Source organism: Haliotis asinina, chromosome 14 (genome assembly GCF_037392515.1).
Source record: "Haliotis asinina isolate JCU_RB_2024 chromosome 14, JCU_Hal_asi_v2, whole genome shotgun sequence".
Classification (NCBI taxonomy): domain Eukaryota; kingdom Metazoa; phylum Mollusca; class Gastropoda; order Lepetellida; family Haliotidae; genus Haliotis; species Haliotis asinina.
The window spans coordinates 12,258,679-12,330,767 of NC_090293.1; the positions used below are offsets into that span (position 1 = coordinate 12,258,679).

Here is a 72,089-nt window from a genome sequence, read left to right on the forward strand (position 1 = left end):
TTATGTGGGCCTATAAATAAACATATCGTCTTGTTTGTCGTCTCCCTTTTATATTACTACGCACTGTCGCTCGCTGTATCGAAAAGTCATTAAAACCCACGAAAGTGCAGTCGTATTAAGATATAGACATATTATTGTAGTAATTGCAATTTCTATTTATCGAAAAGCTTCATTATCTCAGAAGAATCTTCGATATTTGGAACTATATTTTGTGGAAGGACTCAACAGTGAGCAAGCTGACTTCCGCCATATGGAAAACGATCAATAATATTTGACTGTTACATATCGAAAATCGGATGAAATGTGCAGAATATGATTCGGTGATAGTGCTATAGTGCTTGTTCCAGTTTTTGTTGATTGATATTGTGTTTACGTTACTTTTGTTTGTATAAATTTTGTACAATGGTGATTGCGGCGGATACCCCCATCCCTCCTGTTTACGATGTGGTGTTTGTAGTGGAAAAGACAGCAAATTTAGCGGCGTATCTGGAAACCTTAAAGACGTCATATATTGTGCCTACTTTAGAGTGAGTATACAGTTTACCGTTGATAGTTTTGTGTTTCTATTTAATCACTCATCATCCATGTACTTTCACAGATCAAAAATTCATGATGTGTTCGCATGTCACCTGGACAGGTGCTTGTTTTCGGTGACAGGTCATCTTACTATTTCATTAAACGTACCGGCAGTTAAATTAAAATTATCTGGCATCTCTATCTTCAATTTGTGATGTGAAAGCTGAACTATTCCGACATAAGTTTGATGACATATTCTTTAAGCTGCATTTAAGCGTTTGGGAAAAACCAACACACATGGTAAAACTTCCCGTTAAGGCGTTATTTACAATGTTTTGGTTTTTTTTCCATTTGCTGCGGGTCTTTAATCACCTGCGAAAGTGTAATGTGTTCTTGATGTCTGGACTTATGATGAAAACACAGTGAGGGGTCTGTGGTTTTTGCCATTTGCCAGTAGAGACGAGGCTTACATATAGGTTGTCTGTTATAAGATCTGCGTATTCACAGTTCCTGATTTAAAGTCGGAAAGAGTTTTGCTGGCAAAAAACTCCACCCCCTACCCCTTACCTGTTTTTGCACAGTAGAAGGGAGACCTTCTCTGTAGTAATATTCCAATTTAAAATTTTGTTTTTGTGATAGGGTAGGGAGTACAGGCAGAGCTCTTGGTCAAATGTAAAGATTATGTTTTGCATAATATTTGCAAACTGTATCATTTGTCATGTGTAAAAATAGTATTCACCCATACACTATTTTCAGATATTTCAATGGCGGGCCACCAGATCCAACAGACTATGGCAACGACGTAAGTTAAGAATCAATCTTTTGAAAGCACATGATAGCATCCATGGCATCACCACAATGATATTTGAAAATGTGAAAAGGAGACGCCAATTACTGAGTATAAGGACAGTAATAAGTGAGTGAGTTACATTTTACACCACACTCGGCAATATTTCATCTATTGGCAGCAATCTGTAAACAAATGAGTCAGGGCCAGATAATCCAGTGAGCACCAGTCTACGCAGTTGGGATGCCATGATATGTCAGCGAGCTGATCCTGTTAGTCACTTTAACTTGGTTTACACAAGTCATTGTATCCTCCGTCTTTATACCGTCTTTGTATATGTGGAATAATGCTGAGTGTGGAGTAAAACTGAATTCACTTATTCATTCACTGTATCCTGGATCCTAACAGTGCAACCCCTACATACAAAATTATCTTACCTCACACATGAATGTCGCTTTCTGATTGGCTAAGCGCTGTTCTATTATTTTCATTGTACCCCGCATACAGGTGATATATTATTTTCAGTGTACACCGCTGGGAATTCCGAACTCTTCTAGTGCTTCGTGGTAGTACTTCTTTGTCTCGAATAACATTGAAATCTGTTCACCTTGTGTCGTCTGCAAACTGGTGATTCACCTTGCATTCAACAGAAGTGCTTCAGACAGTTCAGAATTAAAATTCAGGTGTTCAGTGACCAGTGAACAACTTATATTGTTGATACAGTTGATGCTGTGTTTTTTTCTCACTATTTAGTCATGCCTTATTTCATTGCAGTTCAGTTGCACATTGTTTGACCTAGTAACCTTCCATTCCGGGGACATCTCACCAAGTCCAGCAGCATCATGCGAATACCCCACCACAAGCACACACAAGTTCCTCTCCTACCTGGATGAGACGGAGTAAGACCATGGTCTTTGTCATCCCGGTTTATTTCCAGATGCATTATGGGTTGAATGTGTTCATTTTATTTTACACTGTGAATATTTGTAATTATTGGGTAAAATAATTGTTGCAGGTTCCATTTCTGCCATTCATTTGCTTCAAAATGTTCTTTTGATATGTTAGAATGTCTGTTTTAACTGAATAGTAATTTGATCCAGACGAATATGTGTTAATATGAACAAAGCAGTTTCTGTGATTGTGAACCATAGGTCAAGTTTATGTTATCAGGGATGGCAATTTTCCGTGAATATGCAGGAATCTGCAGATTTATCTGCAAATCAATCAATCCTGGACACGGTTTCGGAGATATGGCCCTCAGACCCCCAGCTGACTTTCAGCTGAAATCACCTTCACCTGTTGCCATCCCTGTGTTATGTATAATGCTATTGTGGTGACCTCTTGAAAAACTGTAGAATGTTTGTTTCAGGTTTATTGGCGGTGAGGCTCAGTCATTCAGTCACATTGCCGAGGGCTTAAGTACAGCTTTACAAGTATTTGATGAAATCAAGGCCACCAGAAACCACAGGTAAATCTATTTCTGCCAATAATATTGAACGCAGAATTGTTCAGTAAGACTTTATCTACGCTTCTCTACCCCTGATTGATAATATAAGTATTATTCCAGTAGTATGACAGGCTTGACACATTGTAACGAGGGGAATTGAAACAGGGTCTTTGGCATGACAATCAAATACTTTAATCACTAGGCTACCACACCACATCTGCTTAATATGAGATTACTGGAATGGTATCAGTGACATGATATATGATAAGTCATGAGAGTATAGTTCAGGTCCAATGCTACTGGCATTGATGCTATGACACATTTGAGACTGGGGGTGAATGTTTTGACTTGGTGGTGTCAGTGTGGTGATATGCTATGTGTGGTTGTTGTTTCAGTATCCCGTCTGAGCGGCACTGTGTGCTGGTGTGTAACTCCCCTCCGTATCACCTGCAGAGTCAGGAGAGTCATGACTACTCCGGCTACTACAGTGAACAGCTGGCCAGCATGCTCGGCAAGGTATGCATTATCACTTATTTCCATTATCACTGACCATCGTCATCTAAATCCTCTTTTATCACATTACAGTGTTTGTTTTAACTGAATTGCAATTTGATCCGGAAGAATGTGTGTCCCACTTGTGGCTAATAAAATAATGGCATAGTTAATGGTAATGTTAGCACTACTTTTGGGTTTGGGAAAAAAAGTTTCACTATCCAGCATGTTACACCTACTTTCTGTAAGATAACTTCCCAGCACCCAGTCAACAGCATGGCCTTGCTTTGTAAAGTAGACACATTACCTTCTTCCACCATCCTCCAACACTGCAAGTCATTTTTTATGTTTTGGTTTATGGACCTTTAGGAAATGGTAGAAGAAATAGAGATCAAAGTTATTACATCCCAGTGGCATTAGATGAACTAAGGAAGAATACACCACCTTTTGTCTTTTGGCTTCAATCATTCCTCATATCTGAACATTGTACATCAACCTTGTCTGTTTTATCAATTCATAAAGCCACCGTGTATATATCGTGCCTTGTGAATATATTGTGTATCTTTTGCTAGGTAAGAGTGTTAAGAACTACAATGAAACATAGCATCCACTGCAATATAGAAGTCGTTTATCCTTAACATGAGCTCCTCTTCATTTATGTGGTTGTTTCATGCTGGAAATGACTCTGTGTCTAGTTGAATTGTTATTTATGATACTTGTGATGCATTACAACTAGTGTTTTGTTATACTTTTGACTTGAAGTATGAGCTGTAATTTCATGGACAGTCTTGGAATTCACTGACTGTTTAATTACTTAATTCTGAAATACTGTCTGCTCATAATGGGCTTGTGAATATCAAAACTTAATCTGTCCAGGCATAGAATAATAAGGGAGAGAATTTGTGTAAGGGGAGACAATTCTGTGTGATTCAGACTTGAGTCATCTGGTTGTTTTACATGATATTACTCACTCTCAGACAATATTCAGGTTCACCCCTTGTTCTTGTTTCAGAGAGGAATATATCTATCCATCATCTCACCTAGAAAAATTCCAGCATTGCAGAGACTTTATGAGGAGGTGAGTGTTGTAGTTTATGATTAAGAAGAACATTTAGTTGCTAAAAGAGTTCAAACAGGTAAATCAGGAAATGTGTTAATCTTCTTTTGTTCATTAGTTAGATCTCATTTCACTTTGAACATGCATCATTTGGCTTTATCAGAGAAGATGAAATTGTGATGCAAGCTTATATTCAGCTCTTGTCAATGCTTCACTGACTATTTTAGTCTAAAGGGTTGCACTGAAATTTCACATGGTTACACTCAGATTATATAGGGTTGCACTTACATTACACTTAAGTGTTTGACTAATGGAATACATATATCGAGTTGGAGGTGTTGGGGAGTGGGTGGATGTTGAATTTGCAAGTTAAGCAACAGGTAAATAATTGTGGAAGGTAAAGGCAGATGGTTCTGTCTGCTGTAAGCAGGCAACTCATTGACGTACTTGATTTGTGTTACCATTCTGTGGGTTGCCATAGTAACAACAATTGGTAATGTTCCAGTCTTGCACTACTGAAAGTCCTTACAACCCAGCTAAAGATTACACAGTGGATCCTCGTCACATGGTGTTGCTGCACGGTTTCCAGCTTCAGGGTAAGTGCTGTAGCCTTTGCTACTGGCATTGTTATGACCTGATGAATTTGTTGAGTGTTGTTGTCAGTGCGAGTTCTGGCATTGTTAATAACGTTAGTACCTGTGGACTGTGGTAAATTAACTATGGTTGTTGTTTTTCTTAATCATATCGAAATGATTGTGTGTTACCATGGTTACAGAGAGGTCCCACAGTCCCAGCCTTGAGGAGGAGAAACAGACCAGTGAGCTAATAAAATCATCCCTAGGTAGAGTTGTCTCCCTTCTTCTGTTTGTTTACATTGTGAAGGCATTCTCAGTGTACTGTTGAGACTGAGGAGGTAGAGATTACTAAAGATCAATAATTATTAGAGTATGTAATCTTTGGTTGAAAATCTTGGTACTGAAGGTATTGAAAGATTATTAACATCATCAGTATTGTCCCAACAGTTTTAAACTTTATATGACAGAGTGAGTTATGATGTCAGTTTGAATACTTTTTTTTGTCTGTTCAATGCAATCATTAGGATGTGCTTGTTTGATTTCAATGATGTTTCTTCTGTTACAGGTTCAACAGGGACAAGTGGTGGCAGGGTTAATTCCCCAGCACCTGCCACCACCACTGATGGCCAATTCAAGGTTCCCCAAGCAACAACAGGTGTGATATAGTTGTAAAAGATATTCCCACCTGTCATGAAATAGAAAATACTTTGCCTAGAAAGATATAGTCTACATCACTGGGGCTAAACATTGGAATAATGATGACTTGTCTCATTCCAGGCTTGCAGAATATAACTCAACAGCCTTCCCCTCAGCAGCCAGCATTGTCTCCACTGAACCCCCAAAACTTAAACCAGGCTGTCACACCTCAGGCGTCCCCACAGCAACAGCAACAACAGCAGCAACAGCAGCAACAACAACAGCAGCAGCAGCAGCAACAACAACAGCAGCAGCAGCAGCAACAACAGCAACAGCAGTCAATACAAACCCCTGGGTCGGGTGGGCTTGCTAATTCGCAGACTCCACAGACTACCCAGATGGGCATGGGACCCCCAATGGGTCAGATCCGACAGGTCAACCAGTCCAACCAGCAGCCCAAGATGTCCATGTCGTCTGCTGGTCAACAACCTCAAAACACCATGGTTACCATGGCAAACAATACTATGATCATGAACCAGCAATCCAATCAGCAGGTGCGCCCTGTGTTCCTGTCACAGCAGGGGCAGATAATCAATGTGCCCGGTACCCAGGCAATACAGGTATACACACACGAGAGCGCTTACCGACTTGAACATTGCGAAAATGAAATCCCTAATCCAAATTCTGTCTATTTATATAATATTTTGGTGACAGTTATATATCCTGATTTTCTTAACAACTGATGGTTTGTTTCACCAGGGGTCCACTTTTACAGGGCAGTCCTAGCACTGAGACTGTTGTAAGCTGTGTTTCAGTATTATAGCTACAAATGTCTTAGCACATGGATTGCTTTGTGAAATGGTGACCAAAGTCTGTGTACAGAGTTCAAGAAACATTTTCCCAAGTTTGAGATAGCCTGATCTGTTGTGTCTTCCTTTAAAGTCCTCATTTTAAACATGGTTCATAGATTTGTTCACATAGTACAAATAACTTCATGCATGGTATAAGTAATCTATATAACGTGGGAGGAAATGACCTCTATGAAGCATAGGTTTTGTTTTATGAAGTGATAGTGAGCATAGAAATAAGATAGGACATACTGTAGCTGTGTTTGGAAGTGTTGGGCAGAATAAACTGATGTAACTGTGAAGCCATCTCTACTTGAGAGATCGGCTGTTTGGCAGTAAGAAGGGGTTTCTGTATGGAGGCAGGTGTTTGTTAGTTATGTGGAGTGTTGAGAAGATTGGTGTTTGGTGGTTAAGGATGGACTTTGGTAGAAAGTTGAGAGGTGTATGGTAGTGATATAGGGTGAGTCTTGGTAGAAAGATGATATATAGTTAGGTTGTGTGTTTGGTTGTGAAGTGTAATGTTTTATAGTGAAGTGGAGTGTTTGTTAGTGTCATGGTGTGTTTGTTAGTGTCATGGTGTGTTTGGTAGTGAGATGGGTGTTTTGGTGGTGAGGTGGTGTGTTTGGTTGTGAGCTGTTGTGTTTGGTTGTGAAGTTCGGTGTGTTTGGTAGTGGGAGCTGGTGTTTGGCAGTGAGGTGGTGTATTTGGTTGTGAGGTGGCTTGTTGGGTAGTGAGGTGGTGTGTTTGGTTGTGAGATGTGTTTGGTAGTGAGGTGGTGTGTTTGGTAGTGAGGTGGTGTGTTTGGTGGTGGGGTGGCGTGTTTGGTAATGAGGTGGTGTGTTTGGTTATGAGGTTTGGTGTGTTTGGTAGTGCGATGTTGTGTTTCGGTGTGAGGTGTTTTGGGTTGTCAGGTTTTGCGTTTGGTAGTGGTGTGGGGTGTTTGATAGTGTTGTGGTGTGTTTGATTGTGGCATGGGGTGTTTGATTGTGGTGTGGGGTGTTTGATTGTTAGATGGGGTGTTGTTGTTAAAGTAGGCAGATGTATTGATATTTGAATGCAATAATCAACATGTTTAAGCTCTCTGACTTTCCCATCCATCCCATGAGAACTCTGTAGATAGACTTAAGACAACATATCAACATTATTCTCTTGTTAAGAATTTTCAGCAGTTATGATTCACCAACATTGAATACTAGAAGGTATATATCTGAAATGTCGTCACATAGTAACAGTGGATGTCCAGTATTTGCTATGCAGAGGGAGCCTAAGGCACAACAAACACAAGGCCACTTTACCAACTTCGGTTCGCTCATGCTGTGTAGAGCTGCCTGGGTATAACCCTTGTTACCATGGAAACAGACCTGTCTACCTGCCTAGTGTGTAGATAATTGTGCTGTGTGCGTGGTTGTGGTGAAGCATGTTCCATGCATTCTGTTTTTCTCAACATTTCAAGTTAATAGGTGCTGTTGATATTCAGAACACCATATCGTGATTATTCGTTGTAGGGACCAGTGAGAGGGCTTGCTTTGACCACTCCTCCTTGTGTTCTATCGTCCTTTCTGTTGTCCTGTATTTGTGTCCAGATCATTTAGTTGAAAGTCAAAATCGACTTTCAGTCAGCTCATAGAAATAGCAATACGGAACTGGTAGGTGTCATGGGTGGTGATTGATAGGCCTATCAACTTGATTACGTTTAGATGAAGTTTTAAAAGATTGCATTGGAAAGTAGCATAGCGATCGGCAAAGCAGGCATGTGGGGTACACTGAAGTTTCCAGCCTTGTCTAAATATATTGTACTGTGAAGTGTTTCAAGTCGGTTGTCATCACAAAATTTTTATATTTTTTCAAAAAAAAAAAGAACATTTAACCCTCACAATGACACAGGGGCCTGTGGTATTTTCTGATTGACTGTGAAAAAAAGAAAATCGGACAAGTGCTGCAAATGTTATCTGTTTCCCCCCACAGTGTCCCATTTTTATTCTGAAAATAAAAAAAACAATAATCCAGAAATGTGTTTCGACTTCAAAAAGTGATAGAATATGAACTGATGAAATGCACATTGATTGAGATACAAAGCGTATTGTAGACATGTTATTGGGATAATGTCATATTGAAATCACAGTTTATCCTTACACCCTTAGTAAAATATGCTATAATCATCAACCCTTCCAACAATGTGTATTGTTCATGCAAGGAAAGCCAGTATTTGGATCATGTGTATCGAGTTGAAGTGGCCTCTGGTAATATCAGCTCTTTATTGCTCACGAATGGAAGATACTAATATCTTTACTACAATATTACACTAGTGTAATACCGCTAGATGTATGATGTCATAAGGGTGCAGAGTTATGACATCACAATGCTAATGCTAATGCCATTGTCGCAAGGGTACTGACTAGAGGAAAGCTGGGAGTCCTCACACTGTAGCCACAGTTTCTATCAGTTTGTGTTGGAAGTAATAAACAGAATACTAAACTTGCTTCCGTGAAGTACCATTTTCATTAAACCCGTGAAAGATTTAGTATCAAACTCGCTTTCGTTCGTTTGATACCAGATCATTCACTCATTTAATAACAATGGTATTACATGACTGGTTGTTTTGTAACCGCTGTGTTATAAACACTTTGACATGCATTGAACTAGATGGTAGACAGGTCTGACCTTTCTGTTCTGACATTGTGACGTGTTGTGTGTTCTTAGGTTACATATTTTGCATGTAGTTGAAATATTCTTCCTGTTTGTCTCTGCCTTTCCCTCCAATGCTACAATTTGTATATTTAGAATTGCAAATTGAAAACTTGCTTACTTTTTTGCTAACGATAAGTACAAATTTCTTGCTGCTTAAAAATTTTTTTCATCTTGATTTTTATTTCTTTTCTTGTGTTATTTACATTTTCTTTTCTTATGTTTTTATGGTGTTTCCATTGTAATATAAGTTAATCTTCACAAGCACTAAGCCATGGTAGAGGACGTTTTTATCTATATTGGATTTTCTAAGGAACAAGGAGAGGATGGAGTACGCTAACGCTGAAGACCCTTTGTTATGATATATTTGAAAATAGTAGTCATGATACACTTGACTGAAATGAACAGATCCACTTAAGTGACCATGTTACTGTATCTGGACCAACAGGGTTCCTGCTTCTGTTGGACCACAGCAACCTGTCTCTGTTGCTATGTACCTGGCTTGGATGACTTTGGTTACTCCTTGCCATCTTGACCGATGTGAGGTAGCTTAGTGGTTAAAGTGTTTGCTTGCTGTGCTGATATCCAGGTTCGATTCCCCCACATGGATGCAATGTGTGAAGCCCATTTCTGGTGTCCCCAGCAGTGATGTAGCTGGAATATTGCTAAAAGAGGCGTAAAACCGTACTCAGTCACTGATTACATGGTGATGTAGGTTGAACTTTGGACTGTTTGATTCTTTGTTGTTTGATTACAAGTCAGTAACCTACATGGTTGCACTTATCTGGAGTATTGTATGGATAGCAAGTTCTTGATTAGGGAATTGCACATATTTATTGATATCTCAGATGTCAGAACCGTATGTAGGAATGAATGTACACAGCGTTTGTTTTTTATCACACCCAGCCTTTCTTCTTTTAGTTTTAGTTGTGTTGTGACTGTGATATTGTTTCTAGTTAAGTGTTTTTTCATCAGTGTCAACTGAAATGTGATTCTGGTGTGTTCAGTGTTTCAGCATTTGTGTCATTATTAATGGAATAATGTGTTAACATTTGATAGATACAGTTCATGTGTTTTCTATGCAAAATGTAATAATGACTGCGTAACCATGGTAACTTTCATCTGATGACACAAAACATAATCTGAAATATTTTTCATTAGTCTTGAAACTAAATATCTAAAGTTTCTTGTTAAATCTTCCTTTTGGATTTTTGTTAATTTCTTCTTTCATTATACTATGTGAACACTCAAAGCTGATAAATATATAGACATCTGTGTCTCTTGTCTGTCTTGACCTATATGTATCTACTGTTGTGTTTGGACCTGTTGTATCTTTTTTTCAGACTGTGAAGCAAGAGGCAAATCCAATGTTCATAAGTGAGTAATTCAAGTTATTGGGAATATGTAGAGGAAGTGGAAGGAACCCTGTGCCACAAGCTGGGGACATGAAAATCTCGTGTGCAAGCATGCAGCTACTTCGCACGCTGATCGCCAGTAATAGTCCCTCAATTAAAAAATACTCACAACTGTGAGAAATTGCAAGATGGATACTCAGAAAATGTGAAGTCGCTTGTCAAACTTGATAAAGTTTGAGTAAATTGTCTCATTGAACAGTATCTTTTATATCCTTTTTGATGAATAATTTTCTATTGGATATTTGAATATTCTGTAAGTTTGACAGTATCATTCCAAAATAAATTGATTCCAGACCGACAGAGTCAAGCTCAGCAGCAGCAGCAACAGCAACAACCACAGCAGCAACAACAACAGCAGCAGCAGCAGCAACAACAGACAGCAGACAGAATGATGTCCAATCAGAGACCTGGTGTTACCATGGTGAGTACCCAGAATCCCATGACAGGTCAAGGACTGATGGCATCACAGCCGCAGGTCATGATGACCCAGTCAGGCATGGTGACCTCACAGCCTGGCATGATCACCTCCCAGCAGAACATCATGACTTCACAACAGAACATGCCGAATCAGCAGCCTATCAAGATTCGCGTCAATCTTCCCAATCAGAATTCCATGACAACCATGTCCAACCAGCCAGTATCCATGCCAACGGATGTCTCCCAGAGCCTCGTGTCACAGCCAGCGATATCCATGCCAACACAGCAGGGGATGAGCCAGTCGTTCATGCAGGCTGGTGGGCAACAGGGTGGACAGCAGATCGTCATGCAGGGGGCGGGGTCAGCTCCAGCCATGGGGGGTCAGGTATTCCCCGGGGCTACCGATGCTGGGGTAGCTGACCCCACGAAGGCTGCAGTACAGAACAACAAAAAGATCATCTGGAAAGGTAAAGTTAATAAAAATCCTTTTATCATGCATATTTCTCCATGCATAGTACATGCTCGAAGCGCCCAAACAGTCTGATTATTATTACACCGAATAAACCAAGCTGCCTTTGAGACACTAGGAAGTTCAGTCACATGACAGTCATACCGGGTACCCATTTTTCTGCTGGATGAACAGAGGCCCGGTTGAACAAATTCAATTGCCTAAGCTGAGACCACATGTATCACATTTTTCATGTTTTAGATAGATTAGAAAGTTTGAATGCATCACCCCAAATTTCTTTTGGCAGGACTGATAGTATACATGGTGATTAATCTTGGTTGCCAAGTGAATCCAATAGCACTTCTTCTGTTACTGGTTAACTATTTTAGCAGTAAATGGTGCTGTTTATGGGTTGATGAATTCTTGGGTATTTAGTTTGCTCAGTCAAGAGGATATTAGGCTCAAAGTTGGCAGCAATAATTTTAAAATTCTCCAAATGGAAAAAAAATTGCTTGTTGGGACTGGAAAGAAGTGCCGGAATCAGGAATAGACAGGTTCCAGGTTAGACTGTGTTTTAATGATCCAAATATTGTTCTAAAATGGCAGGGCCAAAAAGTTGTGCCAGTTATGACAGTGTGTCAGATTAGACAGGAACCAGTTTGGGCATGTGAGCTCTGAAAAAGGCCGACAATCCGTTCTCCAACAAGTACTGACAAACACATGACTTCTGAGTGTCCAGGCTGTCACTGACCCACTCAATCAATCAGTCTATCAGTCAATCAGTCAGTGCAGGTTCAGAGATTTATCTCCTATTCTAAATTAAGTGTCCCAAGAATGATTTAGGACAAAGTTAGGACAATGAACTGTATATGTTTAACTGTAATGGACACTGTCTTAACCAGGTCCTTTAATCCTATTCACTCTTCTCAGCTTCTCAGCATGCCAGATAGTCATTAAGTAGGATTCCTGTGGTTATTGTTTACAAAGACTAGGAGATTGCATTAACTGTGACTTGTCAGAGAGGTAAGTAAATAGCTGCACAATTACAAAAGATCAAAGGCAATATCGAGATAAATAGACTGATTGGCCCCCTGTCTAATCTGGCTCCTTGTCTACACTGGCATTTAATTTTGGCCCCATGGGGTGTCGGTTTAGACAGACTTCACTGTATATGCATAAGCTGACTGTTGATACAAGCCACGTGTCATCTGACTTCAGTCTTGTGCTAGTTGTGATGTTGGTGCTCTGTTCTATGCAGGTTCCCTGGAGTACCAGGAGAAGCCCAAGCCCCAGGGTCCTCCCAATGCAGTGCAGCAGAAGAACACTAAGACCCTCAACTGCTGTGTCTCTATCCTCAACACAGAACCAGATCTGTACGTGCCTGATGGGATTGTAGGCTCACATGACAAGTTTCAGACAGGACAGGGTTGATGTAATAATGAACAGAGAAATACCATTCATGATGATCTGACAAAACAGATTCCATTGGGTTAAAAAGAGCAATTTAGATAATTCTCTGTTCTGAGTTTTGAACTTCGGCAATGCCAGGGTCAGATGAAAAAATTGAGGGAGTGAGTGAATGAGAGATATTTTATGCTCCTTTTATCAGTATTTTACCAATACAAGTGGAGAATCAAACTTTGGACTTTAGTGATGAGCAAACATTTTAACCGCTTGACTACCCCACATGTTAACACATACAGCCCAGGTTAACATGCTGATACACACCTCTGTGATGTTGAGTCGTACAGTTTGTGATTCACTGTTTGTTTTACCTTCTAGCAATGCAAGAAACTGGCCCGAGAAGCTGGTGATGCAGCTGCTGCCCCAACCCATGCTGCATGAGCTGCAGAGTCTGTTTCGCAACTCCAGACAAGTGTCTTTCCACTTCTCTCCAAACGACCTGGACGCCCTCCGCAACCTTTACCGCATCATGGGAACAGGATTTGTATGTATAATAGTTTTGCTTCTGCATGTATATATCTTCCTGCTAAGCAGACTGTTTGAGTTTGGTCACTGGATGGTTTAATGATATCCTGGTTTTAAACAAAATAGCCAGGGATTTACCTCGAGTTCTGTATTTGAGGGTTTTAGTTTTCAATAGTCCTGAATAACACAGTGTATTGTGTATTATCATGATGATCACATTAATTGTTACAGTAATTAAATTGCAAATGATACCATACATAACTCAACTAGTAACAAACTCAGTGGTGATTTATTGTTACTTGACTGGAAGTTTTTGCAAAAAGTATTTGGACTTTTTCTGTGTTCCTGTGGACCCGCTGTTAAATTTCGTTGCTTCCATTGTCAATATTTATGAGTAGGGCTGTATAAATTCACATTCCATAAATCCCTGATAGCAGTACCTTCCAGTTTTGCTTAGTTTGGGATCTTTGTTTGGAACCTATGAAGATCTGTGCTAAAACTGGTCATCAGCAACCCAGGCTTGTCATAACAAGCTGGATGGTCAGGCTTGCTGATTTGGTTGACACATGTCATCGTATACCATTTGATTGATGCACATGTTGCTGGTCACAGGATTGTCTGGTCAGTTATTTTCCGAATGCCATGGTACACCTGCAATATCATTGAGCCTGTAGGAAATAAAGAATTAAAAAACACACAAAACAAAAAAAAGATGGCCCTTGCTTGTGTCAGCCCAGTCCTGAACTATGGCTTGTCGTGTTGTTCCAGGCGGGCTGTGTCCACTTCTCCCAGACTGCCCAGTGTGACATCCGAGTTCTGCTCCTGCTGTACAGCAGCAAGAAGAAGGCCTTTGTCGGACTCATCCCCAACGACCAGGTCGCCTTTGTCCAGGGCATCAGGAATGTCCTCAATAAAGTCCGAAACAAGGTGTGTGATCACAGAAGTAGCGTCGGTCAATGTGTTTTTATTCTCAGCCATGTGGGGAATCTAGGATAGAATAAATTCCTTGCACCCTAATCTGGTTAGTGATTCTCGAAATGTTCATAGCCCTGTGAACTACTTAAGCCCTTTCCAAACACATTCGCTGTGATTGAAATTAAGAAGTCTTTCAGCTATGAACATTTCGAGAATAAGGGTCCTGCCCAGCTATTTTTGGAACAATCATAGCCTTATAAACTTCTTAAGCCCTTTCTTAACACATTGGCTGTGATCGAAATTAAGAAGTCTTTCAGCTTTGAACATTTCGAGAATAAGGGCCCTGCCCAGCTATTTTTGGAACAATCATAGCCTTATAAACTTCTTAAGCCCTTTCTTAACGAAGTTAAGAATTCTATGAAAGTATGAAAGTATCAAGAATAAGGGCCCTGGGTAGCTATTCTCAACATCTGTAGCGGTCTGAAATTCTTAAGCCCATTCTTAGCACATTGGCTTCCATCAAAGTTAAGAATTCTTAAGGCTATGAACGTTTAGAGACTAAGGGCCCTATCATTAGAGGTGACTGTAATAGCCCAGATGGTGGAGTGATGGTTGATTGCTTCATTGATGTTTTAACAGTAACTGGACGATATAAGCTGTAATACAGGGTGGTGTAGTGGCTTGGTGGTTAAAGTGTCTTCTCATTATGCAGAAGGTCAATGTTCAGTTCCCCACATGGCTGGCTAGTCTTAAACGTTTGTAGCCCAACAAACTTCTTGAGCCCATCCTTAACACATTGGCTATGATTAAACTGAAGAATTCTTAGGCTATGAACGTTTCAAGAATCAGTGTATAATGTGTAGAGCTGCTGTCAGATGCTCCCCAGTGCTGAAAGCATTTAGAACCAGCCTCACTCTTTTGTAGCTTGCTTCTAGTTTCTGTGAACAGTTGCTAGATAGTTACAATTAGCAGTAATCACTCTCTGACCCATCCACCTAATCACAACCGTAGCACTTTTCTTCTGTGTTATGAGGCAATGTTTGTTACTTAAGAAATACAAGAGTGTTCTGTTATTTTGCTTTTATCTTCACATACCATTTCATTACCCTTTACATTAATCAAATGAGTTTCGTCTGGTTGATAGCCAATGCATTTGATACTCAAAACTTTGACGGGTAATATATAATTTATCTTATCCTATCCAACAGTTGAAATGGATGACCTTGACAGTGTGCAACCTTTGACACCGCAATCCATTCAACTTCGAAAATTTAGCTATATTTTCATGAAATGTTCTTTTTGTAGATATGTTTTGAGAATACAATATTTTTAACTTACCTTACCATAGGTCTTATGCATATTACCTCAAGCTTCGCTAGAAGAGATCAGACAGTCGTTGATTCGCCATTCCCTAGATGGCTACCTCATGTAATCTACGAATGTAGTCACGGAAGTGACGTGATCTCCCCACTCGCGCAAGCGCGAACAATCCAAAAATCACTTTTACTTCTAGCGTTCGTCTGTTCGGACGTTTTTGGTTCGCTTAGTTTACCTACTTTGTGGTTCAATAAAGTTGTTTCCTCAGGGGTAGGTATGGTTTGTATCCCTTAGGTGTGCGTGTTAAGGTAAGTTATCTTTTAACTGCACTTACTTTGCTACCTCGTGTTATTTTTTCTCTCACTTCGGGGTGGGTTCGCCCGCGTCGTGTGTGAGTGCGGCATGGCGTCCGTGGGGGTATTATATCTTGCTGGTTTTCTCCCTCCATGTGGTTTTCCATGTCGATTAGTATTTTTGCCAGGTTTCACTGCATTTATATGTTTTTTCGTGCCACGTTGCGATGTACGCAGGCAACCGTTTTGGTTGTTTGCCCTTCGCTGTCACGAGCTTACGGGCGTGCCTACTTTATAGTGGGGGTGCGTTGGTGCTGCATTTCTGGTATAGGGGTGTTTTTTCTACCTCCTGCGTTGGTTTCAACGCATTGTTATGTTTGTTTGTTGCACTTAACTGTGTATATCTCCCCAGTTTTGCACTATCTGCTTGGGACAGGAATCGGCGAATATCCCCACCCTTGGTGCCCGGATTGTGCGTCTCTAGCCTGCTCTTTTGACGGACACTGCCAGTACTGCGAGGTGTTATTGGTGGCGGATTTCGAGAGTCGTCGTTGGGATCTCTGCCGGACGACCCTGACTTACAACCGCCTTCAACGCCTGTGCCGACGCCTGGGATGGGGCGTTCGTCTGTGACGCCTGTACGCTTGTCCCCGGAACCACCTCGCTCGGATTCCATCGTGGATCTGTTTTCATCCAGATGCCTTGTCTCATCCGGAAGTCCAGAGGTTCCTGCGCTCTCTCCTGACGCCCGGTGCTGCTGCGATGCCAGCGTCTCGACATCTCGACACCAGCGCCTATGCCAACACCAGCGCCTTTGCTTACGCCAGCGTCTATGCCAGCGCCTGTGTTTGTGTCTATACCTATGTCTACGCCAGGGCCTATGTCTACGCCAGTGCCTATGCCTACGCCAGCACCTATGTCTACGCCAGCGCCAGAGGCTGTGCTTGCGCTAGTGACTACGCCAGCGCCTGTGCTTGCGCCAGTGCCTATGCCTATGCCTACGCCAGCGTCTGTCTACGCCAGCGCCAGAGGCTGTGCTTGCGCTAGTGCCTATACCTACGCCAGCGCCTATGCCGACGCCGGACCCTATGCCAGCGCCAGCGCCTGCGCCTTACCGTATACCCAGGGTGTTGCATACGTTGTCCAGGGAAAAGGTTTTACATCGACAGTTGGATGAAGGGCGCGCTCGGCGCTTGGAGGCAGAGCGCTCTCGGCGCAGATCGCGCTCCAGGTTCCCTGGGAGTCGGTGATCCTGTACCCTCCACAGTAGTCTTTGTCGGCGCTCTCGGTCCCCGCTACGCCCTTTGAATGAGGACTCTCGCTTTACTACCAGGTGAAGACGGTGCTTGCGCTCCCAGTCCATATCACCTCGACGCTCCTCTAGAACTCGGCGTTTGCGGTCGCCGGAACCACCTTGGATCTCGTCCAAGGAATCTGCTGCTCATGCATCGACTTGGTCTCCTACGTCGCGGCGTGATTCGAATTCCGTTTCCTATGAGGACCTGGAAGAACAGGTTTTTGGCCCGGACTTCGACGAGGAGGCAGGAGGCGACGGCGATGGTGATGGCACTTAACTACCCTTATCAGTCGTCTTCGAGTGGATTGCTGACAGGTTACCGTACTGCCCTTCACCTTCAGCTAATTCCAACAACCCTGCAGCACTTCATTTATCGCCGGAGTTACTCATCCCGCCTGATCCTATGGTGGCGGACGCCGTGGCTGTATTAGATGCGGTCTTTGAAAAATTGTCATCTAATCCGAATTTCTAAGTGTGTAAATCCAAGAAGTCAGATTACAAGATACACAGCCTGGTTTTCGCGGACAGCGTGGCGGTCTTGGTTGAATCTATGTAGCGGTTATTGGGCTCCTCGCAGCTCTCTTACAGAGTGCAGGATTCTAAGCGGGTGACCATTGAGACTGAACTCAAGCGGATGCTTAAACCGTTGTCTGCTCTGGTGTCAGCTACCTCGGCGACGGCGATGGACTTGTCTGAAGACAACGCCTCGAGGATTGATCACCGTACCAGATATTCCTCTGCTGGTAGGCGTGAGACTGGGTGTCCTTTGGAGGGACTGGCTGCATCCTCGAAGATCCTTACTTTACAATTTGTCTACATATACTTCAAGCGGAGAAAGTTTTCTTTCACGTGCTTTACGCATTGTGTCACGAAGATTTTTCGAGACAACTACAAAGTGCCACGCCTAACTACACCTCTTATTATAGAGAGGGCAGCATTTATCTTCGGGGAAAATTCCAACACATGTACTTGGAAAGCAATTTGTCTACGTCCGTTTCAAGCGGCGGAAGGGTTTTCGCGCGCTTTACTCCTTTAGACACGTGCTCGCCATACAGCATGGTTACTGTTAAGCCTACAGGCTAGCAGGGTATCACCGTTTACAAGATTTCATGGTGATTAGTTACCTGCTACACCGGTGACGTCACGTCTACATTTTGATTGGTCCCCGAGAGACAACGCCCTGCAAAGGATCCCAGGACGTTACATCTACGATCTGATTGGTCATCGAGGGACAACGCCCTGCGCAGAATGTGTTGTTATTATTCTAGTGTAAGGAAGTTGTCTGCAGTGACTTAGTCATTTACGATGGAAAGATGTCGTTACACTCTAGACTAGCAGTCTACAGCGGCATTGGATTTCTCTACTCGGCATAGAGATCCTCTAACAGTAGTCTCAACGCTGCCTATCAGGAGGCGTGCAGCGATGTATGGCAGTTTCTGATCGGACAGACAGCCAGCTATAAATAGACTTCCTTGAAATGTCAACACATTCATAATGAACAGCGTGGTTATTCTGAAGTCGAAGTATGACGCATCTTTACGGCATACAAGATTATCTTGAGAGGGGTGGACTTCATTATCAGGCTATTAAGTCAGCTTGGATGACTAACTAACTCCGCGGGAGTTGATTCATCACATCGCCGTCCCAGGTTCGGGGGTCGAAGTTCAAGGCGATGTTAAAAGCAAGCTGTACTCTGTCCGTTATCACTATGTCAGTGATAATGTCTACTCGATTTGCTCACGTCACCTTAGGATATGATCAGACGTAGACGTCTACTATTACGTCTATGACAGCGTTTTCTTGATCATGATTTCAAGACAGGTTTACGACTTTGGACGTCTTGACTCCACACCAGTGGTAGACTCGCTGGTCAATGTTTGGAACTTGCATATTAGAGCCGTCATTCAACAACCATCTTTAGGTTGACACGTCTCTACCAGGATTGAGTGCCTATCTAGTCAAGGAGGTTGCAGCAGGATTCTGGGGGAGTGGAGCTCTATCTCTTCACATCACCCAGTTGAAGATAAGCGGTGATGCATGTCTATTATTGGCTGACAGCACCGAGAGACAAGCTACTGATGATCCATTCGGTCAACTCAATAGTAGCCCTCTAGGTAAACAAGGGTCAAGGAGACCACGACCTCTACTACACTTGTCGTTTCTACCCTTCGACGTGGTCGAGTCTGATCCTCCATATAAAAGCATCTCGCACACCAGGAGCCTGCATCTTCATGGCAGACGCCTTATCTCGCCCCCTATGTCTATCTCCAACAGAGAATATGTTGTGTCAAGAGACGTTTCAAATATCGGCTTCCAGAGTGGGACCAATTGTTGTACCATCCTCACAATTGGACACTGCACCTGGATCCGTCACGGTTTCATCTTTGCGCCTGGACCATCTGTGATAGTCTTGAGGGCCAAGGGGTACTCATCTCAAGTGGCGAAATTAATCACCCTGGAGCACAGGGTTTCCACTCAGTCACTTTATGGACCTGCAGGCGTGGGCGATCGACATGATCCTGCGACTGCTTTTGGTCGCACCTTGGTGGCCAGCCAGGCCATGGTTCCCCGACCTGCGTCATCTCGCCAGCGGAGAGTCGTACCAGCTCCCAGATTAGTTACGTCTGCTTCGACATCCGCACAGTCGGCAGCTGCATCCGGACCCACTGAGATTTCATCTTCACAGTTGGGTCATCTGCAGAAGGCAATAAGAGTTAAGGGCTACTCCTCGTGCGCAGCAAGCGTCCTAGCTTGTACGCATCGAATGTCCACTAGGTCCTTATATGACGACAAGTGGCGCTCATTTGAGAGTTTTTGCGCTCAAAGATCGCAAGACCCTATGACAGCTTCTCCACAGTATTTAGCGAACTTCCTCCTGTTCCTGCATAACTGCAAGCATCTTAGAGGCAGTACCTTGGGGACTTATCTGTCGGTTTTGAACTCTATTCGATTAAAGCAGATAAACAGATTTCCAAGGTACCAGATCTTATTGCGCTACTCAAGGCCTGCAAATTGGAGGACCGGAAAGTTAAGCTTCGTCCTCTAGTTTGGGACCTCAACATCGTCCTACAACATCTTAGAGGACCTCCGTATAAGCCTTTAGAGGAAGCCTCCTTCGTGTATTTGTCTCAAAAAAAAAAAAGGACGGTCTTCATTCTAGTGTTAGCGCTACTGCTGATAGAGCTAGTGGAATTCATGCCCTGGACGTCACGCAGGTTCGCTTGGATCAGTCGAGGCATGGACCAGCCCACTTGGGTCTCCTGTGAGATTTTGTGGCCAAGAATCAGCTCCCTGGACAGCCAGACAGACTGTTCTCCATTCCTCTGTCATCTGCAGTCTTGGGACAACATGACTTGGAAGAGGAGCTGCTGTGTCTCGTTAGAGCCCTCAGATGTTACATCCGGTAGTTGGCTTCTAAGAGACGTTCCCCTAAAAGACTGTTCATCCCGCTTTCGACTACCTGCAAAGGGGAGGTGAACAGGAACACAGTCGCCTGATGGCTTCGATCTACGATCCTAGCGGCTTTTGATGCCAAGCGTCTACCTCATCCAGTGGCAAACATCCCACACGAGATCAGAGCGTTGGCATCTACCATGGCCCTCCATAGAAATTGCACAGTGCCACAAACTATGGAAGGCTGCTTTTGGGAGTCGTCGTGTACTGCCTTCGCTTCCAACTACCTGAGGGACTTGGCAGTTGAGGACATGGAGGGGGAGCTGCTGTGTCTCGTTTGAGCCCTCAGATGTTACATCCGGAAGTTGGCTTCTAAGAGACGTTCCCCTAAAAGACTGTTCATCCCGCTTTCGACTATCTGCAAGGGGAGGTGAACAGGAACACAGTCGCCTGATGGCTTCGATCTACGATCCTGGCGGCTTTTGATGCCAAGCGTCTACCTCATCCGGTGGCAGACAGCCCACACGAGATTAGAGCGTTGGCATCTACCATGGCCCTCCATAGAAATTGCACAATGCCACAAACTATGGAAGGCTGCTTTTGGAAGTCGTCGTCTACTGCCTTCGCTTCCCACTACCTGAGGGACTTGGCAGTTGAGGACATGGAGGGACTACAGTCTTTCAGTCCGTTGGTGGTTGCCCAGCAACTTACCCGGACGTCCGCCCATTAGGTAATAACACTGTTACTTACCGTTGGTCTTAAGATTAACCTCACCCTCAGGGTGCGTCGGTTTTTCTTTGGAGTTCCCTTGGGTTACTCTTTGCCCTGCTTCCAGGTTTGTCCTGTGACTGTTGGCATTGGTCTCCCAGGTTCTCCTAATGCATGTGCACTGGTTGCTGAGGGATGGTCCTCCGGAGTCCACACCACCATCCATCTGTCGAAGCCATATGCATAAGACCTATGGTAAGGTAAGTTAAAAATTTATTAAAATCTAAATATTTTAGATATTTAAATACTTACCTTACCATAGGGCGGTGACTCCCTCCCAACGCTGGATGCTCCTCCCCACTCTAGACTCTTCGGACCTTCCTGTTGCCAGTAAAAGTGATTTTTGGATTGTTCGCGCTTGCGCGAGTGGGGAGATCACGTCACTTCCGTGACTACATTCGTAGATTACATGAGGTAGCCATCTAGGGAATGGCGAATCAACGACTGTCTGATCTCTTCTAGCGAAGCTTGAGGTAATATGCATAAGACCTATGGTAAGGTAAGTATTTAAATATCTAAAATATTTAGATTTTAATAAAATTTTTTATACCTGATTTGGAAACACATTGGACCTAAAGATAATCCTAAAAGTGCTATGTTTTGACATAAAATGTCCCCTAGACATTGTGTTTTAGCTTACAAGAGTTATGTCCCTTTGACTATCAATTGATACTGTTTGTCTCTGACATCAGTCATTGATTGCGTGACATACTACAGCAAAAATAGAGGAGAAATGAATGAAAAGTTTTCTGGAAAATGCACAATGAACACTGAAAATTTCCAAAAGGTATTAAAGTAGCTACGTGTCTAGTTGCCAGGTAGTGTTGGATGGTACGGCACATTTGAATTTGTATTTCTGTATTGGCCGCCGAACGTAACTAAATATACAGTTGATGGGGCCCTGCCATCCCATACTACCTTGCAAATAGCTGTATAATTAGTAATCTTGAGTACATTTTATAGAAATAGTATGCAAAATGTTCTGCACATGCAGTTGTCTTAAAATTTATATAAACAATCAGAAATGTTACCATGTGTATAATCATGCTTACCCCAAAATAACACATTCTTGTAAAATCTTTATATTGCAGGATTTCTATTTTGTAAGAATTATTACTTTGGGATTTATGACAGAAATTTATATATACTGCTGACTGCATGTCCATGTTGGTTTTAGCATATGCATGAGTGGTAGACATATCTTTGTTGACAGTCTCTCTTGTGTGGGGTATTATATCATCATTCTGTTATGGTAAATACTCTGCACCTAAATGGCACCATGGCTTTGTTTTGAGTTCCATGACACAGTAAAATGATATCCAATCAAATTTAACATTTCTTTCATGAATACAAAAGATAGCGACATATTGGTTTCATGTCTTATGAAAATACAACTTAAAATGCCTCATAGATTAAAGGCCTACTTTGCCAGTCTAACTGTTCATTTAAAAAACATTCAATATGTTGAATGCCTGCTCATGCTGAGTCACAACATAGAACAGAAATTATGAAATTTCAAATTTCATCACCTTGATTTGGAGGTGATGGCAAAGCTCATCAGCAAAGGAAATTCTCGAGATGCAAGTTTAGATGTGATAAGAATGAGTACACTTCTGAAACAAAACTTTGTACCAAATGGGTGCAGTGTGTATATGTAAATATACATATCGGAATGGAATGGATACATTGATAATGGGAAAAGGGGACAGATCCTGATTGATATACAGACATGGCGGAGGAGATCATGTGTATTCCTGCTTCCTTTGGAATCAGAATGTGTGTTTTGAAGCAAAACATTTATGTAGAGATGATGAAAATTGAGTGTAACTGCCTATTATGTATCCGAGATATTGAACAACAGAATGGAAATGTAGCACATTGAATAACTCCTTTTGAAATGTGATTCTTTTGAGATCTCCTCCTAACTGAGTCTGTTTTGATAGTGTTTGGTGCATGTTGAACGTAATCATATTATCATAGATGTTATACTGTATCTCTTTCTCTGTCTTTTTCTGTGTTTGTTTTTCTCTCTCTATGCCTTTCTCTATCTTTGTGTGTGTCTGTCTTTCTCTCTGTGCCTCTTTCTCTACCAAACTTTGTATCTGTGTGTCTGTCACTCTGCCTGTCTCTGTCCATCTCCCTGTCTCTGTCCATCTCCCTTTGTCTCCTTCCCTCTTTGCTTCTGTCTCCCTCTATCACTGTCTCTCTTTTTCTGTGTCTCTTTCTCTCTTTGCTTCTGTCACTTTCTATCACTGTCTCTTTTTCTGTGTGTCTCTTTCCCTCTTTGCTTCTGTCACCCTCTATCACTATGTCTATCTTTTTCTGTGTCTGTCTCCTTCCCTCTTTGCTTCTGTCACCCTCTATCACTATGTCTCTCTTTTTCTGTGTCTGTCTCTTTCTCTCTTTGCTTCTGTCGCCCTCTATCTCTACATGTCTTTTTCTGTGTCTGTCTCTTTCTCTCTGTCTCTTGTGTCTCTTTCTGTCTCAGCCTGTCTTTCTTTCTTTCCCTCAGTGTCTCTGTCCATCTCTCATCTCTTTCTCTTTGTCTCTCTCTTTCTCTCTCTCCGCCACTCTTTATCTCTGTCTCTCACTCTCTCTCAGTCTATAGCACTCCATTCTTTAGAGCAGTCTGGGTGTGTTAATTTGTTGACTTTGACATGTTGATTACCAGATATATACACCTCTGCAAAGTATTTTAGTTCCTCTCTCAACCATGCTATTATTTTTTTCTGCTTACTCTGTAATGTTAACATGTAATGTGTCTGTAAGCTCTACTTGAAAGGCCAGTTGAAGGAGCATGCTAACTGTGTTATAAACACTCTGATCCTTAAACCATCAGTAACTGTTGTACACTGTAAATCCTTTATCAAATGCTTTACCACTGGAATTGTCACAGTACAGTAGATGTGAAACTGAGGTCGTCATGGTCAGCCTTGTTGTTGGTGTTTGTGTTTGTAAAATGCAATCTTGAATGATTTGGATGTGATTCCCTGCATGTTCCTTCTGCTCGGTACCGATCCCCTAATATACCTGTGCATGCTTCTCTTGTCACGGTGTGTGTATTCTTTTTGTTTGGTTAAAGATTTACACACAAAAATAAAAACTGTTCCAGCAGCAGACACAGCAGGTGAATCAACCGATGACCACAAACCTACCTCTGCAGCCTCCCCCGCAGGTATGTCATTCCCCCTCCCCATGCTGATTCCCCTGAGACATTGCCATGTAGATTCCTACCACAGGTATATCACTTCCCCCTCCCATGCAGCCTCCCCAACAGCTATGTCATCTCCTTCCCCATGCAGCTTCACTTGCAGGTATGTCATCCCTTCCCCATCTAGCCTCCCGAACAGCTATGTCATCCCTTCCCCATGTAGCCTCCCCCACAGGTATGTCATCCCCTTTTCATGTAGCCTCCCCCACAGCTATGTCATCCCCTTCCCCATGTAGCCTCCCCCACAGCTATGTCATTCCCTTCCCCATGTAGCCTCCCCACAGCTATGTCATCCCCTTCCCCATGCAGCTTCACTCGCAGGTATGTCATCCCCTTCCCATGTAGCCTTCCCACAGCTATGTCATCACTTCCCCATGTAGCCTCCCCCACAGCTATGTCATTCCCTTCCCCATGTAGCCTCCCCCACAGGTATGTCATCCCCTTCCCATGTAGCTTCCCCCACAGCTATGTCATCCCCCTGCCCATGTAGCTTCCCTCACAGCTATGTCATCCCCTTCCCATGTAGCTTCCCCCACAGGTATGTCATCCCCTTCCCATGTAGCTTCCCGCACAGCTATGTCATCCCCCTTCCCATGTAGCTTCCCTCACTGCTATGTCATCCCCCTTCCCATGTAGCTTCCCCCACAGCTATGTCATCCCCTTCCCATGTAGCTTCCCCCACAACTATGTCATCCCCTTCCCATGTAGCTTCCCCCACAGCTATGTCATCCCCTTCGCCATGTAGCCTCCCCCACAGCTATGTCATCCCCTTCGCCATGTAGCCTTCCCCACAGCTATGTCATCCCCTTCCCCATATAGCCTCCTCACAGCTATGTCATCCCCTTCCCCTTGTAGCCTCCTCACAGCTATGTCATCCCCTTCCCCTTGTAGCCTCCCCATAGCTATATCATTCCCTTCCCCATATAACCTCCCCATAGCCATGTCAACCCCTTCCCCATGTAGCCTCCTCACAGCTATGTCATCCCCTTCCCCTTGTAGCCTCCTCACAGCTATGTCATCCCCTTCCCCTTGTAGCCTCCCCATAGCTATATCATCCCCTTCCCCATATAACCTCCCCATAGCCATGTCATCCCCTTCCCCATGTAGCCTCCCCACAGCTATGTCATTCCCTTCCCCATGTAGCCTCCCCACAGCTATATCATCCCTCCCCCATGTAGCCTCCCCACAGCTATGTCATTCCCTTCCCATGTAGCCTTCCTACTGCTATGTCATTCCCTTCCCTATGTAGCCTCCCCACAGTTGTCATTCCCTTCCCCATGTAGCCTCCCCATAGCTATGTCATCCCCTTCCCCATATAACCTCCCCATAGCTATGTCATCCCCTTCCCCATGAGGCTTCATCCGCAGGTATGTCATTCCCCCTCCCATGCTGCCTCCCCCATAGCTATGTCATCCCCTTCCCCATGCATATGCCCCCACAGATATGTCTTTCCCTTCCCCATGCAATTTTTCATCAAACTTTTGGTGTTATCCAACTCAGGTTTGATGTGTGAAGTGTTGTCAAACTGGTGTTGTTCAGATACAACCGGTTAATCACAGTGAACGAAATTGTCATGTGACTGCACCGATAGAGTGCTTAAATGACACAAAGGTTTGACAACATGTATTTGACGTATGAAAGCATGACAACTTTCAAAATTTCAACAACATGTCTTGTTAAACTTAAGTTTGCCATGTGAAGGTCGCTTAGAAAAGATATATTCCTTGCAGATGCAGGCGACACAAGGACTTCCGAACAACCAGCAGCAGCTGAGGATGGGGATGCAGGTAGGTTGGCATAATTCAGTATGCACTCCTTGGCAACTAGTGACCATCATTTAGTTCCAATACCTCTCTACATGCAGATCTGAAAGTGACCTCTTCCACCTGTCTCTCCATCTGTCTCGCTCCTCCACCTGTCTCTCCCCTCCATCTGTCCTTTCCCCCTCCCCCAACTAAGCCTGTGCAATATAACTGGTTTACCGGTATTTACCTTTTCAAATACGAAATCAATACATATTGCGATACACTGATCAAAGCCTTTTTTTTAAATGCATTGGAAAACTTCGTAGCACAAAGAAATCATTGGATATTTCCATTTTTCACACCAGATGTAGTTAGGTTAGGTTTGGTTTGAAGTTGTGTTCATAATTTTTGTTCAAGTGTTTCACAATGTTTTGGATCTAAATGTTTGAAATATTTACTCATTATCATGACAGGGGATCACTGATATGTCCTGGCCAGGTCAGGTTGCTGTCTGAAATGTCAGGAATGTTTTTTGAGAGTGGAGAAACTAGTTCAAACTAGTAACCACCGTGTTGATGTTAAATTGTTCTTATCAGTAATATCTTGTTTCATTTGTGCCAGATAGTGTTTATTTTGTCATGAAAAGTTTCTATTAAGATGTAATATAAGCGTAGTGATTTAATAGTGTTTTTACTTTATAAATCAAACATTTACTGAGTTACAAAGAGTTTTTTGTGTAAAATCTTCTTGCAGTATATTGCAATACATATGGCAATGTGTACTCTTGCATCGTAATATATTGCAATATGAAAATCCTCTACAGTACCTACCCCTACCATCAACCAAGGTCACCTCATGTGATACTGAACAAGCTATGACAGCTCAGTGTACTTGAGATGTCTCAATTCTTCACACCCATGTGCAATTTAGGCTTATGGAAACCATAGCAATAGAAATATTGTTTTGATGGTAGTTCTTTTTTTAATCAGATGCCATTGTACTTAAGAATCTGGTATACTGAATATCTGCATCATTGTGAGTGAGTGTGTGTTTATGATTTTACACCTCTTTTAGCAGTATCAGGAGTAGACTTTACACATTGTACCCATATGTAGAATTAAACCCAGGTCTTTGGTGTGACAAGCAAACTCATTAACCACTAGGCTACCCCACCACCCACAAAACATTTTTATAGTTAAGCCTATTATTATCATGTTTTTGAAAAATCACCATCAGCTTGTTCATCCATTTGCAGTTTCTGTAACAGATATCCAAATCAGTTGAATGTTTCTTGTTGAAACGTGTTTCACAGACCATCCTACTGGTGAAGTCATGCCTGTTGGTGACTTTTGGATATCTTTTTTTAAAAGCACATGTTTATTTAAAAAAAATAAATAATTGTTTTCATGTCGACAAAGTGGATTCAATATATACTCTAAATGGTGGTTGTACAACTCATTTGCACAGCAGGGCTAAACTTGTTCGACTTTCCCCATAGAAACTTGCTAAACACATCATTTTAGTGTTCCAAGTTTTCCTGTTGAAGATTTTTTATTTTCAAGGTGTCCTTTGGTGATTTTGGATTGGCATTTCTAATATCTTAGTCATCATATCAGATCTACGTTAGTTTGAGGAGATGTCTGCTTGTAGCACCACCAATCAAGAGCAGGCATTAGACTTGTCTTGTAATGTATCTGAAACATCGGTGCCTGGAACTCTCAGTAGCATGCTTCAGATGTATGTATGTAAAACAGCTCAGGGAATAGCACACTGTGACTTATCTCTGCTCTGTTTGCAGACTGTGGCAGGTAACATGCCGATCACATCAGCCTCCACCCAGGTGGCTCCATCGTTGCCTCTCCAACAGGATATGGTGAGTCACATCGCCTTGGTTACCACCATCAAACCTGTGGAGATCTGTTATATAGGTTGGGGATTAGGGAAAGTGCTTCTGAGTTTGTCAAAATAGCATACTATCGCTGAAAAATCAGTTACATGATAACGTGAATACATTTGTGATGGGAAATAGATAGAGGGACTGTCAGATTGTTTTAGATATTGTTTTGCAGTAAGCTTTGGTAGAGTTAACTCCATCAAAAAACCTTTTTTATATATAAAGGGACCTTTAGTGTTTGTCAGTGATTTACATGGGTCCACTTTGTTCCCATTATGAGTAAATGTGGAGGTGTCAATGTCAACGTAGTTAGTCTCCTCTATTTGGGATACTGGGTGATAAAATCATATGAGAATAATCACTTCTGTGCTTCTGTTTTGTCAATTAATGTCATTTGTGAAATCTTGGTGATTAAATTTCTTTGTGAATCTGAGGTGAAACGGTACAATGAACAGAAGAAATATCATACTCTTTTACCCAATATACAGAAATACAGAAAACATTGTTTATCGTATAAAAGCATACTACAGTTTACCTTTGAAAGTCCTAGGAAGTAAGTGAAACTTAAGTTTTTTTCCTCTGTTAATTCTGGAATGTTTGGAAATTTATGTCATGCTAACTGTGACTTTTGGAAAATTTTGGTGAATGCTGTCATATCTGTCCTTGGACTTCCGACACAACAAAGGTTCTGTTAAAACCACCAAGAGAGAAACAAAACAATGTATTTGAATATGTTGTTAAATGTTGCAGGGTTCAGTGATGTTGAATATTGCAGTTTCATATAATGTTGAATGTGGCAAGAACATACATTGAATGTTGAAGGATACTGTGATCTTGAATGTAGCAGTAAAGTTGGATGTTTATTGTTTCAGTATTGTTTGTTGAATATTGTAGGGTAATATTGAGTTGAATGTGGCAAGAAAGTATGATGTTGAATGTTGTAGTGTAATATTGAGATGAACATGGCAAGACAGTATGATCTGAAGTTATCAGGATGGCATTGAATGTTGTAGTGCAATATGGAGATGAACATGGCAAGACAGTATGATCTAAAGTTTAGCAGGATGGCATTGTTTTGAATGTTGCTGCAAATCATGATGTCAAGTAGTAAAGACAGTATGCTGAATGTTCCATGATACTGTTATGGTGAATGTTGCAGTTAACACTATTGTCGAATAGTAAAGACAGTATGCTGAATGTTCCATGATACTGTTATGGTGAATGTTGCAGTTAACACTATTGTCGAATAGTAAAGACAGTATGCTGAATGTTCCATGATACTATTATGGTGAATGTTGCAGTTAACACTATTGTCGAATAGTAAAGACAGTATGCTGAATGTTCCATGATACTATTATGGTGAATGTTGCAGTTAACACTATTGTCGAATAGTAAAGACAGTATGCTGAATGTTCCATGATACTATTATGGTGAATGTTGCAGTTAACACTATTGTCGAATAGTAAAGACAGTATGCTGAATGTTCCATGATACTATTATGGTGAATGTTGCAGTACAAATTAATATTGAATAGTGAAGACAGTAAGTTGAATGTTTCAGGTTGCTGTGGTGTTGAATGTTGCATTATAGTGAACGTTGTTGTGTCATATAAAGTTGAATGTTGCAAAAAATTGATGTTGAATGTTGCAGGGAAACAACTTCATGATGCAGCCAAACCAGGATACTGGTGCTGGCGATGCCATGATGAACAGAGCAATGCCCAACCAGATTTCAATATCAGAGGTGATGTCAGGCCAGCAGGACAGGGCCAGTCTACAGGTCAGTTTCAATTCCACAGAATATATGTAAACCTCAGATTTTGCCAAGAGAATTTAATCATTAACTGGGCATGGTATGACTGCCTGATTGAGTTTAGTTTTACATCGCTTTTAGCAATATTCCAGCAACATCATGGCGGAGACATCAGAAATGGGCTTTATGCATTGTGCCCATGTTGAGAATCGAACCTGTGTCTTTGGCATGAAAAGCCAACGCTTTAACCACTAGCCTACCCCACCGACCCTGGATTGTATGAAAAGTAATATGGTGTGGAAATGAAATAGCTTGACCTCATTTTCAGAGGGAAAAAAGAATGTTAATGCTGATTCTAATTGCAATTGAGATATATAAAATGTTCCACCTGTATGTCCCTTGTGTGCCTGTAATGTATGTAATCATCCTGCAGCGAAAGATCCAGCTGCTTCAGAGTGACCTGCAGGCAGCCAAGGAGAAGGAACTCCAGTACCAGCAGGTGGAGCAGGCTAGGAAAACCATTGTAGCCCAGCAGCAGCTCCAGCAGAGGATGGGTATGTGCCAGTCACATGTTGTCATACTGGAGGGGACATGCACTCACACTCTGTAGATAACCTATGCACTGGATATCTCTACACTGTATCACTGTCCAGGGCATCTCTACACTGTATCACTCTCCAGGGGATCTCCACACTGTATCACTCTCCAGGGCATCTCTACACTGTATCACTGTCCAGGGCATCTCTACACTGTATCACTCTCCAGGGCATCTCCACACTGTATCACTGTCCAGGGCATCTCTACACTGTATAAATCTCCAGGGCATCTCTACACTGTATCACTGTCCAGGGCATCTCTACACTGTATCACTCTCCAGGGCATCTCTACACTGTATCACTCTCCAGGGCATCTCTACACTGTATCACTGTCCAGGGCATCTCTACACTGTATCACTCTCCAGGGCATCTCTACACTGTATCACTCTCCAGGTCATCTCTACACTATATCACTGTCCAGGGCATATCTACACTGTATCACTGTCCAGGGCATATCTACACTGTATAAATCTCCATGGGCATTTCCACACTTTGTCACTCCCCAGGGCATCTCTACACTGTATCACTGTCCAGGTCATCTCTACACTGTATCATTCTCCAGGTCATCTCCACACTATATTACTTTCCAGGGCATCTCCACACTGTATCATTCTCCAGGGCATCTCCACACTGTATCATTCTCCAGGTCATCTCCACACTGCATCACTCTTGAGGGCATCTCCACACTGTATCACTTTCCAGGGCATCTCTACACTGTATCACTTTCCAGGGCATCTCCACACTGTATCATTCTCCAGGGCATCTCCACACTGTATAAATCTCCATGGGCATCTGAACACTGTATCAAATACTATCATTCTCCAGGGCATCTCTACACTGTATCACTGTCCAGGGCATCTCTACACTTTATCACTGTCCAGGGCATCTCCACACTATATCACTGTCCAGGGCATCTCCACCCTGTATCACTGTCCAGGGCATCTCTACACTGTATCATTCTCCAGATCATCTCCACACTGCATCACTCTCGAGGGCATCTCCACACTGTATCACTTTCCAGGGCATCTCTACACTGTATCACTTTCCAGAGCATCTCCACACTGTATCATTCTCCAGGGCATCTCCACACTGTATAAATCTCCATGGGCATCTGAACACTGTATCAAATACTATCATTCTCCAGGGCATCTCCACACTGTGTCATTCTCCAGGGCATCTCCACACTGTATCACTCTCCATGGGCACCTCCACACTGTATCACTGTCCAGGGCATCTCTACACTGTATCACTCTCCAGATCATCTCCACACTGCATCACTCTCGAGGACATCTCCACACTGTATCACTTTCCAGGGCATCTCTACACTGCATCACTTTCCAGGGCATCTCCACACTGTATCATTCTCCAGGGCATCTCCACACTGTATAAATCTCCATGGGCATCTGAACACTGTATCAAATACTATCATTCTCCAGGGCATCTCCACCCTGTATCACTCTCCATGGGCACCTCCACACTGTATCACTGTCCAGGGCACCTCCACACTGTATCACTCTCCAGGTCATCTCCACACTGCATCACTCTCGAGGGCATCTCCACACTGTATCACTTTCCAGGGCATCTCCACACTGTATCATTCTCCAGGTCATCTCCACACTGTATAAATCTCCATGGGCATCTGAACACTGTATCAAATACTATCATTCTCCAGGGCATCTCTACACTGTATCACTGTCCAGGGCATCTCTACACTGTATCACTGTCCAGGTCATCTCCACACTATATCACTTTCCAGGGCATCTCCACCCTGTATCATGCTCCAGGGCATCTCCACACTGTATCATGCTCCAGGGCATCTCCACACTGCATCACTCTCGAGGACATCTCCACACTGTATCACTTTCCAGGGCATCTCTACACTGTATCACTTTCCAGAGCATCTCCACACTGTATCATTCTCCAGGTCATCTCCACACTGTATAAATCTCCATGGGCATCTGAACACTGTATCAAACACTATCATTCTCCAGGGCATCTCTACACTGTATCACTGTCCAGGGCATCTCTACACTTTATCACTGTCCAGGGCATCTCCACACTATATCACTGTCCAGGGCATCTCCACCCTGTATCATGCTCCAGGGCATCTCCACACTGTATCATTCTCCAGATCATCTCCACACTGCATCACTCTCGAGGACATCTCCACACTGTATCACTTTCCAGGGCATCTCTACACTGTATCACTTTCCAGAGCATCTCCACACTGTATCATTCTCCAGGTCATCTCCACACTGCATCACTCTCGAGGACATCTCCACACTGTATCACTTTCCAGGGCATCTCTACACTGTATCACTTTCCAGAGCATCTCCACACTGTATCATTCTCCAGGTCATCTCCACACTGTGTAAATCTCCATGGGCATCTGAACACTGTATCAAATACTATCATTCTCCAGGGCATCCCCACACTGTGTCATTCTCCAGGGCACCTCCACACTGTATCACTGTCCAGGGCATCTCCACACTGTATCACTCTCCATGGGCACCTCCACACTGTATCACTGTCCAGGGCATCTCTACACTGTATCACTCTCGAGGGCATCTCCACACTGTATCACTGTCAAGGGGATCTCCACTTTATAGCAACTGTATTTGAGTCCATATATAGGGAATTCTGGGCACTACTTCCTTTATAACTTACTCTTATATAGACTTGAGACAACTGGTGTGCTAGGGTGCTACGTATATTACTATGTCATTTTACAGAAAAAATGCGAAACATTCTTCAGGTTAATGACCTTACATATAACAAATTCTGACTTTTGTGAGGTTGATTCTCAGATTTGCCCTCATAATAATCCCACTTATGGATTTAACCAGGTGGTAAATGTTGACTTGTAGTCCTCCCAAATTAAGTTGATACACGATGAGAAAACTGACATTTAGACGATACACAAGTGTATCTTGCGCAGTTATCATATCTCACACATCAATGTTGTTTTATGATTGGCTTAGCCAATCTGTGTACCCCACTTACAAGTGAATAACATTTTCTGTGTTACCCGCTGGAAATATGACCTGTGGGAATTAACATTGAGGTGTTCAGTAAGAAAAATATGTTGGTCACTGGTTTTTCGGGGGCCCATGGGTTGAGGTACCCACAATGTTTGTCTATGTTCTCCTTGTCCTTTGGGAAAATAAACATAGAAGGTATATCAACCCATGTTCCCCTTGTGACCAGTGAACATCCTCTTTGAGTTTGTTAGACCCATACTTCTACTTGTTATTTTTGTGCCAAAGAGTTTTTTGTGAGAAGTGCATCACTTTGGGCCTTTCTGTCCATGTAGTTGACAGACGTATTTAATATTCTCGAATGCTATTTATAGCTGTGTTGAACTGGCATAGACCTCTTTGGTTACAATATAACTGTTCATGCACCATAGTCGGTTGTATTGACTACATTTCAGTAAGAACAACATTTTTGCATTGTTTTAACTTGAATATTTATAAACAATATGAGAGATTGTTCATAAACCTTTGAATCAGTTACTATTATTCCTTGCTTTGTGCACTTGATGATTGGTGGCACCTATTCAATCAACCTGCTATGAAGTTACTCCGTAGTGTATACTGCCCCTTACAACTGAGATTGTATAATAATGACCCATGGCTTCATTAATACAGTAAATTGGACAGTATCTATTCTGAAAATGCTTGATTTATTGCCTGTTACCATGGTAACTGGAAACATTAAGTTCATTTATGAAGCTAGAGCTCATTAGTGGTGGAGTTAATTGGAGTGAGAAATGAGAAGATGGTCAGAGACTCAGAACATTTGATGCTGACTGAAAATGGAAATTGAGTAATTTCTTTTGTATCATAATGAAAATGTTTATTTCTCAAGAAATTCAGTATGAAGATAGTGCACGCTGAAGGTCAATGTGATTTTGTTTCCCTTTATGTTCATGTTGGATTTATATGTCAGATTAAAGTCTATATTTAGATGTGTTATGATGTGCACTTTCACTCTATTATTCAAGTGTTTTTTTTCACTAATGTTTTGGGTGAAGATTTTCGAATCTCTCTTAGTGCTAAGATAGTTGTTAAGTGCCATACAATAACATTAACTTCCAGCTAGATTGGTTGATAGAGAGCTTTGAAAATCTAGGCCTTGGCTCTGAGACCTGTAAAGGGCACATGCTACCCGTCTCCTATTGAACTACAGAACATTTCAGAGGTGCCTTCCTTGGTAACAGAACCTGTCATTGTGGGTTTGAATCCTGGTTGATTCAGGGTTTGTCTGCACCATGAATGTGTTCTTGGGTTTGACCCAAGTGCTAAATCTCAGAGTCCTCTGTCATCAGGCTTTTGTGTCTGATAGATTTTTAATGCCAGGATGTAACAGAAATTATTTTGGTTTTTTTCGTGGTGTGACACAGCTCTCAGCAATATTCCAACCATATGGCAGCAAGCCTGACCACCTGTTCCTCTTAGTCACCTCTTATGACAAGCATTGGTTGTTGACCAAGCAATTTGATGGGTCCAATTGAAATTTTATTCAAAGGTGGTGCTAAGTCCATGAGAGGCATGTGTGGACAATCATTAGCCCAAACCGATGGTAAGACATTATAAACCCTTGATTATGTTTCTTGGTTTTCAGTATCAAACCCATGTATACTGCCCATCAAAAGTTTCGACTCACTTAAAGAATTTACTATATGGCAGGTACATAGGTACTTGGTTACGTCGAAGATGAATTTCACCACTGATCTGGGCGTTCCACCTGCAACCCCTATGCACATGAATTGCACGAGGATCATAGATAAAAGTGCGGAAAAGATAAATGTGCAGATATTTTGCATGTAAACAGCTGTGTCTTTGTGTAAAATTTTGTATAGAATTCGCCATGATAGTAATTTGTTTTACAATACATCAGTTTATGTGTAAACGGTACTTTTATACAGTATGGAATATTTTGCAAAATCTAGTTTTGAACAGGTGACTGAAGTAAATTTCTAGGTTTACACAAGTGAGTCTGAACTTTTTATGTGTATACGAAGGTTTCACCAAATTGAAATGTCAAACCTGCATCACAGTGTTATATCAGGAGGTGATTGGAAGATGGTGGTTAGTGTCGTCTTATTCAAACTAATCAGCTTGTAATTGTACATTGAAAAGATATCGGATACAACAGCATTACTAAGCCAACAAGACTGAGAGTATGTTGATCTTAAAATACAGTGTTTATTTGCTAAATACAATATCTGTGCACTGAACAAAATATCTAGGTGTAGACTTGACCTTTCAGTTTGTTTTTCATGTTATTGACTGTCCAACAAGGAATGCATTCCAGCCTTTCTAGAAATGATATATGTGATGTCATTGTTTAATCAGTCATGAGTGAGTGAGTTTAGTTTTCTGCTGCTTTTAGCAATAGTCCAGCAATATCACAGTGGAATACTCCAGATATGGACTTCACACTGTACCCATGTGGGGAATCGAACATGGGTGTTTAGAATGACGAGTGAACGCCTTAACCACTACACTACCCACAGCCCTCATCAGTTATGCAATACTGAGGAGTGTGGGAAAACAGATGTGTGAAAAAACAATGACTCGAGGTTGTATTAATAGCACTGTATTTCCTCCAATAAGTGCTGGGTTTCCAATAATTGCCAGCACCCAATAAGTGCCAGGAATAACACAACTGTTCAAGAAATAAGCACACGGTCTCCAATAAGCATAGCGTGTGCCACATGTATGGAACGGAGAATCTATATTTATTTCTGTTGAACCTTTACATGCTGGATCTCATTAAGCTCTGGTCGTCTAGTAAGCTTCAGGCCTGGAAGTCTGTTTGCATCCGGGTGTTAGTAGAGGAAATAATATTAAAGATAGTATTCTTTATTCATATTTTATCATCTGGATAAGATATTATTTTGTTTGAAAGCGCATTAACACAACATACAACAGTTTGATAAGTGATAAAAGCAAATGAACAGATGTTATTAATGTTTGTCTTTGAATGCCATATTTCGCAAGTTCTGAAAAAGATCCAAGATGTATATATGAATGTTTTGAGGCACAAATATCCATGAGCAAGTGTATGTACTAAAAGAAGAAAGACTTATTCTTGCTTGCCTTGACGACTGTGGGATCGGGGTTTGTCTATAGACCTGTGAAGTTTGTTAACTGCCTAAACAACGGAAGGCAAATGAAAAAATAGGCGACCAAGCGTTCTTATTCTTTTTGCAATGCAATCAATTTTGATTTTCCCCATACTTTATCCTCCCATGCTTTTTTGCCATTTATTTGATGTTGAGGTATGTCTGTTCTCCTTATAGAGGAGGTATATTACCCGGGACCTCCACCGCCTCATATGTACACTGGTAGGTAGTGGTCACACCGTCAGTACCTGCTTCCTGCTCATTGGTTGGTGGTGTCCTGTGGGTTTTGTCCGTGCAGTGGTCAGTCAGTCATCCACTGCTGTGTGTCCATCCACTGCCAGGCAGTGAGGAGGATGGGACACAGCAGGCCATATTTACCATTTCATGTCTATGTACAAAGTGAAATCAGGTTGCCACATTACAGTTTTCAGCCATGAATATGTATGCCTCGATCAGCCTCCTTTAAAGCCTGCATCATTTTGGCTCAATTACTAAAGATTCAGTTGCAAAAGTTCGAAAGTTGCCTTGTAGCAACTCTTTCCCTTTGCATGCAGTCTGAAACTGTGAAGTATTTTCAATGACCTGATTGAGCTTGTATGTGTTTCAATTTATGGACACAGCAATATTATTGAGCATGAACATGTGGGTGAAGGCATTGTAGGATGTTGGGAGTGCCATTCTGTATATTGTTTATGAAATGCAGTGGCACTGGAACAGTTTTACTGCTGACGTATTTGCGGTTTGACAAAATAATGTCACCAAGGATATATGTCTGCTTAATGTTTACAGTACGAACACTATATTTTGGGGATATCAGTTTTATTGACATAGGAAAATAGTCTTAATACTCTCAGAATGAACCATTTTCACCATGTCAGTTGATAAGGTATTTGTGAATTGACATAGACAAATGAAGGCTTTCACGATGAGTTATTGGAACATTAATGTCAAATTTACATTAGATACATAACAAATGCTATATTTCTTGGTAAAGTACTAATTCTTGTGCTTTTTGAGGTTCAGCTTCATCCGGGTTCTGAACCTGTTCATTTGTTAGGGTGGCAGGGTAGCCCAGTTGTTATAGCGTCTGTTCTTCACGCTGAAGACCTGGGTTCGGTTCCCCACATAGGTACAATGTGTGAATCCCATTTCTGATGTCGCCTGCCGTGAAATTGCTGGAATATTGCTAAAACGGCGTAAAATTGTACCCTCTCACTCACTCACTCACTCACTCACTCACTCACTCACTCACTCACTCACTCACTCACTCACTCACTCACTCACTCACTCACTCACTGCAATAGCTGTGCTGAGGTTAGTCTTTCACATGGACAGAAGATCACACAGTATTATTTACTCTGAACACTATTTGTGATTTGCTATCAACAAATTAAATTTATGGGGATGTGTTTAGAAAACATGAAAGTCAACATATTGCTGTGTTCATGAAGACCTAAATTGTATGATGGCTTTGGTGAAGAGGCATAACTTTGGTGACACATGATCTCGTGGTCCTTGGTGGAACCCTGTCGTCCCCACTGTTGTCCTTGGTGTTGGAGGAGGATTGGCCATGGTATTTTTTGTTTAGGATGGGAAACTGGTGCTGGGCTCTGCGAGTTTTGTGTTTTAGCAATTTATATATGCTGGACTGTGGGTATTTTAAGATTTCCTGTAAATGAGATTACTGTTCTACTTGTTTATCGGTTGATAATCTGCTTATGAAATTGAGAAATATTTTTGTTTAATTTTTATATTTAATGTTTGGACCCCTTAAAATTGATTGTCAAGGTAACCTCCACTGAAAATATTTTCTTAAAGAGTTGTTTTTTTCTTAATGTTATCATGATACGCTGCTTCATAAACTTCAATGAAATTGTTTTAGATGATGTATAGTTTGGGAAGAAAACACATGTAGGTATTAACCCTGGTTTTGTGTGAGTCTTGGTTAATGAGGTAGAGGGATAAAGACCAACATGTTTTGGGAGTGGTTATATTTGAAATTGTTGTTTTGTCATTTAAATCAATGTTTAGATATTGTGCATGATTTTTCCACTTTGCGAAAATGTCAGTCACAACAATGCATGGAGTCAAAACAGTATTTTTTACATAAACATATAAAATTTTCTTTTCTTTAAGATAAATATTGAACATGCTGCTGAAGTAATTCTCATCAAATATTCATTTGTTCTTTCTATAGAAGTATATTTTAGGTAGAATTGGAAATATATTCGTTTTTATTATCTTGAATTAAGTTTGCTTTTCAGAGGTTGGTGGTCATCCTGATATGCTGTTAATGAACTGTGTTTGTTTTTTTAAATGACCACATGCAGTGCTGTCCTGTAATAGTTGCTAGTTGTAGCTCTTTTAACATTCAGTATACTGACATCCACTCATGCTCATGAAAAGAGCAACATATCTGTCAGTTTGTTCAGTTGTCAAACAGTGATTATTTTTTATTGGTTTTACAGCTCGGCAGCAGTTGCAGCTTCAACAACAACAGCGATTGCAGATGCAGCAGCAGGCAGCATCACAGCAACAGCAACAGCAGCAACAACAACAGCAACAACAGCAGCAGCAGCTTCATCACCTGCTGTTGAACCAGCAGGTAAGATAAGGTGTTCCAGCTAAGGTGACTAGGTTGGTTGTTGTTGGTGTTTGCACTCAACTATGTGATATTCAGAGGAACAGTTTCCAGTAGACGGGGAGAGTGTAGGTTGTGTCACCTGGATGTCGTGGAGTATTGAGAATTTAGTGTGGCCTCAAAGATGCTGAGGGACAACATCTGGTGGTAAGAAATATTTTAGTGGAGTGTCTGGTCTGAGATATATGCAGACGATGTCTGGATGAGAGAAAGATTTTAGTTTAGTTGGAAATCTCCCCAATGGGGATGGACAGTGTCTGGATAGGAGAGAGGTTGATGGAGTGTGAGGTCAATGAGATGTGAAGTACTCTCATGGACAGTCTCAAGTTGAAAATGAAAGACCATCTCAACATTGACATGTTGAATGAACTGAATCTGACAATTTATGTTTAGAATCCACAAGGTCAGCAGCCTCAGCAGCAGCAACAACAGCAACAGCAGATGCGGCAACAACTGCTGCTGCAACAGCAGCAGCAGAACATGAGGGGTGCCACACCACAGACACAACAGGGGGTGATGGGGACGCAGCAACCCATGCAGTCTCAGCTTGCCTTGCCACAACCAGGCCAGAACTATCTGGATGAGTTCAATCTGCCTGATATCTTGTAAACAGAACTGTCGTGATGACTTCAGTCTGCCAGATATCTTGTAAACAGAACTATTTTTTTGTTTTCAGTCTACAAGATATCTTGTAAACAGAACTATTTTGTTTATGTTGAGTCTGCCAGATAGCTTGTCAACAGAACTATTTGTCTGCATTCAGTCTGACAGATATCCTGCAAACAGAACTGTCAGGATGAATTGAATTTTCTGATATCCTCTAAACGAGTCAAAGGACAGACAGACCTATCTGTGTGAGTTCAAGTTGCTGGATCGGATGTAAAGAAGCCAAAGTACAGGGTAAATGCCTGGATGAGTTCAATGTAGCACATAAACAGTAAACAAAATGTGCCAAGTCAGGACAGAATTATGTCTAGCATTTCAGTCCACTGATATATGTGAACAAATGTGCTACTTTTCTCTTTGACATATTGGCAGGGTGAATTCAATCAGATCTCTTAACACAGGTGAGATGATTCTTGCCAGACCAGGTAATATACTACGAACAAAAAGTATATGGAAACTCTAAAATGTGATAGTGATATAGACACTAAAACATTGTGAAGTGTTTTTTATTTGTTTTTCATTTCACTCAAACTCAATGAATAATGGATGAATTCCTTCAAAGCATGTTGTAATGTATCATTTAAAAGCCTATTAAGCACACCAAAAGTTGCATTTACCTTAGAAAACCTTAGTGACCTCACCACATTTGAGTTTATGTATGACTATCAAATGTTACAGTGTTCCATTACGTTTTGTCTGTAGTAACTTCATTTGTCCCTGGCCTGCACTTCCATTATACTTGCTGTTGTTTTGGGGTCTAAAAGAAAGATGTGGCCTTATTGTTGAGCAAGACTCTTCATTCAAAGAAGTCATACCTCATTATTAAGTTGTGGCTTTTAACTCTTGAAAATTGCATGCCAATAAAACTATGTCAGTCAATTATTTGAAACACTTCATGACTCAGGGAAGGAAGGATTAATTTGTTTTAGTGACTGAATATTTCATTTGGCCATGGTTGCCAAGTAACCTTTTCAGAATCAGTTTTTGTTTCACATATTTCTCTATACTTTTAAAGGTGTGACTACACACTCTTCTCTGATCCAGAAATTTGTCAATCCAGTCAATATCCTTGGAACCAAGTTGATATGTAAAATTTCAAAAGAGGTAATGTTTAGCAGATTTGAGTGTGATATTACTTAGATGTTGCATGGCTGCAGTCTGTCTGAATATTTTCATCTGTGTGAAGAATTTGCAACTAAAATACGAAAAAATATACTGAATCTATAGGATATATACCAATAAAAAAGTAGTGGATATAGGATTTACAAGATTGATTTAAAATACAAATGATGAAGCCAAGGAGGAAACATGATGAAGAGAAACAATTTATTCCATTCCTTTTGAAATGTTTCATCTGTTTAAATATATACTGCCTGTTCTCATATGCTTTGACATTGGCTACTGGTATGCTCGCAAAATGGAATATCTCCCACTTTTTTATGGTATATATCACATGAGGTAAATATTGATACTGGTGAGGTGAGTCATAATTTGGCCTTGTGCTGTCTGCAAAGACGAGGTCTTTAGGAAGTGTTATGATGTTGCTTCAAGCTTGCATCTGTACAGTGGAGAGACTTCAAGGTGTCTAAGAACTTTGATCATTAGCAGTTCCCCTGTTTAAGATCAATAGATTCATTATTGGAAATATCACGATAGGAGTTTCCTTATTGATTACCAATATAAATATTGTATCATCTGCAATATGATACATACACTATTTTGATGGAATATACTTTTAATTTACACAGCCAATACACAAAGTCACTGGCATTCATGGATAAGTTGAGCACTGACCATGTATGAATGCTGCCTATCGTGAGCGAAGGGGCCTCAGGATGTGGGTGATTAAGTGTCATCGCGTCAAAGTCTTATGGGCAAGGTGTGTGCAGCTACATGTGGAATCAGTTTCATCGTTTCATCGTCATGCACTGTAAGTGCTGTAGCATACATCTGCTTTCCCACTCACAAATCAAATGGGTTTGCTCATTGCAGTTCGCCACCTACTTAACTAGGAAACATGTTCTCTGTGCTGTCCAACTTAGCCTTGTTTGCCTGTAGGTCTACTTTCATGAGCTGCCTCTAAATTATGTTCAGGACCATGTTTTGTAAGTAATCCAACCTAAATAGTCGTCTCTCACCAGTGATGTGAAATGTGTTAATTTCTTTTTGATATTTTTGGCATTAGGCAACTTCTCCAACTTTTATTGATAAGTGATTGATATTCAGTTAATGACTGTTGATCTCCATGATATATATCAATAGTCAACCCAAAGACTTGCAGAGTTTCCTGCCTGTGGAATGCCAGAAAATGAGTTCAGATCCTGTGTTCATCTTTATCATTCATAGTAGGTCAGTACAATGACAGACCCATTTTTGGCTTTTTTCCCACCATAAAGGGCAGTGGGGTAGCCTAGTTTTTAAAGCTTGTGCTTCTGACACTGATGATCCAGGTCCAGTTTCCCACATGGATACAATGTGTGAGGCCCATTTCTGGTGACCCCCATGGTGTCCAGCTTCATTGCTGGAATATTGCTGGGAGCAGTGTAAAACCATATTCACTCACTCACTTACTCTATCACCATAAGTTGACGCCCCATGTTATCATTGAAATATTTGTGAAAACTCTTCACGAGCCCAATCATTCTTTATGAACATATTTATAGTTTTTCATGTTGCATGAATCTCACAACATGTATTTTGCAATTGATGAAATATTAACTCGAGAAATTAAGTTTTTTCTCTGTATCAATTACACGAGCATTGACTTGATATTTCCGAGGAGATGGATTTTCAACCAAAGACTACAAAATGTTGATTTTGTGGGATTGTAAATAATTGTAAAAATGTTATATACGTATATATATATATATATGGATGGATTGTGTACATTATTGTTTCGGTATTTGTCATGTTTTACACATTTTTCTTCATAAAATGTACATATGTGTATGGTGATTGGAGTTGTCTCATCATTGATCACTGGTTGCTGCCACTTATCAGTGTTACATTTCAAAGGGATTTTGTACTAAAAACATTGTTTAACTATTTTTTTTCCATTTTAATGTGACCAGTGACTTTGCTTTCTAGTCAGTCATTTACATTATCCATAGTCTTTTAGAAGATAATGTTTTTGACATAGGCACAGAATGTCAAAATGTTCAAGATATTATTTTTTTAAAATCATGCATGAACTTCTTATTATTTGCTGATACCGAAATCGATAACTGGTGTCCTTTGAAAAACATTATTTTGGTCCGACAAAAATCTGTTGAGTTTGAACTGCATTGTTTTGAGGGTTTTTTTTTGTACAATGAATTCCATTGTTTGATTATTGTTTGACAGAATAGTAACAGAAAGGACAACATGATTTACCTGGTTGTGAAGAGAGTTGAAATCAATTGCATGATGCAGAAACATCTTCCTTGTTCCCTGAACATTTCATTTTGCAGTTTTACTGATCACCGGGGAGCAGTATCTTGTGTACAAGCATTTTATTTATTGTTATGTTATCATTGCTTAACACATATATTGTACAGCTAAGGGAAAATAAATTCTTAAACTACTGCCTGATTTTTTTTCCTTGACAAAGGGTATCGGGTGGTCAGGCTCGCTGTCTTGGAGGATATGTCATTGTATTCCAGTTACGTATTCAATGCTGGTGATGTTGACGACTGTATACTCTGCTCAACTCAGTTATTTGCAGAAAGTGGTCATATAGCTGGAAAATTGCTGAGTGCCTCCTTAAAAAAACAAACAGAAGACACTGTGTATAGACACATGTAGATAACATTTTCCTGAGATGTATTTCTTTGTATCTTCTTTGAGGTACGTTTTAGGAGTTGTAAGTAAAACCAAGTTTCTATGTATAGTCAACTTTATGGTAAACGTGGCACTCACTGCAACAAAGAAGTTGACTGTTCACAGACACTGGTTTTCTTTCAGGTTTCATTGTAGTTCCTGTTATCCACTTCTTTGGAAAAAGGGTTGAAAATTGTTAATGTCCTGTCTATTTATACTGAGTCAAAAAAGAAACTTCACATTCTTTCTTCAGGGCACTATTAAAGAACAAGAGATGTTAAGATGGTTAAATTGTTATTATTTCATTGCCTAGATCTGTGTGATGTACTCGATACACTGAGAGTGCCACAATCTGTTCCATTAGGCTACGCCGCTGTTCCAAAACATGGGTATACAGAATGTCACGTCAGAATAAAATTCAAATTTTCTCAGTTTAATATTATGTATGGCCTCCCCGTGCATTCACCACTGCCAAACACCGGCTCCTTATTGACTGCCGGATGTTTGTGAACACGTGCTTGGAGATTCTGCGTCATTGCTCGTGCAAGGCAGCGCCGAGTTCCTGCAAATTCTGAGGTTGGTTCCTAAGACCTCGAAACCTCTCAAGTGCATCCCAAACGTGCTCTATTGGTTTGTCAGCGGACCTCGATGGCCAGTTCATGACGTTGAGTCCAGCGTTTTGAAGGAAATTTCATGTCAACATCACGGTATGCGACGGAGCATTGCCATGCTGGTATTGTAGACCCGGGCATTAGCCGCCATGAAAGGAACGAGTTCTGGGTTGAGCAATTGGTCGCGGTAAGCAGCAGCTGTAAGGTTTCCACGGATGACCAGAAGTCGGGAACGGTTGTTCCCATAGAAAGTACTCCACACCATGCAACTTCCGCCTCCGAATCAGTCGACTTCCTGTACACAACATTGGGCATACTGTTCACGACGTTGTCTCCAGACTCTATACCTGTCGTCCATGAATCTGAGGGTAAACCTGGATTCATCGCTAAAGACGACTCGATTCCAGTCTCTCTGCGTACATTGGAGGTGACGTTGGGCCCACAGCAGACGTTGACGTTTATGAAACGGCGTTAATATTAGCCCACGAAATGAACGTCGAGAATGGAGATTGGCAAGCCCGCAACCGATTACAAGTGTGAGGACAGTCGACCTCTAAACATCTCAGCCCTGGATCGTGTAGCCGGCAGAAATCTGTCACGTAGGTGACGTAGGACGATTTGACGGTCTTCTTCTATAAGCAGTGTCACGCAAAATCCTATTGTCTATCAATCAAATACAGATTTACGTAAGAGTAGAGAATAGTTTAGAGTTTTTAACTCAGTGAAAACAGTCCTAAATAACACTTATTCTCTGACTAGCGGATGTACGCAACAGGCCGCCTCCATTTTTTAAAAAAATCGTGGCGTCACGGTCGAAAGGGAGTTTGAGAATCAGTTAGATTATGGTTTGTTTTCATCAAGTTAAAAGGATCAAAACTACTTCCTACTCGTAGTTAAATATGTTTTTGAATCACGAAAAGATTTGCATGACGCACAACGCATTGTAACAGAACGATTCATATCCATTGTGAAAATTTTGATAGAATCGTCTATGAAAACCAGTTGTATCTCGGATAATAAGCAAAGCAGGTGACAAAATTAAATGACAGTAGATAGTGAAAACATAAAGCTTTCATTTTTCAAAACAATTTAGATCTGGAGCTAGATCTTGACCGGTGACGACGGGAACGGCCAGGCGATCGAGACCTCTGACGGCGTGTTCTGCCATAACTTGTCTCTGCAATAGACTAACAGCTAGTCTCTGAAATGAACATATTTTACTGAAAAAATGTTCATAGTGAAAACAAAAATACAATGAAATGGAGCCCTGAGACTTTCTTCATTTTCAGAAGCTGAGGAAAGCTAGACTTGCCACATTTTCTAGACTTGCGTGGGCTTTCTTGGATATATATACTTCAGGGTCTGTACGACAGACTATCTCTGCAAGTCCACCTCTCGTGAGGAAACGTGCGACGGATGCGGTATCCAGAAGACGTCGGCGTCAACAACGGCGTCATCGATGGCGTCGGCGTCGGCGTGGGGGTAGGCCTTGGCACTGCAAAAGGCGCCGGCGTCGAACCCGGTCCTGAAGTCGGCGTAGGCGTCGGGAGAGGCGTCGGAGTCGGTGTCTGCGCTGGAAACACAAGAGAAGATCTAGTCGCCGAATCCATCAAACTTCCATCAGTTGAGGGAGGCGGCACCGGCATCGGGGCAGCAGGCATCAACTGTATCGGCGTCGGCGTCGATCTGGGATGAAACGCCCCTGCAAGAGGCTGTAAGAAAGACCGAAGGAACTTCTGCACCTCCGGGTGACTTAAGGCGTCGGGACGAGATAAGTCCACGAAGGAGTCGAGGCACTGCGGCTCGGAAGAATGCTGTTCACAAGTCGAGTCTTGTATAGATTCATGCGTCGGCGCTGTCGGCTGTCGCTCCGGAGTCTCCTGGAGAGACGATCGGGACCCCAACGACGACGCTGGTGACGACATCTTCCTGCGCCTCTGAGAGAAACACTTTCTTCTCGCAGTAGGGTAAGCCTGAACTCTACCTTTTACAGGGCCTTGCAATGCAGACAGCGCTGGTCAAGCGAGCAGCAAACGGTGGCGCAGTCTGGACACCAGGGGTGGGGGTCCTTTGCTGACTATAAGACTTCACACAGTGCAAAGCTAACGAGTCATAAACAGCTACTGCAACATACATACAAGCGAGAAATCTTCTAAAACTCGCCTAGCAAACACCCCAACATGAAGAATGCGACAAACACCCCTAAAAGAAAAACTAAGCACACCCAGGGGCGGGGCAGCAACAACAAAGATGGCTGCCCCCCGCAACCAGAAGCATACTACGTGAAAAAACAGGGAATACATACAGCATATGGATAACCCATGAAGAAAAACAAGTATAAGATGGTGTAGGAACTAACCAACGTTACGTACACCAAGCGGAGACCACACAAAAACAACTGAGACGTGAGAAACCACCCACATCGAAAAACAAGTAACTAGTGCACACGAGGTACCCTGGTAAGTGAAGTTTAATTCTTTCTTCACTCACATAACTTGAAACAAAAACCTATCTACCATGTAGTAATAACCTGAACACAAAGTAGAAGGTAGAAAACTCTTAACTATAGCGAACCAAACAAACGTCCGATCACAAGGACGTTTGAAGTAAAAGGGAATTTTGAAAGATCCGCGCTTGCGCGGTTCAGGAGATCACGCCACTTCCGTGACATACATTCGTCGATACATGAGGCTGCCATTCATGGGAATGGCGAATCAGCGACTGTCTGATCTCATCTAAGCAAAGCTGGCGGTAATATGCATAAGTCCTATGGTAAGGTAAATTAAAAATTAATATATTTGCTAAAACCATTCTGAAAATGAACACTTCTAGTATCATAACACATAAAAAAGGTATTTCTGCATCATGAGAATTTGGAAAAAAAACAATTGGTGCCCTGCTCACATCCTGGTACGGTAATATTCGGTCTTGGAAGAAAATAATTTACAAAATTCTCACTTGACTATTCAGGTCACTAGAATGACTATTTAAAACATATATTTCTTCCAAATTGGGTAGGAAAGAGCACAACCCAGTGAAGAAATGGGTACACGTACACCTTTGATGGTGGTGATATTTTGTTTTGACATGAAAAATATTTTTCGAACAGAAGCGAGGAAAGTACGTTGCCAACCTTTGCTCGCTTCGCTCACATGTAGGAAGACTGGTCATTTTTTCTATGCTGCGTAACCCATTTTGCGCTGCAGTTTGCCTGTTATTGAATTGCACACTGGTTTGCAGGAGGTGAAAACTTTAGTTCATTTTCATGTGTGTTTCCTAAAGTTTTGTTTTGACGTTTAGCACATTTTGAAACAATTTAAATATATTTAGATGATACCAGTGGGTATCTCAGAAAAAGAAATAGATCAGAATTAAGGTTTTCTAGTGTACTTATATTTCAAACCTATTAATTGGTTGGATAACTGTGCATCCTCTGTTCAAAGAATGTGCATCACAGGTGCAGACTGTTTCTTTGATCCTCTTTTTGGACAGGTGTTGTTACATACCTGTACATAAACGCTGGTAGTTCATTAAGTCCAGAATTCTGAATGTTTGTAAATTAGGATTCCTCAACAATGTCCACGTAGAAAAATAAATTGGAAAGGATGATTAAACAAATTCATTTCCATATTTTAAGTCACTGTGCCATTTTAGGATCATGTACAGATGAGTAAAAATGTACTGAGAATTGCTGCAGATTAGGATCTGCTGAATAGATCTGTTATGGGTATGTCCAGGTACATCTATAGGATCACTGTATACAAGCCCAATTACCTCATCCAAAATGATATGAAATATAGGTTATAAGATAATGCTGTGATTGCTTTGTGATTTGATTTTACTTACAAGTAAAGTGCACTAAGTATTGGACGGGAAATGTTTTCTGTTTTGTTTATTAAAAGGTAGAAACGCATGTTTTCACCAATACTGATTTAAGTTTTGAAGAATAAAGGCGCCACAAGCAGCATTGACAATCCGTATCGAAACGATCTACAACGTGAACATGCGACTGTGTTCACGGTTTTTGTAAAATGACAGTATCTTAGACGGACATGAATTGTCAAATAGATGTTATTTGGTTCAAGAGAACACACGCTTCCCACACTAATGCAGCAGTTGGCCGGGACGATTTTTCATCTGGCATGTAACTCCATTTCACTCGCCAATTACAATCTGTCAACACTAAGTTATATCAAAAAGGAAAAACGAAGAACTTTCCTCTTTAAATGTCACTGACAAATGCTGAATACCAAAGTTTCACAAGCAGAATTCATCAACACGTTTCTCAATAACGAACGCTTGGCCGGCGGTGACGCCATTGTGATTAGTCAGTGGTTGTCCCCACTAAAGTGAAAAACGAAGTGGGCGGGGCTTATCGGCCCGGACTGGATCGGCCTATTGTGCATCGTTATCAAAAGGGTCGAATTAAGTTCATTAAATGTCGAAATGAGGAGTTTTAATGACGGAGTTGCATTTATAACGATGTCAAGAAATGATTTGACTGACCTCACTTAAGTTTAAATATACACGATAATGGCCAAAACAGCAAACCATGATCCGATTCTACATTCAAATAAAAATACAATGAAGCACTTGGGGGATTATGTTATTTATTATCCATATGGTGCAACAACACCAGTGTATATCACATCTGCACGTGCACACATCACGTTTGCCTCGCAACAATTGTTTCTGTAGTTCGTCGTCTGTGCCGTCATAAAATATTTGAACGAGGCCGTCATTCAGTGGCTTACTGCACACAAATGTACATTAATAAAATGGATGATAAATTACGAACGCAAGTGTGTCGCACGACCTAAACGGAACTCATGAATGAAATTTCCCAGTCGTTTGGTGTAAGTCAAATGACATACTTGCTCGTATAATAATCTCCATATATTACCACAAACTGTGACAGTTCGGTAATGTCAGTCAAGACACATTCTTTTCCCACATTGGTTACTTGTCATATCTTCCTACGTAACCTCAGTTCTAATACGACCCTTTCATGGTGCGAGTGTTCAAGACTCGTGATTGGAGGCAATCAGATTTAGCAGTGCAATCAACGACCTTGTTTCAAAAGTGATCGTTCGCAAGATCTCGGTAATTTCCGGATGCATCGTGAAAACTAGAACCTCTTCCCGAGCGCAATACTCATATGTCAAACTTAGTCATGTCATATTTGTTTCTCCACATTGCTTGCACCTGTCAAGTTGAATCTAGGTCGATGTAACACGTGCTCTAATTGGACAGAAAAAAGGGAGATAAATCTGCTGCCATATTTTGCCGCGAGAGGATTTTATGAGAACCGCGAAATATGGCCGTATTAGAACAGAGGTTCGTAGGAAGATATGACAAGTAACCTCTGTGGGAAGAGAATGGTCAAGACACAAACGGCCACGCAATGCAATATATGCATTCTGATACCTGAACTTGCATTGTCATTTACAACGTATTTTTATAAGTATGAATTATTTCAAATGAAAAAAGAACCCAACACATAATGATTGCCAATATGCCAGGACTGCTTCGGTGCCGGAAGAAACCCTGCAAGTGGGTGACATCAACGTCAAAGGAGGACCGGTCTTGAGAAAATATACTGAGAGCAAAGGATAGGCAACGCTGGTTTTTGTCACGTTTTTGAACTGAAGACATAAACATGATCGCTTTTATGAGATTTCAATCATCGTTTTCGAAACTTGCGTTTCATTTGCTGTTCAGTGTATGAAAATACTGGTCACTGTAAGAAGCATCTGCATGGAACATCGCGTGTTGACGAAAAGGATAAGCATGTCCTGTCCTATCGGTAACACACACAGGCCCTTCTGTCTTTGCGAGGACTAAAGAATCATTCTTGTTTATTTTAAAAAGATGAGTCCCGATTCGAAATGTTTCACAGTACAATAAATCACGATATTCTTGGATGCTTATTCTGATACTTTTCACTGCTGTTTCCTTGAAATGCTTCTCAGTCGAACAAATCATGATGTACTGTCGAGTCGGGATCATCTAAAAAGATATTCCTAAACCTTTAATCACCGCAAAGAAACGAAGGTCCGTGGTACGAGTAACATTCGTCACTCTCACAATGTCGTAAAAAGTGAGCGACTATGCCTGACGCCGCACATCAGTACTGCCACACGACATCTTACAAGAAACGTCTACCTTATGTATCCAAATGAACAAAAAACAAACAGCAGTAAGAAGAATATAAACATAAGCCGATCTAGGATCAATCCCACCGTTAACCATTCCCGCCTGAATCTAGCCTCATACTGACAGTGACCTTGTTCATCTGCCATTGGAACAAGAATGTCTATTATCTCTGTGAGCTGTTCATTTTCCTTCCGGTCCCGAGCGCCCTCTTGTGGAGAGTCCACATCGGTCGTCTGCGCCTTGGGAGACATGTCTTCCAGACGATGTTCGAGAATGACGTGTGGTCGCTTTACTCGGATATCACGAAGCTTTGGCACTGCGACGAAGACAAGTCGATTGGCACCGGAGAACAACCCCTGAGTTATGAGAAGCAGATGGTTGAGCCAATACAGTTATGTGGAAATCAGATGAGTGCTTCAACATGAGGAGATGATGTGCAGACATTCCCCTAGAGCGTGTATACATACAGCTGACATTATATAATGCATGTTTTGCGTGGCATAGGGGTATACTTTCGAATGGAATATTTCTATTTTCATTGCCACCGCTTTATAAAGGTACTGTCCTAAAGATGTATTTCTTAATGTGTTGACACAAAACTGTCAACGTCACTTAAACTATAGCAATGCCATCGCGCATGTGTGCGTCACAGAAGCAAAGGTCGCGAGATCACATGCTGTTGGACCCATAAACCTGTCACACCCGTGTTTCGTTTTGTTTTGTTCTTAGGTCCGCTCGTTATATAACGCCGCATTCAGTAACATTCCAGGGGTGGTCTGTTATTATCTGGACCAGACAATCCAGTGGACAGTAGCATAAGCATCGGTCTATGCAACTGGGACATAATTATGCCAACCATGCAGGCGAGTCAAACCTCCCGATAGTCGCCTCTTATTTAACGTCACGTCGGCAATATTTCAGCCATATCGGGACGAGAACATTTAACATTTGAATGGAATATATGTATATCTTAAAAATCTGTCGACAAAGGACAGTAAAAAAACTAGAACATCACAGATATACATGTAAAACTAGTAATTAAATATAAACTTTAGCTGGAAGGAACAACACAGTGTAAAAATAGGCTATAGATCGTTTTGATCTCCAACTCTGAACGGAACCCCAAATCACACTCAAACAAACCAACAAACAACAGCAAAAGAAAAAGAAATGTAAGCAAATCAACAAAACCCTCCCACCCAAAAGAAGAAGAAGAAGAAGAAGAAGAAGAAGAAGAAGAAGAAATAAATGTTTTGGATAAATAGAAACCAGTCATGATATTCACTCCTCACGACTTTCTTTTATAAGCTATTATATCTCATGAAAAAGTCGCACACCCAATTCTGTCATGTACGTATAGTCAGCCTAAGTTGGTGACAAAATACCTGGAGCCCAATGTAAGCAGTATGCACTGTATACGTTTAAATACTGACTCACCCTCTTCAGATACTCCAGCACGGCGGATCTCTTCCCGAGAGATGTGCACATTTGAAGGTTGGCGATGGACAGGATGAGGCAGAGGAAGACCACAGTCAGGGTAAAGTTACAGTAGGACACTGAATGAATTATACAGTCGTGGCTGAGTACGTATATGATTTATACTTGTGTTTGGAAATACGTCACAAGTCCTCAAAACATGTAAATATGTTATACGTTTTACCCTTTGTTATTAATGATCACATTATTATTTCAAAATATTCAAATTTTACTTTAACCATTACTGACTTAAGCATTTATCGAAAGAAAATATGCAGCATGTATGTTTTCCTAGTTACAGTTGCATAACATATGACATATTTGGGATTACAATTTGATTACAAAGTGCAATCCCAAATATGAAATATGTTACATTTGATCACTTTCTAAATAGCATTGTGTAATCATACTTACACTTAGCATAACGAATACCATAAAAACACCTGTAGAAAGAATGTATAAAGCAATGTCTGATGGCGTTTACGAGTGGAACATACTAGAAGCAGTTATTCGATGGCGACATATGTTTAAGGGATTCACGTTTGTAACCTTAGGTTCGCACTGTTTCAGCGATTGTTCCAGACTTGCTGTCCTTACCTGACCCTCGTCAGCACTTGCAATAAACTTGTTTACAACAGTGAAGGTTGTTTAGTGCATGGAAAAAATCTTTCCAGGCATTCTGATCTGACTGTATGAGGAATTTATGCAGAATGGAATGTAGCATGTGTGTCACGCTTCACTTGCATGCTAAAAATGTTGCCTAACACGTTTGCATCAAGTTTCAGTTACCTTCATGTAAAATAATGTAAATTTCATTGGTCAGTGATGCTTTAACAAGCTTTTGTGTCACTCCTGCCAGGAGGGCTACAAAAGGAAAACATATTACCCGCCCAACTCTCCGTCAAGCTGTGTCACTAACAATCGCATGACGTCATAATGTGACGCATACAGTGCCCGGAGTTGGAAAACTCAGGGCGTACACTAACGTGGAAGCCACGTTCCTTTCAAGCTAACAATGCTAATGTGCTCACGGACTCGCCATGCTGCATATGATAAATATTTAGTAAATTTGCGAAAGCGAGAATTCAACAATGAATGTTCGTAGATGTAAACATTAATTCCACTTGTTATAGCTCACCCACAACAATTGGTAGTTCCATGGCTGGGGCAATATCGTACACTACTATTGCAATCACCGTACCCGTCAGGAACAGTAAAACGTCTGTAAACCAAACCAAACCACCTTGATAAATTCTTAAAAAATATCAACCCTTTTGTGACGTTGTTTCAAAGGCATTTAGAAGTTGGAGGAATCAAACTAAAAGTGCTTTATGGTTCAACGTCTTTATTATACAAGGTCACAACGTTTCGAGACAGATTCTAGTCTCTTCCTCACCTGAAGAAGAGACGAGAATCAGTCTCGAAACGTTGTGACCTTGCATAATAAAGAAGTTGAACCATAAAGCACTTTTACTTTTGTGACGTGTTTAGATGCTCAATATGTAATAATAATAAGGATCACCAATTCGATCTGCGCAATTGGGAACCGATGACATGTGTCAACCAAGTCAGTGAGCCTGACCACCCGGTCCCGTCAGTCGCCTCTTACGACAAGCGTGGGTTACTTAAGGCCAGTATTCTTGCCCGGACATCCACGAGTCGCAATGTGGGAGAAAGTTCCCTGATTGTAAATACGGTTTGTCCTCATATGTTCATATGTTCCTTGCCAGCATTCTCTATAAGCCTAGTTTGAATAATGTTTTCTTTTGGTTGTTTCACGCCACACATTAATATTCCAGCTATATGGCAGTGCATGAATACTTCATGCTGATACGACCTACCGACAGTTATTCTTTGGGAAGATTCCAGTGGGATAAGAAACTGGAAGGGCGCCACAAATCCCAGAAAGACCAAGGGTAGAGCCGACACGTCGTTGTTCTTTGCTGAAGCTGTTCCAGAGCTGCTCTTAACCTTCTTGATTTGTAAGGTGTACACGACGCTCCCACTACTAGCATTGCTGCACGTCACGTTAAGGATATCCCAATCGCCAGACTGCGTGTATTTTTGTAGAACGTCGTTATCAGTTCCTGGGATGAGCACGATGTCCTGACCACCATAGACTAAGGATCCGTACTGAATCTTGCATTCGTACGGATCGTCCAGACTCTGTGTGAAGTTACAGAAACTGAAGATACGTCTCCGCCTCCACGTGGTGACCTGTCCATCTCCGCTAATGAGGACTTTAGAAGATTTGATGATGTCCAGACCAGGCTCAGCTCTTTGTGGAAGAAAAATATACTGAACAGGAAAAGAAACCCAAGTTTCGAAAAAATGAAATTTCATAAAAGTAAAGGTTTGTGTTTCTGTCTACTTCTTAAATACTTGACAAAAAGCCAGAGTCTCCTTTCTTTTGCTGTTCAGTACCGATAACTGTGTGAAAGGACGTAGGGCTGGCTGTTCATTTAACAAATATGATATTGTTGACAGTTACGTTCGATTCACAGATCCAAACAGTATTGATCGTAGTATTGATTGATGCGGATCATTCGACCATAATTTATTGCAATATTACCTCTGTACTGGTTTTTGCATAGCCCGTATCTGCATTACTCAGCATGTACTTGGTTTAATATTGTTTTTTTTGCAGTTGTCATTATCAGGACATGTAATGTATGTGATTTCTCGCACTTGCACGTAGTTATGCGAGGGTGTATTTTCATTATTTTCTCCCTAAATGTTTTGAGTCAGTGAGTGATTTTAGTTTTACGCCACACTCAGCAATATTATAGCCCTATGGCAGCGTTCTGTAAATAATCAAGTTTAGACCACACAATCCAGTGATTATCAGCATGGACATTAATCTAGACAAATGAGATACGATGACGTGCGTCAACCAAGTAGGCGAGCCTGACCACCTTGTACGACAAGCATGGGTTGCTGAAGACCAATTCTAATTCGGTTCTTCACTGCTTTTGGATTATATAAATTATTGAATCAAATTCAATGATTGGTCATTACCCTCCACAACCAGACACTCTGCACGTTGGACGTGGTGATTATGTTGAATATTGTGTTGGACAAATGTACTGGTGGTAAGTTTTTTGTAAGTTCTCGCAAAATTATGACAAAATAAATAAAAGATGCAAAATGCTAACTATTGTAAATAAAATAATTACATCATATTTATGAACCGGCAGATAGAGCTGTAACATGATGATGATGATGATGATGATGACGACGATGATGAAGACGGCGATGATGATGATGATGATGATGATGATGATAAGGAGGAGGAGGAGGAGGGAACATGGTCCGTTGTGTACTCACGCGCTTGTCATACCAATGTCTGGAATCCACACTAAATCCTCAGGTTCAACAAGACTCGTTATGTTGCCATACCTTGAAGGTGCCCATCGCAACCTGTCGTCAGTCCATTGTAGGGTGACGCTTACGCCGAGCGACAAAAGCTGTTTTTCTTCATCCTGAAAGTATCACAAGAGTCTAGTTACTTACGTTCACCTGTAGAATATGTCAGGATGAACATTTGTTTCGGCGACTAATAGGCTAGAGGATTGTATGTTTTGTAAAAGATCTCATACGTATTGGTCACATTGTGCTTACTGCTTCTAAACAAACACAAAACTGCGAATGGTTTCATTTCGTTCTTCACACTAATCACTTTTTATTTAACATGACATCAGATTATTCATTTTAGGACAGAGGCTTAAGGCATATGACTGCTTCAAGTCCTTTTAGCACTTTATCTTAAGGGATAATAGCTATTGCTTTCAGTTGTTTTAATGCCCCGTTTTGATGGATCTTTCTCAACCCATGCTTGTCGGAAGATGCTACATACGGTATGAGGTGGTCAGGCTCGCTGACTTGGTTGCCATATGTCATCGTATCCCAACTGCGTAGAACGATACTCATGCTGTTGATCACTGGATTAATGACAGACCGCCGCGGTCCAGCTGGAATATTGCTGAGTGCAGCTTTAAACTCACTCACTCACTCACTCACTCACTCACTCACTCACTCACTCACTCACTCACTCACTCACTCACTCACTCACTCACTCACTCACTCACTCACTCGTTTTCAGACATGGCTGTCCGGACTACTCACCACTCTTATCCTTTCAATACCGAGGAACACGTGGACAGCCACTGGGCGATATTTAGGAAACACGTGATTGTTGTAGTTGCTGAACAGATCCGCCGTCAATCTTTCGTCCATTACAGAATTTGCGGTTACTAAACAACACAACAGGTGTCATGGTGAATGCTCGACTATATATAAGGTCATACGCAACTGTTCATTTAATGTTGATTAGGGTCAGTTGCTGGTATGGTGAATGTAAATATATAGAATGTAAGTATAAGAAATGTATATATATATAGAATGTAAATATAAAGACTGTAAATATATAGAATGTAAATATATAGAATGTAAATATACAGAATGTAAATATGAGAAATGTAAATATAAGAAATGTAAATATAAGAAATGTAAATATAAGAAATGTATGCTAAAACCTTACTAAGAGATCTTAGACGCCATCAGTGTAGCTGTGTCATGTTTACAAGTGTTTCCGCAGTTCTCAGTGAAGACTCTTTCAGAAATGTGTGATGAAACGTCACAAGTTTGTTTATGCAGTGGTGACATCTGGATTTGTCCTAAAAGGCCATGAAATGGTTTTCGTTTCGCTTTATTTTCATCACGAACAGATGTCCTTTGTCACTTTTGAAAGCAATCTCGTTTATTAATGGAGCATTGTTCATATTCAATTGAAATCTAGCCAAAGGCATTGGATCTTCTGATTGCGTCTATATCATTTGCATGTATTTATGAATCACTATACGAAGTTTATCTGCCCTTTTCATCAGAGCCATTTGTCGCAGACACGCCAAAACATCCATGTTTAGGCATTTGAGTTAAATTGTGAGACAATGTACTTGAGGCACACCCAATTTACGTAATTCAGGTACATTTCCTTGACCGACATTTTAGAAGTTGTAAACATGAAGGAAAAACAGCTGTATGGATAGTCAACTTCTTTATTGCCATGACTGCAACGTTTTGGCGTTGATACTAACGCCGTTATCAAGCAACTGATACAACAATTTGAAACGTAGAGAATATATACACTACTACTTGCTGAGTATATACAGTAAACAAGGTTGGATATCTGAAAGTGATTTGAGCGGAGTAGGCTGATGTACAGAGTGATTGATCGTGATTAGAGTGAACTTTATACAATTGTTGACTTTGATGTGCAATGAGATAATTCGTACGTATGTTGAAGTACACAGTTGTGATTACAATGCACAAAGAGAAGCCTGGAAGCCATGGGTGGTTTACCGGCGGTGGTCTTTGGTGGTATCAACGTGTTAAATTCCTTTATTTTGGTTAAATAGTTCCAAACTAACTAATGCTAACAAGACCACCTTGAAACAGCCGCAGTCTGACCCAGCTATCACCATCGCCCCAGCAGACAAAGGAAGAGCAACTGTCATTGACACCATTGCCTTCAATACACTAGCTGACAATATCCTGAACGTCCCCGCCACCTATAACCAGCTGAAGAAAGGCCCAACCTACAGCCTCCAATGTGACCACAAAGCCCTACTAAAGGAACTCAGTGACAACAACGAGATCGGCCCAACTCTTCACAAGCAGCTCACAGTTCCTCATCCACAACCACGATACGCATGTGCCACCATCAAAGTACACAAAGACCCTATCAAAGCACGTTTGCTAGTCTGTTTCAGAAACACTGTCCACTACAACACCGCCCGACTCCATGCCTCTCTTGGTAAACCAACCTCAACCTTCGCCGTCGACTTTGCCGAATTCTGCACAAAGATCAGTTCAATTACCCAGCCTGGCAAACAAATCAGTTCCGATGTCGTTGTCCTTTTCACCAATGTTCCCAGAGATGAAGCCCTTACCGTCATTCAAAGAAGACTCCAAGACCTCCACCCCGACCTAGACACCCGCATCATCATCGACAGTATAGTCCGCCTCCTCATCAGTTCAACCTACCTGGTCAGATACGATTTTCCAACAAACCCATGGGCTCCTATCATCACTGAAACATACATAATGGAACTAAAAGAGAAGGCCCTGCTGACATCCCCCATTGCCCCGATGTGCTGGTACAGAATAATAAAAGACACCAACCCCAACGACAACCCTGAACACCTCCATGACCACCTGAATTCCTAAGATACCCGTATACAGTTGACAATGGAAGAAGAATCTGACATCCTGGTAAAAAAGAAGACAACAAACTCACCACCACTGTCTACAGGACAGTCGACTCCTTCAGCAGCGAGTTGGCGTAGATGTTCTGTTCCAGAAAGGCAAGCCAATCCAGAACCTCCTACAAGTCACAGGCAAACCACCGCCAACAACAAAACATGTCCTCTCGAGAGTAGCCTCGAAGATCCGTCGTGAATGTGGAGACTATATTGATGAAACATCCTGCCCCATCCCTTTCCGAATTAAAGAACTTGAAACCTCAGTCCAGAAACATAACCCCTAAATCCGCCATAGCTGACCACACCCAAACCAACCCTGACCATGACATTCTATGGAACAGCATCGATATCTTAGAAATTAACTGAGCAGTCTACAAGATTAAGAAACTACTTGAAGCCATAAACATCCAACGCTTCAACCCCACCATGAATCAAGATAAAGACTATATCATCTCCTCATGTCTATCACCACCTAACCAAAGACCACCGCCCTTAATCCACCCTTGGCTTCCAAGATTCCCTTTGTGCATTGTAATCACAACTGTGTACTTTAACCTACTTACTAATTATCTCATTGTACATCAAAGTCAACAATTATATAAATTCTACTGTAATCACAATCAATCAGTCTGTACACCAGCCTACTCTGCTCAAGTCACTTCAGATATCCAGTGTATATCGACCTTGTTAATTGCATATACTCAGCAAGCAGTAATGTATATATTCTCCATGTGCCAAATTGTATGGCTTGATAACGGCGTTAGCACCAACACCGAAACGTCCCAGTCATAGCAATAAAGAAGTTGACTATCCATAGAACGTTTTCCTTTATTGAGGAACATTGTTAGAAAACATACTAGGTTACGTTGTGAGTGAGTGAGTACGGTTTTACTTCGCTTTGAGTAAAATTCACGGCGGCGAACACCGGAAATGGGCTTCACACATTGTACCCCGGTAGCGAATGAAACCCGGGTCAGTCGGGTTACTTTATAACAAATCGTACATCGACTACATTGTGAGATAATATACTAGGATTACTTACATTGTGATACAACATACCTAGATTACATTATCATAAGATGGCATGCATGAATTACATTGTGAGATAACTTACTACAGGTCCTCACTCAGATATGTATAACGACATGGATGCATGCGTTACATTGTGGGATAACTTACTACAGGTCCACACTCAGATATGCATAACGACATGGATGCATGCGTTACATTGTGGGATAACTTACTACAGGTCCACACTCAGATATGCATAACGACATGAATGCATGCGTTACATTGTGAGATAACTTACTACAGGTCCACACTCAGATATGCATAACGACATGGATGCATGCGTACACTGTGGGATATCCTACTACAGGTCTTCACTCAGATATGCATAACGACATGGATGCATGCGTTTCATTGTGAGATAACTTACTTGAGTTATAATTAGCAACAAGAAGAAACAACGACGCCACGTTCATCACCCTCATCCTCCTCCGCTATGTCAAGCCGTGTCAGAACCAACCCCCAACTGAACAGTATTGTGTCAGTGCATGGTTTTGTTAGAGAACCTCATTATCCCAGTACAGCCATTCCATCAGTCTAATTAAGGTTAATTATGGGTCTGGTTTTTATAATTGTGGCTATTATGCGGTTGCTGTAGTTGCGGACCATACATGCCTGGAACGTTAGAGCATTAGAACACATGAGGTAATGTTTCCATTTACGTAAATGTATCAATATACTTATGATACTGAAGCGTGTTAGGAGAGCGGAGTACACCCTGGTCGAAGGAATAGAATCAGGATCACTGTAGGGAGTTATCTGGCTCATGTTCAGTAACGGAGATCCGTTACATCTTCCTCTGCTGGTTCTCCAAAGCCTAAAGCCTTAGTTACGCACACAACACAATACTCTCCCGCATGCGTGCACAATACCTAGCCCCCCCCCCGCATGCGCGCGCACACACACACATACATACATGTGCAGAGACAGAGACAGACGTACATACATACATGCAGATGGACTAGACTAATTAGTAAATGTTGAAGGAACGCACGCTCGCACACACACACACTTACCTACATACATGCCTACCTACCTACCTACCTACCTACAGACAGACAGACAGACAGACAGACAGACACACACACACACACATACATACATATATACATACATACACAGACAGACAGACAGACAGACAGACAGACCGACCGACAGACAGACAATACTTACGCATTCATGCATAGAGATTAAAATAGTAAGTATATGTTATTATGCAATGCAATAATCAGATACCATGACAACTAACAGCAATTTCAGTTTGGGTCAAAGCCTCATTTCTTTGATGCCCACTTGACGTGGATCCATTACATTTACTAGATTAAGAAAGTGTCATGTTTCTCAATATCTGCAAAATACCAGTAGACGAAACGAGACAGTTGACACATGTCTGTCTCAGCTCGGTCAAAATGACTCGGCTTGAACCAGCCTTTTTCTTCAACCACCAGCACCAAGGACTGTTTCATGACATTCTGTAATTCATGAGCTGCAATTTGTGTCATTATTTCATCGTTAGTCATTGTAATAATAATGTCAAGCAGGCGATCTAGCAGTTGTTTCCACTTTAGTCCAGTAAGAACTGGATTCCTTGTATGCAGTCTTCACGACCGCTTTCTTGACCCAGTAGAAAGTGTGGAAAGTCTGTTGTTCGATTCCTTTGCTGAGCAATACCAAGAGACGTTAAAACATAGTACATGCACGCTTTTGAATCATGCGAGATTATGGCATGATAAAGATGTTCATCATACTAGCAACTCAATGATGAAACCCGTGAAACGTCAACACTATCCTATCCTCATCTATTTTTGTCAACACTATCCTATCCTCATATATTTTTGTCAACACTATCCTATCCTCATCTATTTTTGTCAACACTATCCTAGAATCATCTATTTTTGTAATATTTTGCTTAGTTTCTCCATTAAAATTTCGCGCTAGTGTATTATATGTAGACTAATAACTTTCAGACAAAGCTAGCCCAACTAGCTAGCAAAATATGGGCACTGTTTCGCACACTGGTCACCAACACATCAGCCTACTGGTCTAAAGTATACTTGCAAAACACACAAACCAAAGCAACACTAAGACGTATAGTGCAAGTCATACTGGATGTGCCAGATATAACTTTTGCTACTGACGCTGTAATTTGGAAATGTCCTTCTCACGTGTACCATACATCTGTTGGTAAGATTTGCTGCAGTGTTGAATTATGTACACTTTTAGAACAGGAGTCGTACTAGGCTCTTTATTACCCACAAACATGCTCTAATGTTCTTCGACTTTTGTAAGCAAAGGCAGAGGCTGCGGAATATGCCTCGTTACAACGCTCAAATACTGCTCAACGCAGAGGTATACACGATCTGTGACAATGTTTGGTTTTCTGTATTACACTGAACCTTTGTGTGATCTTACATATTATATAGAATTTGATCACACGAGATATATTTCTACTCTAAGACATAAAATGTTTTGTGTTTGCGGAGACAATTTTTAGACATATTGACTCGATGTGTTGTTTTCTGCTGAATTATCTGCTGAATCATCCTCTGACTAACGACATATTAATGTCGTATTACTTCAACTACAACCGACCTTCAGCAAACCATGCTTGACATAAAAGTTGACAATGCTTGTCGTAAGAGGCAACTAACGGGATCGGGTGGTCGGGCTCGCTGACTTGGTAGACACATGTCATCGGTTTCCAATTGCGCAGATCGATGCTCGTGCTGTTGATCAGTGGATTGTCTGGTGCGGACTCGATTATTTACAGACCGCCACCATATAGCTGGAATATTGCTGAGTGCGGCGTAAAACTAAACTCACTCACCCACACTCAACTATAACCAAGTGCCATGTCTCTGGGAAGATATTTAAATAACTTAATTTATGTAAATTTGGTATTATAAACTGTATCTCTCTAATCTGACAGTAGCTCCTAAGATGTGACACAAATCCATGAAAAGACATTAAAATATTATTCTGTTCTACTCTCTTCTATACAACATGACACTTTAAAATAGACATTGCACTTATGGTTGCAGTTTAAACTTAGACGCTTTCGGTTCTTATGAACAAGGAACACATAATCAATTTGATGTAACAAGAAGTTGGATGTAGAGCTAAATAAAACCAGTTTGTGGTAGTCTATACCTGAACCGATCGTAGGAGTATCAGAATAATTAATGAGGTACATCTATTCAGATCGTATTTACATATATTCACCTGATTACCTATTCTATGCATATCGAGTTACGACAAGATCAAAGGGTTAATTGTGTTTTGCAAACACACGTACATCCCACTATCTCCAATGAGGTTTAACGGATGATTCGATTGAATACACACATACATATATTAGCATGTGTTAATGAGGGATGAAGCGTGTCTCATGCCACAGGGTGCAATTAAAGCAGAGCGTGCAAATGCCGCACTGTTTTGTAGCTTGTTATGAAATGAAATACGCTTTGGACGAAAGGAAGTATACATTTTACATTTGACCAAAATTACATTTTACTAGGATTGAAGCAGTCGCCGAGAATGAGATCCATTTCACCATTATTATGCCTGTATCTAATACATCCCATCAAACTATCTCATTCTCGACACTGCACGTATGTAATCATGACTTCAAAATATCTCATTCTCGAAACTGCCTGTATCTAATACATCCCATCAAACTATCTCATTCTCGACACTGCACGTATGTAATCATGACTTCAAAATATCTCATTCTCGAAACTGCCTGTATCTAATACATCACATCAAAATATCTCATTCTCGACACTGCACGTATGTAATCATGACTTCAAAATATCTCATTCTCGATACAACCTGTAAGCCCCCTATACTACTCCTGCATCTAATACATCACATCAAAATACATGCATCTCATTCTCGACACAGCCTGTATCCAATACATCACATCAAAACATCTCATTCTCGATACAGCCTGTATCTAATACATCACATCAAAATATCTCATTCTCGAAACTGCCTGTATCTAATACATCACATCAAAATATCTCATTCTCGACACTGCACGTATGTAATCATGACTTCAAAATATCTCATTCTCGATACAGCCTGTAAGCCCCCTATACTACTCCTGCATCTAATACATCACATCAAAATACATGCATCTCATTCTCGACACAGCCTGTATCCAATACATCACATCAAAACATCTCATTCTCGATACAGCCTGTATCTAATACATCACATCAAAATATCTCATTCTCGATACAGCCTGTATCTAATACATCACATCAAACTATCTCATTCTTGACACTGCCTGTATCTAATACATCACATCAAACTATCTCATTCTCGGCACATCCTGTATCTGAGAGAGAGAGAGAGAGAGAGAGAGAGAGAGAGAGAGAGAGAGAGAGAGAGAGAGAGAGAGAGAGAGAGAGAGAGAGAGGAGAGAGAGAGAGAGAGAGAGAGAGAGAGAGAGAGAGAGAGAGAGAGGAGAGAGAGAGAGAGAGAGAGAGAGAGAGTATGTGGAGTCGCCAACCCACTGAAGTCACACATCCGGATTCTCAATGGCCCAAGCTTGTCTGCATTAAAAAAGTGTCTTGTCTGGAGTTAATGGTTAGTTCAACCATATTTTATTCACTGTGTGAAAAGGATTGGGGACAAGTTCTTTCAACTTATAAAACCCCTCTCCAAAGATATTTACAATCACTTATCACATCACAAGAAATTATTACAAAAAGAGAAAGACTGAGGGATAACAGAGGGAAATGTTATAATACAAAAGGTGTATATAGAGAAGACTACTGGAATCGTTTAGATTTACACATGTATTGATGTAATTTTTTTAATATAATTTTATTTTTATGATTTGTCAGATCTGCAATGCCTTTTAAAATAACAGATAATGTAATCACAAAGTTACTACCACATGCATCTTGAAGTGCTCTCCGCATGACCCTTCTATGTTGACTGTATAAAGAACATTCTAAGAAATAGTGATGAACATTTTCACACTGGTTTCCACATGCGCAGGATGGACCAGTGATTAGCCCTACTTTGTACAGACCTTAGTTTAATCTACTAGCTTCATTGCGTAAATGAGTATGTAAAATGTTAAATTTTCTAATGCCGTAGGAAGAATACGGTGGGGTTGAGTTATATGATATTATTATGATTGATTTAAACTTTGATAGAGTGAGTGAGTTTAGTTTTACGCCGCACTCATGTATTTTCCAGCTATATGGCGGCGGTCTGTAAATAATCGAGTCTGGACCAGACAATCCAGTGAACAGCAACATGAGCATCGATCTGCGCAATTGGGAACCGATGACATGTGCCAACCAAGTCAGCGAGCCTGACCACCCGATAAACTTTGATAGAGAAGTACAGTTCCTAACACATGTAGCTAAATTGTTCCACAATCGTGTAGTCGATGGGAACAACGGCTCGTGGTTATTTGTTATTCTTGTTCTTGGCAAGCAGATATTGTCTGAATTTCTTAGATTATATTGACTCCTGGAGCCCACGCATTGAGGAATTATTTCTTTGAGGTAGAGTGGGCTTTTATTGTTTTGAATATTATAGAACAAGGACAATTTTCGTATTCTTCTACGCTCTGATAGTGCTTCCAAGCCTGTTTCATAATAAAGTGAATTAAAAGAAGACTATTTAGGAAGTCCGGTAATAATTCTCGCAGCATCCATCTGCAGTCTTTCCAATTTTAGACTTAGTTCTTTTCCGCAGCCATCCAAGACTTTACATGCGTACTCAAAAACTGTTAAATATTTAGAAGTGTATTTCTGTTAAGAATATATTTACGTTTTCTCATTGAGTAAATCATTTTAGATATTTTGGAAACAATATTAGATACATGGGAGGACCATTTGCCGTTCGATGAAAGTGTTATCCCCAAATGCTTATGATTTTATACAGCTTTAACAATCGTGTTGTCAAATAGTTATTTAATCGAGCAAGTATTATCTTTAAGTGAGAAAAGTACTGATTCTGTCTTATCTAGTTTGTATGTTATCAACAATTTGTTTGCCCAGTCGTTTAACCGTTTGAGATTTACGTTTAATGAGGTTTCTATTATGTTAAGATTTCCAGACACCTTGCCTAATGATGTGTCATCTGCAAATAGTCGCGTAATGCAATCTGACTCATTAGCAATATCATTCACATAAACAATTAATAAAAACAGACCCAACATAGATCCCCGTGGGACGCCAGCTTGGAGTAACCTTGGTTTAGACAGGGCTCCATTAACAAAGACCTTTTGAAAGCGCTTACATATGTAATTACATAAACATTTTAACAGTCTATATTTAATACCATACTTTTCCAATTTATGTACAAACCCTCTGTGTCAAACACGATCAAGAACCTTCGAAACATCACAAAAGACCATACAATACTGGTCTTTATCATCTAGAGCTTGGCATATTTGATGATATATTTCAATTAATTGATAAACAGTTGAACTTCCAGCTTGAAAACCAGCTTGGTATTTGTACAATAACTCGTTTTCGTTGAAATAATTAGATATGTGCTTGAGTACTTCTCTCTCAAACAGTTTACCGACACAACTTATAAGAGATATCGGTCTATAGTTTGATGCTTCAGTCTTGTCACCTTTCTTGAATACAGACATTACTTGTGCTAATTTCCATTCTGATGGATACACACCCTTTCGTAATGACAGTTCAAAAAGCAAGCATTATGGCACACTTATTGAATGAGCAGTTTCTTTTAAAAGCTCATGACTTATTCTGTCATGACCCGCAGCTTTACTCAGAGGCAAACATTTAATTATATCTGTATTTTCCTGTTTAGTCACTGTTATAAATTCTAAAGTGGATTTTGTAAAACTGTCAAACTGAGGAGGAGGTATATTCTCGTCCTTTAGACAGGAAATCGAGGTAAAGCAGTCGTTTAAAAAATCAGCTTTATCAATATCTGAGAAAAGCGACAGATCATCATCAGTAGGATGCTGTTTGAGAGCAGGAATGCAAGTTGCTGTACCTGAGTGTTTTACAACACATCGCAGCATTTTCCAGTAAGAGGATTTATTTTAATAGCGCAGTTCAGTGATAAAGTCATCAAGATTGGAATAAAAGTTCTCTTTTGCATTGTATCTTATGTTGTTGACCTTATTTCTCAGTTTCTTATAAAATCGAATGTCTCTTTCACTGCCTGTCCTTTTTGCCTTCTTTCTCATTCTATCCCGTTTTCTGCATTTCCGTCTCAACTCAGAATCGAACCAGGGCTTATCATCGGGACGACTCGTTACAGTTTTAGACTGTACATTGAGTTATTGAGTCACCTGCAGCATAATGTAAAATATGTGCACCGAATACTGAACCTTAAGTGGCAAAATCGTACAAACATCATGACGAGGGTCACGGCTCGAGTCCCGACATGTGTATAATGTGTGAAGTCTAAGTCTGGTGTCCCCCGTCGTGATGTTGCCGGAATATTGCTGAAATCGGCGTACACCTCACGAAGATCTGTAGATATTGAGCCCAGTGGAATCTTTCATATTCAGGACGTCCTGAAGCATTTTGGTTAGTATTTAAGGTTCAGTGACTATCAAGAATGATATTGTTACAGGTCAGTTGGTAATTTCACTGCGTATACTCAGAGGCGTTTAAAACGCATATCGGACTTTCTACACTTAGTCCGTTTTATAGATGCACCCTAGAGCATTTGTGACGACAATGCAGTGCAATGAATGAACAACTAACAATATGCACAGTCATCTCCCATAAAAGCACAGGTTGAGAAATGGCTATCATTCACATCATTCACGATGCCACGGTTGACCAACGCCCAAAGGAACCAAGCGATTGGAAGACTGCATGTTGGCTAAACACAGATACTGTGAATCACTTCTACGTCTACCAGACAACCGTTTCGAGGTTGTATCAACGTCACAGCGCAACAGGAAGTGTTCAAGATCATCCACGTCCAGCGCCTCTTGTGACGTCACAAAAGACAATATCGGCAGATCCCGGTCTTGCGTGGCTGCCCAAGGAGGACACACATGGTACCGGGAGGTGTCATGTGATAGTTGTGTCTTCTCATACCACTTATTTTCGGAGATGCTGGCAAAGACATTGTTGCATCCGTAATCCTCTGTAAACACTTCAGTACTATTAACAAGTCATCATAACGTCATTTCCTGTGCCGCCATGTGTATCTGATATATATTCCTGATATGTGTTGTTATCGGCTATCAGTATATATCGACTTAACCAAAACCTAATCCATAGATAACAATGGTGAAAATTTGAATCAGGAAATGACTCAATGAAGTAAGGAGAAAAACCATACAGAAAATCTAGAAGCTTTTTAAGGTTGTCTGATCATTACACATGTCTAAAATTAACACTCACATCACAAATGACGTGTCGAATAAAATGACTATTATTTCTAGTGTAGATTATTTGCTTCATCATTTTATGATACATAACATATTTTGTAATCTAAAGGTTCACTGGTCCCTCCAGCAGTAAATGACAATTGACATGCTTTCCACTGAATGAACAATTTCACAGAACATTGTTAAGCAAAGCATCTGTAATTAATATTCGACAACTGGTCCATGCAGTTCCCGTTAATTCAACCTACATTATAAACAGCTGTTACTGAGAGCCATGATGGTATGAGAGTCATTCACCTGACGTAACATCCAGGAGGCCCACCTCCACACAAATTGTCGTGACGGATTACACGCTTGTTCTCTTATACACCGAACCGCAAACAAACGTGACTCCCTTTTTGAAACTGGTAATCAATTTAATTCAAGCGCATGTAGATAACACAATAATTGTTGGAAAGACTTCAAAATTCATATGTTTGATCATCAATATTTAAAGACGAATTTCAGACAATTACAAATAAAAAGGACGACAGGTTGCGCGAGAGTGCGATCCGAAAATCAATAACGTGTATGACCCCCTTCAGTGTTAACAACAGCGTTGCATTGTCTGTGCATGAAGGGATTGAAAAACTTGATGAAGGCCACAGGAACTTGTGCCCAGACACGATGAATGAACCTGATTATCAGTTTCACAATCACCCAAAATATATTGAACATTGGCTATGAACGAGGTCTAGCCAACATATAAGAGTGAGTGAGTGAGTTTAGTTTTACGTCGCACTTAGCAATATTCCAGCTATATGGCGACGGTCTGTAAATAATCGAGTCTGGACCAGACAATCCAGTGATCAATAACATGAGCATCGATCTGCGCAATGGGGAACCGATGACATGTGTCAACCAAGTCAGCTAGTCTGACCACCCGATCCCGTTAGTCGCCTCTTACGACAAGCATAGTCACCTTTTATGGCAAGCATGGGTTGCTGAAGGCCTGTTCTACCCCAGGACCCTCACGGGTCCCAACATATAAGAGGTTAAAAAAACAATAATTAAAATTAAGATGAAACATATCTGGCAAAATGTTTGGTAGGGTGACTTTTCTTTCGCGGTTCGGAATAAAAACAAACCATATGATGACGGTTTAATATTGATATCGTTGCACTCTCATTGGTGGCAGTGTATTACACGGATACCTTACACGTCATGATTCACATCTCAACTGACCTCCAGCAAATTATATTTCAACTGTTTACATTTCTGAAACCACTTTCCGCTCCAGTATGCGTAACACCGTCCCTTTAATTCTTTCTCAGCTGAACTTGGACGTCAAGGAAGAGCACCCGCAGCTCACCTACTATATCCATGAAATAATGGTTTCAGAGAGACATACACATACTGCAGAAGGTAAACCTACATCGATGGAAATCGCACATAACCACCATAGCTATGGTAGCTTACATAGCTACAATGACCAGCGGCTGAAGGTATAGTGTAAATCCAACGAGGGTCCATGCAGGTAGCAAAGACCTGTAAGTCCTCATTGTCCCTAGTATGGCGATCTACTTTCAGTTGTTGGTGATCTATGATCTGTTTTCTGTATGACGTGTTTAAATTTCATTTCTAGTTTTACAATATATACATGAGATAGTCTAGTTGTTTTACTGACCTTCGTTGACAGGTACATTGTATTTATATTTAACCCATTATTATTATGTTTTAAAGATTAACGGTAGTTTGCAGCAGAGAGGGTTTTGGTTAGGCTCATCAGCCCAGGGTCCTTGCCCCCTCTACACGCAGCGAATAGGACTCCTCACAGGAAACGCTGCCTAGTCGAACCCACCAAGAACTTTCCTGAGAACATGAAAGCTTCCCGACACTGCAGCCTTCTGCATTACTCAGATTGTCAGCAGGGCTGTGCTCCCAGTGGAGGCTCATGGCGCTCGCCTGATCTGTGCCAAGAGTGCAGGAGTTACGAACAATGGGGAGTCGACAGTGCACTTGGAATGCAAGCGAGACATTTCAAAGGCGAGGTCCGCATATTTATCACGCTTTTCCTGAATCTTGCCAATCACATTACAGTCAAAAGAGACAGAAAATTCAATGATATAAATATTTTCATTGGCTTCATCAAAAAGGACATGATCAGGTTTGGTGGCTGTTTGTTGGAATTCGTCTCAGGCTGTATATTGGCCTATTCCAGAGAAGCTTGAAAGCATCATTTTCCAGGACGCCCTGGACATGTTCACGGTCGTACCATGGGTAGACCTCGGGATCAAAGCCACAAGCATGGCGGAGACGATAGTAAACACAGCAAGCCATGCCATCCTGTTTTTTAGGATATGCTGTTTGTGCCAAGGAAGGGCATCCACTGACAAGGTGTTGGACAGTCTCTGTGTATTCATTGCACAGTCAACATTTCATGTTGACATTTTCGTTAAGAATCACATTCTGGCGATTGCGAGTGGGACGTGAATGGTCTTGAGCAGCAAAAAGGAAGTCCTCAGTTTCACATTTGAGACCAGTTGACTTCATCCAGGCAAAGGAGTCAGTTGGATTGCTGTTCTGTTCCAAACACTGTATGTAAACACGGGCAATGGCTTCTCAGACAGCTTCTCCACAAAGGACCGACTCTGGGCAGACTTGGTGAAGGACTTCACCTGGTTTACTCCAATCGGGGTGCCGTCAAGCAGTACACCGCCATCAACAAAATCAACTTCAAGTTTCATATTGTGTCCAACAACGTTGGCACACTTAAAGTAGCTGTGGAATACCTTGCTTTCATCGTGAGTCTTGACATGCATCACCAGAGGATCGTCCGATAAATAAATATGTGAAAAAGTACACAATAAAATTCTCTCATGAAGAACCTCCACATTAATCAAACACCGACCTCCAGAACTGATTGGCATATATAAACGATTAAGAGAGGAACGAGGGTGGTGTGCTCTCTTATCAGACATGATCCTTCTGGTCAGGCGGTCAAGACTCTGGATGTCTTGTTTTGTCCAATCAACTACTCCAAAGGAATAGGACAGGACTGGCACAGTGAAAGTATTGGTGGCATTGATCTTATTTCGAGCATTTAGCTCTGAACTCAGATTTTCTTTAAACGAGATTTATACTCGAAGTTTATCTTGAATCTGGGTATTCTGGAGCTTGTCTCGAACTTGCATTCCACTCACCCTTGTAACCTGACCGATCCATCATTAGTTACCGTGTCACGTTTAAAGTGAAGAGTATAACATTTGTCGAGTCCAAACGTCATGCCAGTATCATTAGAAAAGGACTCAACAAGGAGAACCTGTTCTTTCAAACTGGTATCTCTTTTGGCATGGAGCTCGATGTCATCCATGTATAGGAGACAAGTAAGAGGTGTTGAGGATCTGTGCTGAGGAGGTCCGGGATGGTAACCTTCCTCCCTATTGAGCAGAAACCTCAAAGGATTTAGAGACAGACAAAACAGCAAAGGACTGAAGGAGTCCCCCTGAAATATTCCCGTTCTGATTGGAATAGATTCCGAAGTCTGCACCTGCCCTTGCGAGTACATCTCAAGTTGAGGCAACCAGCAACTCATTAAAGACTAGAGTGAATCAAGTAGTCGATCAGGGAGGTCAACACACAGAAGACACTTCAGAATCCATTCGTGTGGGACAGAGTCATATGCCTTTTTGTAGTCAATCCAGCACATGGAGAGGTTGCGGTGATATTTTTAGCCTCCTCCAAAATCATTTTCTGTACAAGACGATGATCCTTGCATCCCCAACATCCCTTTCTTTACCCCTTCTCTGCTCTCTGTAAATTATCTCATTGGACGAGCAGTAAGATGGCACGAGGTTGATGACACGAGGTTTGTCAAACACCCTGTGAATAATTTGTATTGAGTATTTAGACCTGTGATAGGGCGGAAGTTTTTGGGATCAGTCAAGTCTCCTTTCTTGGGAAGGAGTATTGTGCGACCTTTGCAGAACCATGGAGGAACATCACCTGTGTCCACAAGAGGAGAGTTAAAACAGTGAAGTAATGGTGTTTGGACACAAGGGAACAGTTTCCAGGACTGGTTTCGAATGCCATCAGACCCAGGAGCTGTATTGGATTTGGACTTTTTAGCAACACTTTTCAGGCAATCTGGTGTGATACAGCAGACAAACGACCTAGTTACTTTCTCATGCATTGCATGGTCATAATCACTGACCCGTGGTGCCTTACAGTTGCCGGGTACAGACCACAACTGTTTCCAGAACCTTTCATTGACATTCATGGGAGGTCGCTTATCATGCTCTCATTCACCACTCGTTTTAAGCTGCCTGTAGAATTCTTTCTCATTTTTTCTAAAAGGTTTCTTTTGTTTGATGAATTCGTTTTTCTTTTCCCATTTTTTCTTTCTTTCAGTCGAAACTTTTAATATATTTGCCTTAAGGGAATCGACAATTTGGAGAAGTACCTTTTCTTTTGTTGTCTAGTACTGTAATTTTAATTTTCTCCAAA

General features: G+C 41.2%; 2 protein-coding genes across 6 annotated transcripts; one reads left to right on the plus strand and one right to left on the minus strand.

Annotated features, from left to right (window-relative positions):
• The first annotated feature begins 226 nt into the window (after positions 1-226).
• LOC137261305 (mediator of RNA polymerase II transcription subunit 25-like) lies at positions 227-43,436 on the plus strand. 5 transcript variants are annotated; one of them, XM_067799031.1, is made up of 23 exons: positions 227-527; positions 1,273-1,318; positions 2,078-2,202; positions 2,673-2,771; positions 3,146-3,266; positions 4,255-4,320; positions 4,805-4,895; positions 5,075-5,140; positions 5,440-5,529; positions 5,652-6,130; positions 10,387-10,420; positions 10,752-11,342; positions 12,582-12,696; positions 13,106-13,271; positions 14,021-14,179; positions 24,348-24,410; positions 26,177-26,233; positions 27,990-28,064; positions 29,736-29,864; positions 30,271-30,391; positions 36,744-36,788; positions 39,035-39,171; positions 39,601-39,895. In XM_067799031.1, the coding sequence occupies exons 1-23, from the start codon at positions 403-405 to the stop codon at positions 39,814-39,816; spliced, it is 3,216 nt and encodes a 1,071-aa protein (XP_067655132.1). In that variant the 5' UTR covers positions 227-402; the 3' UTR covers positions 39,817-39,895. The 5 variants fall into 5 exon arrangements, with proteins under 5 accessions (XP_067655132.1, XP_067655133.1, XP_067655134.1 ...); XM_067799032.1 differs by having other exon boundaries at positions 24,351-24,410; XM_067799033.1 differs by lacking the exon at positions 36,744-36,788 and having other exon boundaries at positions 39,601-43,436.
• A 5,439-nt stretch (positions 43,437-48,875) lies between these two features.
• Positions 48,876-59,715, minus strand: LOC137261485 (acetylcholine receptor subunit alpha-like). Its single transcript, XM_067799240.1, has 7 exons — positions 59,616-59,715; positions 56,040-56,167; positions 55,242-55,396; positions 53,756-54,192; positions 53,053-53,136; positions 51,876-51,994; positions 48,876-50,794 (listed from the first exon to the last, which is right to left on the minus strand). The coding sequence occupies exons 1-7, from the start codon at positions 59,668-59,670 to the stop codon at positions 50,444-50,446; spliced, it is 1,329 nt and encodes a 442-aa protein (XP_067655341.1). The 5' UTR covers positions 59,671-59,715; the 3' UTR covers positions 48,876-50,443.
• Positions 59,716-72,089: the final 12,374 nt, after the last annotated feature.

Excerpts from the sequence above, each read along its gene's own strand:
- LOC137261305 (XM_067799031.1), top strand. The coding sequence starts at position 403 with ATGGTGATTGCGGCGGATACCCCCATCCCTCCTGTTTACGATGTGGTG. Across the intron at positions 10,421-10,751 it reads GGCAAATCCAATGTTCATAA|ACCGACAGAGTCAAGCTCAG; the intron begins GTGAGTAATTCA and ends AATTGATTCCAG. Across the intron at positions 24,411-26,176 it reads CTCTGCAGCCTCCCCCGCAG|ATGCAGGCGACACAAGGACT; the intron begins GTATGTCATTCC and ends TATTCCTTGCAG.
- LOC137261485 (XM_067799240.1), bottom strand. The coding sequence starts at position 59,670 with ATGAGGGTGATGAACGTGGCGTCGTTGTTTCTTCTTGTTGCTAATTAT. Across the intron at positions 56,168-59,615 it reads TGTTGCTAATTATAACTCAA|TAACCGCAAATTCTGTAATG; the intron begins GTAAGTTATCTC and ends TGTGTTGTTTAG. Across the intron at positions 55,397-56,039 it reads GTATTGAAAGGATAAGAGTG|GATGAAGAAAAACAGCTTTT; the intron begins GTGAGTAGTCCG and ends TGATACTTTCAG.